A 72,089-nucleotide genomic window follows, 5' to 3' on the forward strand; every position below is an offset into this window, starting at 1 on the left:
GGGTTGGCCAAAAATAAATAAATAAATTGTCCAGAGCTGTGTATTCAGTTCATCGGACCATACCAAGGATTCAAGAGGGATGAAACCAAGAGCTGGCCAGATGGTTTTCAGAAACGGTCTGATCTCAAAGGAGGTGCATAAGGTTTATAAGGTGGTTGGTGTGGCACAATGTGTGACACCGGGGTTCGATTCCCAGTTCCTGGGCCACCTCTGTATTACAAGAAATCTTGTATGACGCTTTGGATAGGAGCATCAGCTAATTGCCATAGGTGCAGAGCTTCTCCCACAGCTTCAGCAAAGAAGATCTGATCAGTTTTCTGTCCCTGGCTGTTCCCTTAATCACAGGCAGCCTGTGCTGACTCATGACCTCTACAGACATTACATTTATATTATCAGCATTTAGCTGACGCTCTTATCCAGAGCGACTTACAAGGTTACTCGTACTACAGAGGTGGGCCTATGTAGTGTTAGGAGTCTTGCCCAAGGACTCTTATTGGTGTAGCGCAGCATAGTCACCCAGATAGGGAATCAAACCTGAGCTACCACACGATGTGGGAGACTGGGGTTCGATTCCCAGTCTGGGTGACTATGCTGCACTACACCAATAAGAGTCCTTGGGCAAGGTGTTATCTGTTGCGCCACAACAACCACTACAGAGATCAAGACCAAGTCCTCATGGATGTGTTTGTTCTGTTAGGTATGTTTGTTCTTGCATAGAAAGTATGAAGTATGTCCTAAGAAATGCACCTCATTTTTTCCGGAGATGTTTTTCTAATCTGGTCCAGATCTTATCAGACAGCACATGCAGCCAAGGCCTGAGCTACGACACTCTTCTGCAGTGCATGTGTACTTTATGTTTTGAGAGGACGAGGATGATGTCGAGGAGTCTTCTGTGGTAGAAATGCTTCAGTGTTGTGTATTCAGTTCCTCAGACCATACCAGGAATTCTAGAAGGAGACAACTCTGATCAGAGCTGACCAGATGGTTTCTAGGAAAGGGTCTGGTCTCCGAGGAGGTGCAGAGCTTCTCCCACAGCTTCTGCAGAGAGAGGATCTGATCTGTGACCAGGAACGGCTGAGTGTGCATGCAGTCCAGTGTGTGATTAATAGACTTGTGAAGCTCCCCCGCCGGTAGAACACTGTGAACTCCCGGAGGTATTTGCAAGTGCTGAGGGCACTCTGATGTGTGGGGGGATTGACTTTTTCCCTGGCTGATTCCTTCATCACAGGCAGCCCATGCTGACTCACGGCCCCTACAGAGATGGAGCAACTCAGTCAAGCTGCCTTGTACATGTCACTTTGTGGATGTATTTGTACAGAGCATTAAATACATGAAGGACAAAAGTATTGGGACACCTGCTCATGTATGGTTTCCTCAGTAATCAAGGGTATTAAAAGAGTTCACCCAGCGTTTACTGGAGCAGCTGTCTCTACAGTCCAGGATAGAAGGCTTTCTACTAGTTTTTGGAGGAGCATTGCTGTGATGGTCAGATTGCATTTAGCAACAAGAGCATTTATGAGATTATTTATGAGGTTACCTCATCCCCAACCTCTCAACTTATCCCAACAGAATAGATAAAGCACCAACACCATCACTGCAGAGAGCTCCATGCCTTGGGAATGTATACCCCTGTAGCCCAGGCCTGGCTTTAGGCAGCATGGTGCCTGTAGGTTCATGTGTTATCATCTATCATCTAATCTATTGGCAGTGCTTCTCTTCAGGGCCTAGACAAGCAATGGGTGCAACGTAAAGCAGCTGAATGCATTTATGAGAAGGGTGTCCACAAACATGTGGACATATATATCCGTGTATGTCATCCATTCCCTGCTAACCACAAAACATACATGAGAACACTGCTGGTAGACGGTGTTGTCAAGATTCTTGTCAAGATTCCTTCAAACAGCAGCATAGGAACGGCATCTGCAGCTAAGAAGGCCTGAGCGACGTTGCTCTCTCTGCTCTTCTGAAATCAGCAATGGCCCATCTGCCCCTGATAAAAACATGCTCTGGCAGCCCGGAGGGGTCTCGAAACACGCTAGTAAATGTGTGCTGTTGTTTTCAGCCGCGCCCTAATGCTTTGGCCTTGGAACAGCCTTCTATCTCTCCCCAGAGGAAACGGCTCACATGCGAAAGCTGGAAGCCTCTTTAATTCACGTGCTGCCTATCAAGGGGACCATCTTCTTCTTCCTCAAACTCCAAATCTGCCTTCAAGAAGACAAAAAAAAAAACTGCACTTGGTTATATTTGATGAGCATTTAATGTAACATGTCTAATTTAATAAGCTCTTAAAAGGAGCACAGATGGCAAACTAGCAGCTCACAGACACGGTCCTTTTGTTCCACAGAGTGAAAGGGTAATGCAGGACTCCTCAAAATTCATTTTTTATTAAATGGGGTTAAGCAGCTTGGAATGGAAATCGGTGCACTTTGCTTCGAGCTATACGTTTTTCAAACCCGAAGTGTCTGCTAATTTCAGTCTACTGACGTCTCTGGAAGCGTACTGGCTTGAGATCTGCTTGTCTGCTCTGATAAACAGTCACTAATGGCTATCACTGGTAATATGATATCCACCTCCCCATTAGCATTATATGATACTGTACTGTTTCTGACAAACTGTGCTACTTTCCCTCACCTGTTTTCATGACTCTTCAATGACTGTACAAATTGTGAAAATTTCAGATGAACTGTATTTCTGATGTTTTGTATATAAGAACTGTATAAATACAATAAACCGTGTTATTGTTGAGTGCCATTTCCTCATTGGGACATTTGTAAACTCCACCCATTCAGCTACAGGTTACAGTAGTTTAGCTCCGCCCATTCTAGCTAAGGAGTGTTTCGGATTGGACTAGTTTTTAAACAAGCCATAATACAGGGCAGCCAGTTATAACACAGGTCATCACTGACACGCTATAACCTTGTGTCTCCAAACTGACAGCTTTACATGAAGAAAATTAGCATTTTTTAATTTTTAAAGCATTTCTATTGGTCCATTCCACATGAAATGTTGACATAATGTAAAGAACCAGATTAACAATATGTCAAAACAGTGAAAAACGGTGTGTTACAATAAAACATTAAGAGATTTGTGTAAAAATGCTTAAATGTTTAAAACCTCAGGAAGAAAAGTATTTTATATGTCCTTATAAAAACCTGCATATTTATTGTACTCGGTAAAAGGTCTTTATTATTTTCCTTTGTGACATTTCTGACATACAGTAGGTACATACTGTGGTTACATTTTGCTAGAATTGCAAAACTTGTACTATAATATCTAAAATATTTTAATCAAATCAGTGAAATGCTTCGATGGCTGTCTGCTCAGGTTACAAAAAAATAATAAAAAGTCAGAATGGATAATATAAAAATGAAATAATAAACAAGAATGTATATAAAATAATTTAGACATAATATATCTAAACTAAAGATTTAAGAACTGAAGTGTGCAGTTTAATGTGAAATGTAGGGAAAAGGATGAGGATACTGCTGTCACCATGTTAAACTACACTACACTATATTATACTACACTACACTACTACACAAACACTACACTACGCCACGCGACAATACACTACACTATACCATATTCTACTATACTACACTACTACACAAACACTACACTACGCCACATGACAATACACTACACTACACTATATTATACTACAGTACACTACTACACAAACACTACACTACGCCATGCGACAATACACTACACTACACTACACTATATTATACTACACTACACTACTACACAAACACTAAACTACACCACGCGACAATACGCTACACTATACCATATTCTACTATACTACACTACTACACAAACACTACACTACACCATAGTATACTACACTACTACACAAACACTGCACTACACCATAGTATACTACACTACTACACAAACACCACCATATTCTACTATACTACACTACTACACAAACACCACACTACACCATAGTATACTACACTACTACACAAACACTCCACTACACCATGTTATACTACACTACTACACAAACACCACACTACACCATGTTATACTACACTACTACACAAACACCACACTACACCATAGTATACTACACTACTACACAAACACTCCACTACACCATGTTATACTACACTACTACACAAACACTCCACTACACCATGTTATACTACACTACTACACAAACATTTACATTTACATTTACATTTATGGCATTTAGCAGACGCTCTTATCCAGAGCGACTTACAAAGTGCTTTGCTATTTACCCAAGAAAACCTCAGCTAGTTAGAATAGACTAATACAAAAGATACCTCCAAGCTTAGACATTACTAAACACAATACAATAAGGCGACCATAGAACTATTCGTCCAAGTACTCTCTGAAGAGGTGGGTCTTCAGTCTGCGTTTGAAGACAGCGAGCGACTCGGCCGTTCGGACATCAAGGGGCAGCTCGTTCCACCACTTTGGTGCCAGGACAGAAAAAAGCCTGGACGCTTGTCTTCCGCTTGTCAAACACCACACTACACCATAGTATACTACACTACTACACAAACACTGCACTACACCATAGTATACTACACTACTACACAAACACCACCATATTCTACTATACTACACTACTACACAAACACCACACTACACCATAGTATACTACACTACTACACAAACACTGCACTACACCATAGTATACTACACTACTACACAAACACTGCACTACACCATAGTATACTACACTACTACACAAACACCACACTACACCATGTTATACTACACTACTACACAAACACCACACTACACCATGTTATACTACACTACTACACAAACACCACACTACACCATAGTATACTACACTACTACACAAACACTCCACTACACCATGTTATACTACACTACTACACAAACACTCCACTACACCATGTTATACTACACTACTACACAAACACCACACTACACCATAGTATACTACACTACTACACAAACACTCCACTACACCATGTTATACTACACTACTACACAAACACTCCACTACACCATGTTATACTACACTACTACACAAACACCTCACTACACCATAGTATACTACACTACTACACAAACACTCCACTACACCATGTTATACTACACTACTACACAAACACTCCACTACACCATGTTATACTACACTACTACACAAACACCACACTACACCATAGTATACTACACTACTACACAAACACTCTACTACACCATGTTATACTACACTACTACACAAACACCACACTACACCATAGTATACTACACTACTACACAAACACCACACTACACCATAGTATACTACACTACTACACAAACACTCCACTACACCATGTTATACTACACTACTACACAAACACCACACTACACCATAGTATACTACACTACTACACAAACACTCCACTACACCATGTTATACTACACTACTACACAAACACCACACTACACCATGTTATACTACACTACTACACAAACACTCCACTACACCATGTTATACTACACTACTACACAAACACCACACTACACCATAGTATACTACACTACTACACAAACACCACACTACACCATAGTATACTACACTACTACACAAACACTCCACTACACCATGTTATACTACACTACTACACAAACACCACACTACACTACACTGAATTATTTACGGTAGGTCCACACTGTGGTTACATTTTGCTAGAACTGCAAAACTTATACTGTAATTATAAGTGATATTGATAAAATATATAAGTGATAAAATATATCTAAACTAAAGATATACGACCTGAAGTGTGCAGTGTAATGTGAAATGTGAGGATCATTTTGGAGCATTTCTATTGGTCCACTTTTTAATGAAATTCTGAAACAGCATAAAGAACAGCTACCAGATTCATATTATGTCACACAGTGCAAAACAACACAAAGGGAGACATGTTGTTTTGTGTGACAGTGATGATATCTATGTCTAAGTAGATCTAGTTTCTGTCCTGATTGAGGGCCAGTGAAGCCTGTGGAGAGAAGCTCAGTGAGGGCAAGAGAACGACTATGCTAAATGTCTGTAAGACACACATAAACACATATAAACTTTCGGCCCTAAATCAGATTAGTCCTCATGTTGCCCCACATGAGACCTGGGTCTGTGCATTTCCTGGGATCAGCTCTGAGTATGAGATCAAATAGAAGAAAATAAACAGAAGCTGTGCAAGAGTTAAGTAGCGCAGGAAGCCCCCCCATCCACCACCCTTCACTCCGAGTGGGCCTTATGTTCCTTAAGTGCCATTTTAACTAGAGCGCTAAGATGTGTTCTCTCAAAAACACCCCCTGCCACTGGGTTGCCAAGTGCGTGTTTTTCCTGCAGAACTATGCTACTCTTGATGTGTAGCCACTAGAGTGTTGAAGGGTTTTGGTTTTGGTTTTGTTTTTTGTTTTTTTTTTGTTTTTTTTGGGGGGGGGGGGTTAACCTCTGATTTTTATTTTTTAAGTGCCTGTATGATCAACCCGAGCAATAAAAAAAGAAAGGTCTGTAGTAGTAGTGACCTTAAAGTGCTCATATCACTTTCTGAAATAGAAGAGTTTGGTATAGTATGTAATGTAAACACTGTCACACTGTTACAGAAACACATTTACACGTACGTCTGTAGAGGTTTAGGCCCTATTTCAGCCCTGACTGTTTAAGCAGTCCGCAGCGGTCAGATGAGCGGTCAGTTACATACACCAGTCTGTTTAATTCTAATGGATAAAGAGGATGATGGAAAATCATTATGTAAAATAAAATGCATTATGATTTTGTCTGGTACACTGTACTACACTACACTACTACACTAAACTACACTACTACACACACACTACACTACACTACACCATATTATACTACACAAACACTACACTACACCATATTATACTACACCCCACTACACCATATTATACTACACTACTACACAAACACTACACTACACCATATTATACTACACAAACACTACACTACACCATATTATACTACACTACTACACAAACACTACACTACACTGAATTATACTATACTTTACTACACAACATTTCACTGCAATATATCATACTATACAATACTACAGTATAAAATACTACTCTATGCTCTACTACTCAATGCTGAATCAATGCGGTGTATATGCAATAAACCATACCACATTAAACTGCACTATACTACGCTACACTGCACTATTCCACTCTACACAACACTGCTACTCTATACTACAGTACACCACATTATACCACTATACACAACACTGCTACTCTATACTACGCTACACTATACCACTCTACACTACACTACACTTCACTATTCCACTATACACAACACTACTACTCTATACTACACTATACTACACTGCTCTATACCACTCTACACTACACTACACAATGCTATACTTCACTATACCATGCTACACTATACTATACTGCACTACACTTTACTGTACCACTCTACACTATACCACTATACACTACACTACACTATACCATTTTACACTACTACACTACACTACACTACACTGCTCTATACCACTCTACACTACACTACACAATGCTACACTTCACTATACCATGCTACACTATACTATACTGCACTACACTTTACTGTACCACTCTACACTATACCACTATACACTACACTACACTACACTGCACGACTCTACACTACACTACACAATGCTACATTTCACTATACCATGCTACATTATACTATACTGCACTACACTTTACTGTACCACTCTATACTACAACACACTATAAAATACTACACTACTCTACGCTACACTAAGCTACACTAATGAGAGCTCTACTCATGACGGTGTTTCATTTGAACATACTATTAAATAGGAGTATGTGGGTTTATATCCAGCCCATGGTTTAATACAGGCCTGGTCACAGAGGCCTACACACAGTGATGCTCACCAAAATAAGAACTCCTAAACCCTGCAGAAGCAGGGAGATGTACAATTGGCCCTTTCTTCAGGCCGAGCTTGGCTTTCTTCCACAAACTAAAACTCATGACTCTTGTTATCCTTACATTTCCTCCAGGCCGTCTTTCACTGGACTTATAGTGAACTCTGATATTTACTAATCTACGATCAATGTGAGCAGCAGCTGCTGTGGAGGATCTGCCAGATTTGTCAGACTGTTCAGCTGACGATCATAATAATGTTTTAGTGTGCTCTGTCTCTTCGCCATGAGGAGGGTCGGGGGTACATTTATGGAGAATGGAGCCATTTCTTCGCCTGGTAATGTTCTTGTTTGGAATGTATGTCATATGTTATCAGTGTAGCTGTTTGGAAATCACCTCTTTCATAAGTGTGAGAAAGTGAAGAACAACTGCAACGTTTTTTTCTTGGAACGAAGGTGCCCTCTGGTGGAAAAAGCCAAAACACTACTTTTTGTTATGCTTTTTTCAAACATAATTTATGGACAAAGATTGTTTCACATATTAGTTACTTTGCCAAAAGAGATTTGTTTTCATTCGGCCCTAAGGTGGTTGTTTTTAATAAGACGTGGCCACAAGATATACTGAGGCCACAAACTAAACTTTTTGTTGCTGCAAAACAATATATTGAATCCTAGAGATAATATATTGAGACCACAAACATTACACTGAGTGTACAAAATAATATTTTGAGGTCATGGGATAATATATGGAGGCCACAAAATAATTCATTGACTTCACATAGGCCAATACATAATATATTGATATTCATAAGATAATACATTATGCCCACAAAATAGTATCTTAAGGCCACAAAATAATATTTTGAGGCCACAATAAAATATATTGAGGCCACAATAAAATATATTGAGGCCATAAAATAATATATTCACATCACTAAACTTAAGAACCAGGGATTTCTTCATCTTTTTTGTGCTGTGGAGTCCCCCAGGGTTCCATCTTGGGACCAACACTATTCAATCTCCTTATGCTTCTGTTAGCCAAAGTAATCAATAAATACACATTTCTATAATAATCATCAGTATATCCTTGCCCTCTGACCCTTAAAGATCTATTAACAGTCTACTTAACTGTATAGTTAAGTAGATATGTCATAAATTCCTGCGAGAAATAAGGATAAACCTGAAAACTGTATCACTGGAATGGTAAACAGAGATCTGAGGCACCTTGTCTATGAAGGCTCAAAGCTCTTCTAAGAACCTGGGTGTCACTTTTGCCAGCTTTACAATCCATATAAACAGCCTGCAAAATAGCATTCAGTTATCCAAGGTCTGGCGTTCTCTCATTAACTGATAGTGATAAACGTATACATGCTTTTGCGTCCTCATGCCTGGATAACTGTTAGTGTGTTCCTTTGGCCTACCGAGGAGCTCAATTTCCAGGTTGGAAAATGCTGAGGCAAAAATGAGGGGTCGTATTACACCTCTCCTCAAATAGCTGCATTAGTTACCAGCTTCATTTAGAATTGATTTAAGATTTACCTAAATGAGATACCTTTACTGTCTTCCTCCACTGTATCTCAGTGATCTGAATATTATGTACAGTATGTTCCCTCAAATCAGCCAAGAGGAATATGCTGGCCGTACAGGACACCAAGCTTACGGGTGGAACGGTGGCCTTTTTCTCATTACCTAATGGGCCTAATCTGTGGATTTCTCTTCCTAGTGACCTGCGGGTGATATTTACACATGTAAAAAGGAGGGTTAAGGCATTTCTGTATGCCCAACTGTATTATTAAACAGATTTGATATTTTTATTTGACTCTATTTCTGTTCGATTTGCCTTGATGTAAAGAAACTGAGTTTGATTTGTCTGATGCTCTTATCAAGAGCTTTTACATTAGAATCTTGTTACACAGGTAGAAGAATGTAGAGTTAGGAGCCCAGTGACTCGTGGTGTGCATGCCCAGCCAGGGAACTGAAGCCTAGTCTATGGTACATCAACCACATGCTCAAGCCAAAGTATGCTAGAGCTAAGTCAAGCTAATCAAATCAAATCACGCTCATTATCACGTCACATAACACAGGTGAGTGAAAAACTCACCCTCACACGCAGTGAGCACACACACCCCCAGAGCGGTGGGCAGCCAACTCCAGGACTCGGGGAGCAGAGAGGGTGAAGGGCCTTGCTCAAGGGCCCAACAGTGGCAGCTTGCTCTAACCGCGGAGCCACCATTGCCCCTATACTATACATATACCCATTATACACACACTATACATGCTCTCTAATTACAATATATATTTAAAGCAATTTAAATGTACAGGGTTGATAATCAGAAATATTTACATTATTTACAAAAGACACTGGATGGGTGTGAATGAAGGTGTAGTGTGAGTGGGGAGAAGTATGTGGGTGCTGTGTGAAGAACTGACATAGAAACACACAACTAACAAAATGCTACCAAGACTAGAGGGAGCTCACAACACAGCAGCCATGTGATACATAATGTTATGAAAATAACAATAATATCTGTGTTATGATTATGGACAATTGGCATAGTACAGTAAAAAGAAACACCCTCATTGTGGCAAGCTAGGGTTCAACTCCCACCATGCTAAACCAAGTCCTTAGGCTAGACTCCCAATGCTACACTTGTGCTTGTGAAGGGTCTTAAGTTGGGCTTAAGTGCCCAACAGTGGCAGCTTGCCGAGCCTGGGTATCAGACCCACAACCCTGTCATCAATAGACTGGAGCTCTTACCGTGGCTCTTACTGAGCCACCACTGCCAAGCCACACCACTCGAGATTCCCACATTTGGGGAATTCACATGGGTCAGCAATGGCTGAGCCTCACCCTGGGTATGGTATCTCCCCTGCCAGGCGAGTGAAATTATTTAACAATACAGACAACATTAGGGTCTAAAAGGAATTCATAAAATGAATAAAATGAAAGCATGTAGAGAAAAGCGAATAAAGAGAAGCATATAGGTACCAGTATATTTATATATATATATATATATATACACATATATATACAGTATGTGTAATGCAATATGTGTAAAAACAGAATTACACTATATATTATAGCTGGGTGTGTGTAATTGGTAGGATGGTTATCTGTGGTTATGGTTATTCTGTTTTCTGTTATAATATATATATATATATATATATATATATATATATATATATATATATATATATATATATATATATACATACATACATATGGTATATATATATGTGTGTGTGTGTGTGTGTGTGTAATGTGTTAAAACAGAATTCTAAACGATGTAAGATGCTAAGTATGATGTACAGAAACCTGAATTTATAATTTAAATAATAATTATAATAATTTATAAACTCCTTACGTCGTTTTTACGGCACACTCCGATTGCTGTTTGAAACTGCTGATCTTCAAAACACTCTTTATAGAGGGCTGTGGGTGTGTATGATCTACAAATCGCAGGACATGCCCGGCTGCGTCACACGTAGAGCGTTCGCCGACGTACAGCGTACGGGAAGCTAGCCTTCACTGGGACAAACCAAGTGCACTAAAAGGGGGGGAGGCACGGCACGGCTTTCACACAGGTTTACTTTACTGAAAGTAGGTTTATGAGTGCGCAGTTAGGTAGTTTATCTAAAAAATAAGTTAAATATTTGCACTGCGTTGCGCACGTGCATTTGAGAGGTCGTTTTCCATTGTCATTTCACACCGTCTGTGTTGAGTGGGTTTGGCTCACATGGCCTGTTCCTTTTCTCTGCGCAGGGGGGTTCGCGCCGGCGGCACCGCACATGGTCCTGCAAGGAAAAACGCTGGATTACGATTTTTAACATCAGCGGTGCGCGTTAATCGCCTGTTATTGTCCACAACGACTTCTCGATGAGAGATACGGAAGACATGGACGCAGAGGTCGAGTTTGATGAAGGCGAAGAGCCGTCGTTCAGCGACCCGGAGGATTTCGAGGATGACATCAGTGATCAGGGTAGGTGGCTAGGAGAGCAGCCGGCTGCAACGAGGCCCGCCATCGGCCGCTTATCTCGGCGACACCACGTGAAAGCAGCTTTATAAATGCGTGTAAATCAGCTTTAATTCACAGGTTATAGTCGCACGACGTCTGGTTTGTTCGTTAAACTGTTTCCATGCCGTTTAGCCAGCTAGGCAGAAAGCTACAGCAGCCATGCTCATTCAGCGTCACGTTAAGCGAGGATTCCAGCGGATTCCAGCTCCAGGCTCAGAAAGTAAAAATCCGCCCCAGGGTTTTGTTCCAGCTGCCGGAGCGGCTCCGCTGCCGGGGCGGCGGAAGACACGGAATCGTGGGGTGGATTTGTACTTTCTGGACCTGGATTTCCCATCGCTGCACGTTAGTTAGGCCATAGCGCCCTAATCTAATGTAGATAACTAACTAAAGGCGCTTATATTAACCCAGGCGGTGCTGTTTAACCTGGAGAAGACTTATTGAAGATTTATTGATTAATTAAGTGCTAAATAAGCACTAAATCTGAGACTGCGGCAGTTATAAACTGGAGCGAAGACAAAAGCTATCCGGCTCTACTGCTAGCGCTAGCTAGGTGGCTAAGCTAACCGAGTGAGGCGTGCCGTAGAGTAGTATCGGTGTTAGCTAGCGGGCTATTAGTAAATTAGCCACAATAATTAATCGTTTAACTAAATTATTAGCTATTTAATGCATAAATCTAGATATTCTCCATAAATAGCTCTAATAACTAATGTGTATATTCTGACTATTTATTAAAAAAGAGCCTTTTTACATGACTTTTATTTTGTAGTACAGTTGATACATATTTAATTAATATTTAATAAATTAATATTGAATAAATTCATATTTAATGTTTATTTTCATGCAAAATATTTTTCCATATACATTTGTTGGTAAATATTTATTTTTATTTTTTAATTTTTAATTTATTGTAAATATTTTGCCCGCCGAAAACGTCCTCAACGTGTCAAGCGTCAGATGAACGTTATCAGTAGGAGCTGCGTTATCTAGCCCTGTAAGTTGGTGCTAACTGCATCAGATCAGTTTCCTAATCCTGCTCCTGGAGCCCTGTCACTGCACTGCTGTCCTTGCCCTAGCTAGAGCATCCATTATAATCAAAGGAAGGGCTTCTTAGCAGAGGAGCTGAGGTGTAAGCAAGCAGACTGCATACTATTAAAATATTAAGGTTCCTCAAAGGGTTCTTGGAGCAATGCCACAGATGAGCTGTTGGTGTAAAGGTGGTACAGGTGCTTCACACCAGCTTCCTTATAAAATGTTCTTTATGGGGCAGACAGAAGTGGTCCTGCAATGGCATTGCCCCCAAAAAACATCTGTAGCACCTTTTAATGAGTTTCTGTTGCATTTGTTCTTGGGGAAATATGATTGATGAATTATCGTGATAGAAGTGATGCTTTTCTAAGCATATCTAGTCAATATCTAGCATGTTAGTCACTAGTTTAATTGGATGCAGTGCAGCAGATGTATAGGAGAGTTTGTTTTATAGGGATGGGTGGCATAAGGAGATCACGAGTGGCATCACGATTATTATTGTAAATGTCTTTAAATGTCCTGATATATATTTTATATATATATATAATTTTTTTTTTTTTTATTATTTATTTATTTATTTTTTTTACCATGTCCTCCAGCCCTATATTATAACCCTCCATATTATAACCTCATACTGTTCTTGCGCTCTGCAGAGCTGCTGGAAGATATCCTCAGGGAGAAACCCCAAGAGGCTGATGGCATCGACTCGGTCATTGTCGTTGACAATGTTCCTCAAGTAGGACCGGACCGTTTGGAGAAGCTCAAGAACGTTGTCCACAAGATCTTCTCAAAATTCGGCAAAATAACCAACGAGTTCTACCCGGAAGCAGATGGCAAGACCAAGGGGTGAGCGCATCTTCTGACTGCTTGTGTAACGTTGAAGTTGTCTACTGGTGTCTGATGTTTGCTTTCTGCTGTTCAGGTACATTTTTCTGGAGTATTCTGCTCCAAGCCATGCACAAGAAGCTGTGAAGAACGCTGATGGATACAAATTGGATAAGCAGCATACTTTCCGTGTCAACCTGTTCACTGACTTTGATAAGTAAGTTCTGCTCAGTTCAGAATTCGTTTCTTGGGCTTTTTGGCCCAAATGTGGATGATCAAGCTGAAAGCACTTCAAAGTAATGTGGGGCTCATTTTTATTCTTCAGGTATATGTCAATCAGTGATGAATGGGAACCTCCTGAGAAGCAACCCTTCAAAGATTTTGTGAGTAATTCAAGTAATTCAGTCTTGTAACAACATTACATATTACTGTAATAGGTTTTATAGGTTATATAGGGCTTGTGAATGTTTATCCTACAGTCAGATCATCCTTTACCCTTACCCTGTTACGAGGCCTGACATTAAACACATCACTCTCACCTTAGAACCTTGTATCTCCAAAATAGTAATTTTACAGAAGACTACAACAAGCCTTAACTTCAAACCAATAAAAGTCTGTAAATTTTTTTTATGTTCTTCCAAGTCATTTCAGAGCATTTTTATTGGTCCGTTTAGGATAAAATTTTAAACAGTGTAAAGAGCAACGGTCAGATTTAACTTCTGCCCAAAGAGAAAAAGGCAAAAATAGAAATGCAAGTTTTTTTGTGACCGCAATAGTATGTTCTTGTCCCATTTATGTGCCTACACTCTGCTCTGTGTGGAGTCAAGCAGTAGAAATTAGGGCTGGGCGATATAGTAAAAATACTATATCACAATATATAAAATTTAAAGTGTTTTTTTTTTTTTTTTGCATGATACACAATATTCATCACGAAACGTGATCACAGACTAAATACATCAGTACCGACAGATTTATAAAAACTACTATTCAGATCCTCTACAGTGATTTCTATTCAGCATCTGCTGCTCTTCATCTAATTAAACCAGTCTAATTACACTGTTAGTAATGAAACCTGCAGCTGATCAGTGGTTATTAAGCACTAACAGTCTCCTCCATATGCTTAGAAAAACATATTATCACGATACAATAAAATATCGTCATATTGCCCAGCTCTAGTAGAAATACTGTAGAACAGATTTGCTTTTGACTGAATTGGTCTGAAATCCCAAATTTAAGTATGTTTTATAATTTTTGGTTAACTAATAAAATGAATGTACTTTTTTTCCCCATTTAAAGACATTAATTTCTCTTGTACATCATAACATCCAGCAGCTTTCACATCCCGCTTTGCATTTTCATATTGTGCAGCCCTAATTTTAGAGCTGAACATAATATTTAGATAGCTATTTAACTACTATGCTAAGGCATTGATTAGATGACTGGTTACAATGGTGTAAATGCAGTTCTCCAGTGGTGTTAAATCCTACTCCTGCTACTTTGCATGTTTTCTTGGTTTCTGGTGGCATTTATGTTTACAATTATGACATTTCATGCTTTTATCTAGAGCAACTTACAAGGTTACCTGTATTACGGAGGCAGGACGATTTATTGTTAAAAGTCTTCTTGGTGTAGTGTAGTCTCCCGGACCGGGACTCTTACCCCAGTGTCCCATATGGTGTGATGGCGTCACACCAACCACTGCCCAATTTCAGATTTTCTTTTTAACACACCACCTCAACTGTTGGAAGACTTGAAGACCAGCTGATTCAACACATTTAGTCAAGTGTGCTTCAGCTTGTATGAATATAAACCTGCAAATTGGACACCCTGCTCTAACATGTGGAGGCCACATTTTAGTAATCCAGGACCAGAGTTGAGTCATTGTTGTGGTCGATAAATACTTAACTATAATGGTATACTTAATAAAGATGCTTTAAATGGTCCTTTGGATGATTCCATATGCAGTTTCATTTCACGCACTGGTTTTTAATTCCTCACACATTTACAAACACAGTGGTTCTTCTGTGGCATCGCTCAAAGAACCGTTAAAAGATCTTTATTTATTAGTTTATCTTCTCCGCTGTGTTTCAATAAAGAGGCACCTGCTGTGACAGAACTGAATCAGCCTGTAAATATTAGCCCATTAGAAGCAGCAAAGACATCAGTTTACAGCCCGTGCCTGCAAATGTGTGAGCATGAGCAAGCTCACAGCTGGTGCGTAAATATGTCGATCAGTTTGGCGTCAGAGCTTGGTTTAGTGTCCTGATGCATGTTCTGTTTCTCTGTTGACTCCACAGGGAAATCTGCGCCACTGGTTGGAGGACCCAGACTGTCGCGATCAGTACAGCGTGATCTACGATTCTGGTGAAAAGACGGGCATATTTTCCAACGATGTCAAGGAGCCCATTGAAGTTGAGGAGAGAGCGGTGAGTCTCCGTTCTGCTCTCTGTGCATGAAGTGCTCATTTCTATATGCCTCTAACCTGTCTGCCCGTCTTTCTGATAGCGGTGGACAGAAACGTATGTGCGCTGGTCTCCTAAAGGCACCTACCTAGCCACGTTTCATCAAAGAGGCATCGCACTGTGGGGTGGGGAGAAGTTCAAACAGATTCAGAGGTTCAGCCATCAGGGGGTCCAGCTTATCGACTTTTCCCCGTGTGAGAGGTATGTATGGACCTGTATGGCCAAGTGAAGAATATTTTCAGGTTGTTGAGCTTGAAAGGCTGAGGATGAATTTCTGGTACCAGACTTTAACAAGACTTTAACAAGTAACTGTTAATCATTCAGTAAATGCTATTTAATGCAACATTAATAATAGTAATTGAAATTAGTTATATATTATTATTAATTAATATACTATTATTATTATTTATTATTACTTCCCTCCTGCTGTAAAGTAGTTCACAGCTTCTGTAGCTACCCAAAAATATAATACTTTCAGCAAATCCAAAATGGTCTTATGCATGAAAACATGGAGGTCATCCTTTATGGCCATTGCACATCCTCGGTGTTTAATCCAGTGTGCACACACACACACACCTCTGAAGCAATGGGCAGCCACCTCAGCACCCAGGGAGCATTGGTGGTTTGGGTGTCTTGTTCAAGGGCACCAACTGTTGAGCTCCCTGTCCCAACTTCACATATCTAACCGTTAGACCGCGGCTGCTCACCCACCAAAAATTATGGGAGAGCGTAAATGTGATTCACCGGAAATTACACCGTCAAGATTCCCTCATTTGGGGAATTCTCAGTGGTCGGTACAGCCCGAGTGCAATGACAGCCTCACCCTGGTGAACGACCTTCTTTATTTGTGCTTTATGCACCCTAAGACTTTTATAAGGGCAATATTTTGTCCTGGGATATGTATTGTCATATTTAAAAATCATGCACACATTATGATGGAGATGCTTAAGCGATATATTGTGCTGCTCTAATCTCCATTTTTCACTTTTTTTCACAGTGTGAAACTAGTGTTCTTGATGTTTTTGATCATTTCATGCTAGATCAATAGAAATGCTCCAAAATGACAATTAAATATTTTTTTTCTTGTCATTTTTTGTAATAGTGATGATATAAATACTATATAGATTAATATAAAATCCTGTATGTGCAATGGCTCAACAAACGCACAATCTGAGGCCATACTCAGATTTGGCATTAGTGCTGGTAATTAAACTAAAATGCTATAATTACTAAACTGCATCACTATGTTGTAATGCATAAAAAAACCCAGAAGCTACCGATCACAAAGATACTCTCTCATACTTAACACAGTACCGTTTTTTTGGGTCAGGACAAAAAGAAAACAGGACTAATTACACTTTGTAATGAAATGTGCAGTTGGTCAGTGTTTACTATTATTTAAGCACTGCTATGTTTACTGTATTAAAAATATACCTAAATGCATATTGTTTATCAAGCTTTAATGTGTGTGTGTGTGTGTGTTTCACGGATGGGTTTAAGGCAGAGGCCAAATTCCATGTGTTTCCAACACAAATGGTGAATATGGTTGTCTTATCTTATTAACTTTGGATGTTCAATTTCCTTCAGGTACGTGGTTACATTTAGCCCCCTCATGGACACAAAAGATGACCCACAGGCCATTATCATCTGGGATGTTCTGACTGGTCAGAAGAAGCGAGGCTTCCATTGTGAGAGCTCTGCCCATTGGCCAATCTTCAAGTGAGTGTGGATGTAACAAAGTCTGACTGGAGGTTTCGTTGTGACTATTTGTCAGGTTTCGTTGTGACTATTTGTCAGGTTTCGTTGTGACTATTTGTGCACCTTCTAATCTTTTTGTATATTTTAAGGTGGAGTCCAGATGGGAAATTCTTTGCCAGAATGACCCAGGACACCCTCAGCATCTACGAAACACCAGTAAGTTTAGGACGAGCTGTGTTTACGAGTTTTGGAGATGGGTTATCTCCGAGACCCTGTTATTTAATTCATTGCGTTTTGCATTTCACAACTGATTTATCTTTGTTCCCTCCTTATAGTCAATGGGTCTTTTGGATAAGAAGAGTTTGAAGATAAATGGAATTAAGTAAGTAATAAAAGAGCTCATTAAGATTAGCAGCGCTTCTGAAACTAGTGGAGAACCATGATTAATGTAAAGTGTTGGTGTGACTTTTAAACTACTGTTTCTTGTGCAGAATTGTTGCATGTATTACCATACATTTAATCAGAGCAAGAGGTCTGTTCAGATTGCACGCGTTTATTATGTTAAATGTGTCTGTAGGGATTTCTCCTGGTCCCCCGGTGATAACGTCATTGCCTTCTGGGTGCCTGAAGATAAAGACATCCCGGCGAGGGTGACCCTCATGCAACTTCCATCCAGGAACGAGATCAGAGTGCGCAATCTGTTCAATGTGGTGGACTGCAAGCTTCACTGGCAGAAGAACGGCGACTACCTTTGTGTAAAGGTGGACAGGACTCCTAAGGGAACACAGGTATTCAGCTCATCATTGATGTTTAAATGGGTCAAAACCTTGCTGTGTTGACGGCTTTTGGGGATAAACGATTGATCTCTCTTTCTAAACAACTTCTTCTGCTTCAGGGAATTGTCACGAACTTTGAAATCTTCAGGATGAGGGAGAAGCAGGTTCCTGTGGATGTGGTGGAAATGAAAGGTGAGGAAATGGGCAAAGCTTCTTAGTGTTTCAGCTAGAGATGGAAAAATTGATTGGACATGTATTGGTTTCTGACAATTTTCAGCCAAATTATGTAATTGGGAAATGGCAGATGTTTCTCTAATTAGCCAGTCGGGGGTTAAGGGTTACAGCAGCTCGGCATGAGGCTCCTTGGTCACAGGAAGCTACAGTACTTTGTTTAACCGTTAGGTTTAACTACGCATGGCTGCAGTAGCTCATTAAAACCTGTGATGTTCTAAACTCTGTGTGCTGTATCCACTCCGTAAGTCTGGTGTAACTCAAGTAGTGAGTAGCGGAGCTAACAAACAGCACATTGCTACACAAACCAGCCAACGCTGCAGACCACATTTAACCACACACACCAGTCGGAAAGCTAAAGGAATTACTTTTCGAAAGTGATTGCGTTTTCATAGAAGATGAGCATAAGCAGCCTTTTTCTGTTTCCACATTGAGCTCCATCGGGCACTTCTGTAAGGGAATTCAATGTCTCTCAGCTGGTGCTCAGGGATCCAGTGTCTTAAATGTGATCGATTCCAAAAAGTAGAGTCTTTCCAGTATTGCCTGGAAAGATTAATGTAGCATCCAGCCCCACCCTCGATCACCATCTGAAAAGACGATTGGTATCAGTCCCAAAAACACTGATCGGTCCATCTATAGTTTCTACTTCTGATGTTGCTTGTTTTTGGTCTGACCTAATACTGTATGTCATTTACAGAGGGCATCATTGCTTTTGCTTGGGAACCCAACGGTAGCAGGTTTGCAGTGCTGCATGGCGAATCCCCCAGGATCAATGCATCCTTTTATCACGTGAAGAGCAATGGCAAAATCGACCTGATCAGTGAGTATCCTGCACTTTCAGATTATGCTGATTATAGGGTTAGGTTTGGTGGGCACAGTTTCAGTGGAAAATACAGTGCAGTGGAAAATCTGATGCCCCCCCTTCTCTCTCTCCCAGAAATGTTTGACAAACAGCAGGCAAACAGCATCTTCTGGAGCCCTCAGGGCCAGTTCCTTGTCTTGGCTGGATTGAGGAGGTTTGTACTTTTTTAAAAGTGCTGTTAAGTAGCTGGGAATGGATTACCCCCACTCACCTATTTATTCTGTTTATTGGTGACAGTATGAATGGCGCTCTGGCGTTTGTGGACACCTCTGACTGCACCATGATGAACATCGCCGAGCATTACATGGCTTCAGACGTGGAGTGGGATCCAACTGGCCGATTTGTGGTGACCTCTGTCTCTTGGTGGAGTCACAAGGTCATTATAAACTTTTTTTTAAATTTTTTTTATAATGTGTTTGTTTAATCATTTTTTGAGGGGTGTACTCTTTTTCCAGTTGCCCTCTAACTCCAAATACAAATTTGTTTTCCCAGGTGGACAATGCCTACTGGCTGTGGACGTTTCAGGGTCGTTTGCTGCAAAAGAACAACAAAGACCGCTTCTGCCAGCTGCTGTGGAGGCCGCGGCCACCCTCTCTGCTCTCTCAGGACCAGATAAAGGTAATGTCAAACACACACACACACACACACACACACAGCCTAGCTGTCACTTATTCTTCCTGTCCTTGTAATCAGCAAGGGCTCATCTGTGCTATTTCTCTGATCTTTCCAGGGCATCAAGAAGGACCTGAAGAAGTACTCCAAGATCTTTGAGCAGAAGGATCGACTCAGCCAGTCCAAGGCTTCAAAGGTAGAGCTTTGAGATCATGGAGTTTTGGGGTTTTTAATGGATTGGTCATGATGATTTGGATCCAGAAAACTGACCTGAGTTTCACATGCTTTACAGGAACTGGTTGACAAGAGACGCGCAATGATGGAAGAGTATCGCAAGCACCGTGAAGCTGCCATGAAGATGTACCAGGAGCAGAGACCTCTCCGCCTTGAGCTCAGAGGAGGTAGATTCATTAAAAATCTAAGTTACTAAGGTGGGGCAGATACCCAAGTGCTGGCCTTCTGATGGGGAGAATTTATAAAGTGCAAACCTTAAATACTGTAAATACTTTGTATTTAATCTAAATACTGTGCATTAAGTACAATACATGGATTGGTTGTAAGATGAGGACCAGGAAAGGGGTTAGAAATGTGGCCTAGTGAATGGTTGGCAGGATATTGTGTTTAATACAGAGGAATCTATGGTGTGGTCTAGCATGGAGTCATCATGGTACATGTTTTGCTTCATAGGTGTGGATACTGATGAATTGGAAAGCAATGTCGATGACTGGGAGGAGGAGACCATTGAGTTTTTCATCAATGAAGAAATCATTCCAATCGGCGATCTGTAGTCCTAGTAGCAGGTAATGTCTGTTTTGGAATCAGATATAGACCCGTGAGCTGTGCCGTGTCCTCTCGGCACAGATTATTCAGTCAGACCTTTGCTTTTTCTTCCCACAGAGCAGTTTTATTTTTGAGGAGCGTGACTGCACTGGAGGGAAACGAAATCGGGCATCGCTCTCTTCTGCATATTCCTTGTTAACATCCAGCCAAGTGCCTTTTAATACTGGTTGCTGTGGAAGGAGAATTTCGTGCCGCTGTTGTTGCTTTTGCCACCTTATCCAGCTCTGGGAGTCCCCACCCCTGCGTCCACCACCCTGACCCACAAGCTCCCACGGGTCCACCCTCTGATTCTTGCCTTTTGAGTTGAACGTTTACCTTTTCAGAAGGCCGTTATCATGACCCAGCTTGCAGTGGAGCGTTTTTACGTCTCCACATGGAAGGAAGACATTTCGTTTCCACAGATTTTCCTCAAGATTAATATGTACTCTAGCGTGCACTACAGTGGGCTGTATCCTCCTCCATTCAGATTACCTGATATTAAATGCACAACAAGGTAATAAAGTATAAAACAAATTTAGCCTTTTGTCAGATGATGTTCTCTCAATAAAACTGAAAGCCGGTGTCTGAAGCTTGGTGCTTGTTCTCTGGTGCGTGCCGCTAATAGAACCGATTAGTCATCTGTCATGTAAACCTTCCAAGACTTCATTCAGGTGTCAGTTCAGACAGTAACTTGTAAATTGGGCCATTTTTAATCATCATTAACTCCTGCATTCTTTTTGTAATCAAAAGCTGCACCACACTGCAGACTGGAGTGGCTTTTAATGTAATCGGCTTGCAAACTTTAAATGCAGGCGTTCTGCTTCTCTCTTGTACCAATTTGTTTGCAATAAACTTGTATGTTTCAGTGCAGTAATTTTTAGTGCGTCACTGCAGCTACAGGATGAGCTCATTCTTTGTCCACCAGCTCACCTGAGATCAGGATTAGGGATCCTGCTAGTAGAGGAAGTTTTGACAGTTTTAATCATATGTGAATACAGTGTTTGTGTAAAAATCAGAGTATTAGAGTCTCTGTGCTAAAGGGTGGAGCGAAGTCCTGCCTAATTACTAATTACAGCTTAATCTACGGCTGCAATCTACACATTATCACCTGACCAGCTCTTGATGGATGCACACAGCTAGGTTATATACTACTGAAAAAAAATAGTAGTGAAGTTCTGATTTATTTTATACACACATGAGATCACGTTTTGAAAAGTACATGGTATAAGATATGCTAAAACACAACGAGGGGCCTTACATTTGCCTTATGTGGGTAAAGTCCTTGGAATTGATGGTGTGAGGAAACCCTCTACTTCCTCTGTCTCCTATAGCAACTGTATTCGGGTCATTGGAAAAACTGGCTAGAGCTTTCAGACCCACCCTGTTTGGAAGAGAGGGTAGTCATGCAATCCTCTTGTATTCATGTAGGTCATTGTGTATAAGGTTACAAAATATACTTGCCAAGGGTGGTATATTGAAACCAATGTGTATACCAGATAATCTTGCAGATGTGAGAAGTAGGGCAATGTGGGCCACTCTGTAACCGTACAGTTAATGAACTGCAAAGCTTGTAAGTAAACTGGCCAGATTAACTTATTGATTTCTAGCCCTTTTCATACAGCAACTTGGATGAAAGCGCACAGGTTGTCATGTTTCATGTTGTGTTAGCAAATTTACACTGGTGACTGTAGTGTTAAAGGTCTTGCCCAGGAATTGATTGGTATGGAGAGGTATGTTTTCCCCGTTAGGGAGTTAAACCCTAGTCTACAAGAAGGAAGCACTAGCTACCTGCTGTGCTATTCAGTTCTGCTAATAATATAAAAATATATATTAAATTAAAAAATGAGTATTATTATTAGTCTATTCTAACTAGCTAAGGCTTTTCTTGGGTAAATATCAAAGCACTTTGTAAGTCGCTCTGGATAAGAGCGTCTGCTAAATGCCGTAAATGTAAATGTATTAAACTAAAAAAAGTATTTTACTTGTTATATTACATACTGTTTTATATATATATATTTATATATATATATATATATATATATATTTATATATATATATATATATATATATATTTATATATATATATATTTATATTTATATATATATATATATATATATATATATTTATATATATATATATATATATATATATATATTTATATTTATATATATATATATATATATATATATATATTTATATTTATATATATATATATATATATATATATATTTATATTTATATATATATATATATATATATATATATATTTATATATATTTATATATATATATATATATATATATATATATTTATATATATTTATATATATATATATATATTTATTTATATATATTTATTTATATTTGGTTTTTTTGAGAATGTTACATTTTACGCATGTAAATAAACAAAAATACAACATATATGTTTTATGTATTTTTGTTTATTTACATGCGTAAAATGTAACAGATTCTCTAAAAAACAAATTATATATAAATAAATATTATACAGTATAATAACTAATCAGTACAGCAGAATAGCAGCAAAAATACAATAAATAACGATTTAAAAAAATGCAAATTTCCTTTTAAAAATATTTTTCGTAAAAATATCGTAAAATACGAATTCCCTGATCGCGGAGCTTATTGGTGACTGAAATCTCGCGATGCTTCGCAGCCTCCACCGCACGGAGTGTGAAAGCGCGAGCGCACATCTTCCCTCAGCCGAGGCCGTCTGGGTGGAGAGAGGAGGAGGAGGAGAAGAAGAAGAGGAGGAGGTGGAGGAGGTGGAGGAGGAGGTGGAGGAGTGCTGAGGCAGTCTTTACTGCCATGTTTACGCTCCTTATTTAACGGCAGACGGTCCCGCTATGTCCAGAGGTAACTCGTACAGCGAGGCGAACTACTTGTTGTCGACGTGCCCCGCGGAGGAGCCGCGGAGAGGGTAGCTATAGCTGACTAACTAACTATCCCGCCTTGTTTTGGTTGGAGAGACTTCAGGAATGGGGGTTTACGACGCTTTTGAGTGTTTAGAGGAGCTCCGAGTGGTTCCGTAGGGAGGGGGTAACGGTAACGGTAGCTAGTTAGTTCTCGCGCATGAGCTCGAGCCCGAGCCCGAGCGCGAGCCCTAGCGCGAGCCCGAGCTCGACCCCGGCTAGCTCCCTCAGCGAGGTGCCGTGTCAAAGAGCCACATTGTGCTCGGCAGCGTTTCCGAGGAGCAGTCCTCCACATGGCGAATAAACACGACAGCAGCCGTGGTGAGAGCGATGTGGCACGATATATCGACGGGTTCCCAGGCTGGCTGAAGGCTGGCTGTGCGGCTCAGCGAGCATAACAGCTAAGATAGCTGTAGCAGATGCTGTGCATGGATGGCAGCAGAGGCTGGTCCAGCCAGCCTGATATTACTGTACTTAGTCTACTTTAAAGCCAGCCTGATTTTACTGTACTTAGTCTAGCTAGCTACTGTAAAGTCAGCCCAGTACCACTGTGGTCTACTGCACTGTCAGCCTGACCCAGTATTGCTTCTTAAACTAGTGAGCCTTTAATGTAAATATAAACACACATACAGTCATAAGAGCTGGGCGATATGACAATATGTTATCGTATCGTGATCAATTTTGTTGATATGCTTTTATGAGTGTATCGTGGATATCGTTGGATACTGCAGGTTTCATTTCATTCAAGCATATTTGGAGTAAAAATCACGGTACTCAGTATGGGACAGTATTTGGACAGCGGTTTTGACTAATTTTTACGCTGCTAGGGCGAAATATTGTGATAGATATTGTAAAAAAAGATTTTTTTATACTATAGTATAGTACCCACAGCTTGTCAAGTCCCCTTGCTGATATATTAAGACACTCTGGAGCAGATAACGGGTCAATTTGCTATTATCTGTAAATAATCTGTAAATAATATTGTTATTGCTTTTTTATTTAATTATTATTATTTTTTTTTTTTTCTGCAAGTAATATAAAAATATATATTAAATTGAAAAATGAGTATTAAACTAAACTAAAAAGTATGTTACTTGTTATATTACATACTGTTATATATATTATCTTTTATTTAAATATATATTTTATTTTTTTATATACACATACACGTGTATATATATTTGTTTTTTTTTTGAGAATGTTACATTTTACGCATGTAAATAAACAAAAATACAACATATATGTTTTATGTATTTTCGTTTATTTACATGCGTAAAATGTAACAGATTCTCTAAAAAACAAATTATATATAAATAAATATTATACAGTATAATAACTAATCAGTACAGCAGAATAGCAGCAAAAATACAATAAATAACGATTTAAAAAAATGCAAATTTCCTTTTAAAAATATTTTTCGTAAAAATATCGTAAAATACGAATTTCCTGATCGCGGAGCTTATTGGTGACCGAAATCTCGCGATGCTTCGCAACCTCCACCGCACGGAGTGGATATTGTAAAAAATGATTTTTTTTATACTATAGTATAGTACCCACAGCTTGTCAAGTCCCCTTGCTGATATATTAAGACACTCTGGAGCAGATAACGGGTCAATTTGCTATTATCTGTAAATAATCTGTAAATAATATTGTTATTGCTTTTTTATTTAATTATTTTTTTACTTCTATTATTTATATTGTGTATAGTGGTAATTTATCTACGTTTTTGCATCTGAGTGCCTTGCTATCCCTTTTATGCTGTGATACTGAGAATTTCCCCACTGTGGGACTAATAAAGGATTATCTTATCTTATAAACATTTGAACCTATTGGCGCCTAAGGGGTATAATATATAAGTATAATATATAATGGTGCTCCATCCAGTACTTGATGGGATGAGTTGTCACTGAATGCAGTCAAATCCTCACAGCAATGCTCCTACAAAATCTAGTGGAAGCCTTTTTCCCGGGACAGTAGAGACTCTTTTTGCTATCCTTGATTTCAGAAGAAACAATGCACAAGCAGGCGTCCCAATACTTTTGTCCATATAGTGTTTTTTTTATCATCAATTTCATGCCAAAATCTATTTTGTCTACTCAGTGATAATAATAATTATGATGGAACTGATGGTAATGTATTTGCTGCCACATGTGTGTTACAGTAGTACGGCGTATGCAGTTACAGAGGTGTATAGACTAGCATTTCAGTGTCTGTAGCAGCAAAAGCAGCAGTTCATATAAATACAGTTTATATGAACTGTACACACACATATGTGTGTGTGTATATATATATATATATATATATCACATGCTTTTTTAGATATTGAGGTAAACTGTGACTACTGTGATCCACAGTGACAGTGAATACATCACCAGTAGCTACACTGTTGGTACATGTCTTAATACTGTGTGATTACACATTTATTAAAGTGGGACTATTTTTTTTACCTTCTCCTGTAAAGTTGCCATTTTCAGGTAGTTGTGTTTTCGCAGTGTTTTACAAATCTGTACATAATCATCTGTGTGTCTGTTGTTGCTGCCATGCAAAAAACCCTTCTCCTCCAAAAGAGGAAGAAACCTTAACTTTTTGTGGAAGTCAGTGTAAAAATATTTTATGCCAAGTCATTTTGGAGCATTTCTATTGGTCCATTTATCGTGACCAAAGCCCAATTCAATTCTGACACAACAGCAACTGTCAGACTCAAATTACTGAAGAAACTACAAGTGCTGTTTGGGGACACTCCTTCTAATGAATGCATTCAGCTACTTTAAGTTGCAGTCACTGCTGATACAGATGTGCAAACAGATGTGCAGACACAACCTGTCTAGTTCCTACACTAGTCTAGTATCTGACAGGCTGTATGTCTGTCTGTATTTCTTTGTGTCTGTCTGTCTGTCTGTATATCTATGTGTCTGTCTGAATATGTATCTGTATCTGTCTGTCTGTATATCTATGTGTCTGTCTGAATATGTATCTGTATCTGTCTGTCTGTATATCTATCTGTCTGTCTGAATATGTATCTGTATCTGTCTGTCTGTATATCTATGTGTCTGTCTGAATATGTATCTGTATCTGTCTGTCTGTATATCTATCTGTCTGTCTGAATATGTATCTGTCAATAATCTCCCTAGCTATCTGTATCTATCTAGCTATCTGTCCCTCTGTCTGTCCTTATATCTGTCTGTCTGTCTGTATATCTATCTGTCTGTCTGTCTGTCTGTCTATCTGTCGATCATCTCTCTAGCTATCTGTCTGTCCTTATATCTATCTATCCATCTATCTGTCGTCTATCTACCAGCTGTCTGTTTTTCGATCTATCTATCTAGCTATCTGTCCCTCTGTCTGTCCTTATATCTATCTGTCTGTCTGTCTGTATATCTATCTGTCTGTCTGTCTGTCCTTATATCTATCTGTCTGTCTGTCTGTATATCTATCTGTCTGTCTGTCTATCTGTCGATCATCTATCTATCTATCTATCTATCTATCTGTTGTAGTTACCTATCTTGTTAGATTTCCCATATTTATTTTAGACACATTCATATTCCTTGTATTTATGTTTATCACCCAATTTTCCTGTTCTTATTTCTCTTTTTTCTGCACAGTGGTTCTCTTTGTACTTCTGGTAGATGTTAACTGCATTTCATTGCCTTGTACTTGTACTGAGAAATGACAAAGTTGACTCTATCTATACATCTGCCTCTACATCTAGATCTAGCAGTATGTGCTTTCACAGGCATTCCTGCCATGTCTCTAAACCTGGGCTGTTACCCAGTTACAGAGAGTTGCACTGTTGACTTTTCCGCAGTGTGTTAGTCTATTTATAATCCAGAGACTGTTCTCTTAATGTGTGCTCTAAGAAGGGGGTTAAAATGTTAGAAAAAAAGGAGAACTCCGCATGCCTTACACCACCACAACCTCCTAACAGTTGTGTACTTGTTCTGATCCTCTGATGCAATGCCGTGAACGCAGTACCATGACTTGCGTTAGTCATAAGATCCCTTGAGAAACTTTTCAGGGTTAGGCCCCGTTAAAGTCACACCGCCATACCATAAGCAGTCGTGCCGGCACCCACGGTCAAGGAGGTTAAATCGGGTTTGCTCTCAGCTGCCTGTGACTTTGGCTGTTTGACTTGAAATGGTTTCTTCTCTGTTATGAATTCTATACGCTGTCGACAGCTACCCTAAAGCGAGAAAAGGTCAGGCTCTATGAATTGTACCAGACACTGATCTGAATGTAGACCTGTTTCCAAGGGTGTTCATGTTTAATGATTTTCCTCTTCTCCTCTGTAGGATATGATGCTTTCCATTCAGGTCACCGATGGTGATATGGAGCTCAGGTGAGAATGGAAGTGTCCAAATCTGACAAAATGGGCAAGTCAAGGCTGTTCCGCATCTTTTTAATCCTAGGCTCTGTCTTCATGATCCTTCTGATAATCATCTACTGGGATGACGTTGGAGCCACTCACTTTTACCTGCACACCACCATCTCCGGTCCTCACTCTTCCCGCCTCCCTCCAGAAGGCCACACCTCTCCGAAAGAGAAGGCGGAAGAAGACAAAGATGGCTCCTTCCTGTCAGATATCGATGCTTTCGTCAACCAATTTTTGGAAGGCACCCCTGATCCAACAGAACAGGTGAGAGTGGAAACCCCACCTGGGGATTCTCACAACCAGTCTTCAGAAAAACCCGAAGAGAGGTTCGTCCCCAGGCGCGAGTGGAAGATCCACCTGACGCCAATCGCGATCGAGAAGAAGCAGATGCAGGACAGCAGGAAGCAGCTGATCCATGATCTGTGCAGCAGCAACAGCAGCTTGGACTTCCCTGGAAAGAACAGGACATTTGATGACATCCCCAACAAGGAGTTGGATCACTTGATTGTGGATGATCGGCATGGCATCATCTACTGCTACGTTCCCAAGGTGGCATGCACCAACTGGAAGCGCATCATGATTGTGCTGAGTGAGAGTTTGCTGGTGGACGGTGTGCCCTACCAAGACCCTCTGGATGTTCCTGCAGACCTCATCCACAACAGCAGCCTGCACTTTACCTTCAACAAGTTCTGGAAGCGCTATGGGAAGTTCTCCCGTCACCTCATGAAGATCAAGCTGAAGAAGTACACCAAGTTCATGTTTGTCCGAGACCCTTTTGTTCGACTCATCTCTGCCTATCGCAACAAGTTCGAGCAGGAGAATGAGGACTTCTACAAGAAATTCGCTATCATCATGCTGAAACGATTTGGCAACTACTCTGACCCACCAGCCTCTGTGGTGGACGCTTTTGCTGCTGGTATTCGACCAACCTTTACGAACTTTATCCAGTACCTGTTAGATCCTAACACTGAGAAAGAAATGCCCTTTAACGAGCACTGGAGACAGATGTACCGCCTGTGCCACCCTTGCCAGATAAATTATGACTTTGTGGGAAAGCTGGAGACCTTGGACGAGGACGCCGAACATTTGCTACGTATCCTGCGCGTGGACAATGTCGTCGAGTTCCCACCGAGTCATCGCAACAGGACAGTGAGCAGTTGGGAGCAGGATTGGTTTGCCAACATTCCTCTTGAATCACGAAGAGAGCTGTACAAGCTCTACGAGGCTGACTTCAGACTGTTCGGATATTCTAAACCAGAGAAGCTTTTACACGAGTAGCTTTTCGGCTTAACGGTTTTGGGTATTTGGAATGGCATCTGTAGTATTCTCTCGTCTTGCTTCTGAGGGGTCATTTCTATGAAGCAGTGATGTCTTTGTTGATCGCCTGGGCATGGGAAGGGATGATCTTACACAGTGTAGACAATACTGGTGTTATATACAGATTTTTGAAGGTGTTATATACGGTTTTTATTTTCCTCCTCAAAGAAAAAAAAACACTCCATTTGGCATGCAGTACTGTATATTCCAGTGGATCGAAGTAGTCATTCTAGGTAATCACAGCCAGTTAACAGTAAGGTTTTGCTTTTCATTTTTGTAAAGTATTGGTTTTTATCGTAACTGCAGTTTTTAATCACGATTCATATCTGTCCGAATAAGTATGCAGCTTGAACATACGACTATCATGAGAAGATATGCTAGATTTACTGCACATTTAGGGCAGTGCACATAGAATATTTAGACTATTTTTGTATTTTTTGCTAATAAATGTGAAAGAGGCACTAAGAGATGCTAGCTACTATTTTGGAAGAACAGACTTTTAAATTTATATTGCTTCCTTTTCCATGGCAAAAGGATACACTGCACTCCTCTAGCAGTTAAGGAACTTCAGTTACGTTTGTTTGAGCTCGTCAGGCGTAACTTTTATGCAGAGACATCACCTCATTTTTACATTGCTGCGATTTCTGTTCACCCACCTCAGGATGCAAACATTAACGTGTACTTTTCGAGACCTCATTTTAAACATACGTATGTATTTACTTTAACAAACAAAACAAAAAATAGACCAGAGCAGTATTCACTAGGAGTGTAACGGTATGCGAAAGTCACGGTTCGGTTCACACCGCAGTTCGGACCTCGCGGTTCGGTAAGAGAACGGTATAACAGTTAAACATGACACAGTGTTAAAAAAATGACACAATCCCAGATTACTTTTCATTCAATTTGAACAGAAGTGAAAGTTCCAGTTTGTTCCATCTAGTGCTGTATAGCGCCCTCCTGAGGTAGTTAATGCAGCCTGTAGTGTGTTTAGTTAATTAAGCTGTAAAGTGTAAACCGCTGACACCTCGTCCGATCCATCGTGATTTAATTGAAGTAAGATGTTTAATCAGAATTTCACAGAAATACTTGTTTTTATTTTCAGTCGTTTCGAATAAAAAGGTGAGAACAGTGAGAGACATGAGAGACAGCGAGAGAGGCGAAAGAGGAGGGCGGGAAGTACAAACAGCACTACAGTACTCTGTAGCATTACTCCTGAACTGCTACTAGTTCCCACAATACTCTGCAAATCCTTTGGCTGACAGCTTAAGGTTTTCGGATGGAACACGCACATGTGAAATTACCGTATTCACCCTAATAGCGTGCACCGTGCGTGACTCCCTTGCACCGAAGCGTGGCCCCCGTACTGCTACGGTTCGATACGAATGCACATACCGTTGCACCCCTAGTATTGACGCTGATGAGCACTCCACACAAGCTATTTCTCTCACTAATGTATAACGAAACAATGTTACTGCAGATCTGCTGTTGTTTTTTTAAGTGTTAACTGACATCTAAAGGGGACGGTTTAGTTTTTTGGTTATTTTTAAACCATGAGGAATATCCGAGGCAGGGCTTTGTCAGAATGCAGCTTGTGTTTGTCCGTGGCATCTCTTCTTTCATCATTTTTATCCTTTTCCTCTTTGATTCGAGCATCCGTTCCCCTGGCAGGAAGCCTTCCCTGCTGCCGGATCACTCTTATCGTTGGCGTGCCATAGAGTTCTAGCATGTGTGCCTTGCGGTTCGTTTTTATAAATATGCATCTCTCTAGAGACCCGGCGTTGCGGGCAAAATTAAACGTCTTGTTTGTTCTGGTAAGACGTAGCATTTCTGAACAGATTCCTGGGTGGCGAATTGTTTTAAAGGCTAGATGCAGGCACAGCGGTCCTGAGTGAGCAGGCCTGATTAGGCTTGCGGTTCTTAGAGGGAGGTTAAAGCACAAATAATTAGTGTCTGAGGCCCTTAAACCTTTCTTTTCCTTCTGCCTGCTTTACTGTAGCATTAACTCGGTCTGTTCAGGCAGACGTGGGCATGTGCAAATGAGGATTTTAATGACCGTATGGCTTGAAGTTGTTTTGATTGGGAAGGTGTTTCAGTTGCCATCGTGATGTTGGTGCACTGCGTTTTGCACATTGAATCGTTTTGTATTAGATGAGTGTATGTGAGTGTGTGTGTGTGTGTGTGTGTGTGTGTTTTGAGAAACAGGAGCGTGTTTGTCCTGTATTTGGCCTGGAGGCATATGGAGAGCAGGAGCAGCAGCAGCAGCAGCAGTGTGGAGCGCAAGGGTACTGTAGGTCAAGGGCTAGAGGGCCCTAAGGCCAGACCATGATCAGCAGCTGGTCCAGGAGGCGCTGCACCGGATTGGCCGAGTGCTAGCAGTGCCTTTCCTAGACACGAGGACACAAAGTTTACACTACAATGTACAGGTATTTTTGTAAGTGGGTCATATTTTGACCTTTGAGAAAACAACAATTAGATACTAAATGATAGGGAATAATTGAATAGGCTTTGTGTTGTGAAATAATTGTAATTTGGTTTGTTTTTGTTGTGTGTTTTTGGCCACGGTGCATGCTGCGCTCTTGAGATTCATCAGTACATCCAGTGCTTTTCCATTATTTCTGTTACAGTGTACACACTAGATCCCTAGATTCCTGAATTTTGCAGAAGGGAACGTTTCATTACTCATCTGTACAACATGCTGCCTAATGTCATTCACCACATTATTTAAAATATATATATATTTTTATGGACATTCAGTGCCACAGTATTTGTAGAGAGATGAGAACTTACGGACACTCTTGTAGTGAATGCTTTGAGATGCGAAACTGAAGAACTCCTTAGCTGTTTGTCAGACATATGGGTTTCATGTTTGCATGAGATTCCTTATTTTAAGGGACATCGCTGTGTTTGTGTTAAAAAAACAACAAAAGGGACATGCTTCTCAACACAACGTGAGGTTGTAACGGAAGATGAAAATGACCAGTTTTGCCACATCTTTTACTTTTATTTATTACGGTTTTAAGAAGCTTTGTGGTGTGATCTCAAGAGAAGAAATAAAGCTTAATGCATGGTGCAAAAACCCTTTTCGCTGTCGATCTGACATTCATTGACTTGAGCAAAAGATCAAGATCTGACCTTCATAAAAAATTACTGTGAATAATCCCTTGTTGTAGTAAGACCCTTCATTTTGCTTTTAAGCTGCCCTTTCAACAAATGACTGGCTAGTATGTCAGTGCTTTAATGGCTGTTCCACAAAAGTGCTTGATAGTAGAGCGCTGTTTTGCAGCAATGAGTCACTGCTACCATTCATTAGTCTGTAGGGTTTTATTGGTGTAGTACTCAACAGCCACACTAGATGGCAGTGGAGGACTCTAGATGTGCTCAGACATTTAACTGAGAACATCACCTGCCACTGAAGTTTTGCATTTGGCCTCATCTGCAGCATAAACAAGACCTAATGTACAAAAGGACTAATGTGCAAAAGTTTGGATACCCTTGGTCAAGTGACGCATTGTATTGTGTTGACTTTCTATATGTAAATAAGTGAACAGATTACCAACAGGATGCAAACTCCCTTATGTGTTATACCGTTTATTTTGTAGCACAATCCCTATTTATGTTTCTGAATTTAACATATTTGTTCTCTCCATGTTCTTATGGAGTTTCTCTGGATGCTCCGGTGTTCTTCCACCTCCCATGAAAACACACAGTAGGTGAAATGGCTATGCTAAACGACTCATACGTGTGGTTGAATGGGTGTGTGTGGTGCCCTGCAATTGACTGGCATCACTGCCTTGTGCCCAGTGATTCCAGGTAGGCTCTGGACCACAACCATAATCTTGACCATGAAGAAACGCATAAGAAAAGGAATGGGGTGGATGGATGGATTTAACTTATTAGAGATTACATATATTTAATGTGTATGAGTAATATTTACTTTTGCACACAGCACATTTAATGTAGTGTGTGCAAATATCAAAGCATGTGTGTTGAATTAAACAAATAAACAGTAATTCAGCTTTAGACATAAAGCATAAGCGTGTCTCTGAAGAGGCTGTATTTCCACAGTCCGTGCCTCTCGGTGTTCAGTTTATGAGCCATATTTTTAGGTGCGAAACTGAAACTTCAAATGTATTTTTATTGTGAATTTAGGTTTGATTGAGGTTTTCACAAGGATCTCGGGAAGCATGACTAGGGTGCTGCAGTTTACTTGACAAGTGCAGTTATTGCATAATTTAAAATAATAATATACAGTACCCATATTCACATACCCATATTTTTGTAAATAAATTATCAATACATGATGCATTATTATTATATTAATAATAATAATAATAAAAACAGAAAATAAAATACATTAACTGAAAGGCAAAGAATGATGCATTTTATTAATATTAATATGTTTTTTTGGGGGGAGGGGAAGTTTAAGTATTTAGTGAATCAAGTTTTCACATGCATCTCAGGAAGCATGACTAGGGTACTGCAGTTTACTTGATTTAAAAGGATAAAGGATAAAGGTGCACGTATTCGTCACTGTACAGTGTGGACTGTACAGCGAAATGTGTCCTCCGCATTTAACCCATCTGGTAGTGAACACACACTCACACACACACACGTGTTAGGGGCAGTGAGTACACACACACACCCAGAGCGGTGGGCAGCCAACTCCAGCGCCCGGGGAGCAGAGAGGCCTTGCTCAAGGGCCCAACAGTGGCAGCTTGCCGAGCCCGGGAATCGAACCCACAACCCTGTTATCGATATCCCGGCGCTCTAACCGCTGAGCCACCACTGCCCCAGCCACCACTGCCCCATTTATTGCATAATTTAAAATAATAATAATAATAACAAACAAAGCTTATACAGTGCATTTCACATACCCATTTTTTGTATATAAATTATTGATATATTATAAATATTATTAATAATCATAATAATTATTATAAAACCGTGAAATAAAACAAATAAACTGAAAGGCAAAAAAATTATGCATTTTATTAATATTGGGGGAAAAATGGAAGTAAATACTTCCATTTTTTCCCCCAATATGAATAAAATGCATAATTTTTATGAAGTCAAGTTTTAGATTTTTTTCCAGTCCTCATACTGTGACTATTTCCAAGTGAAGCAGGGTATCAATGAGGGTTTCTGATCCAGCTGTGTGTTCTCACTGGATGATTGGTGGGGTTGTTGGGAGGGGCAAGTGAAACATGATTGGTTAATATTGCCTGCTGGTGTATGCTGACGTAGTCAAACCTCAGAAGATGTTTTAGTGGCAGGCAAGTCCTTCAAATCTGACTGAAGATCAAGTTTATCTAAAACAAGAATCTGTCATATATAATCTGATTGATCTTGCTTAATGTGATGAGAGCCATACACTGCCCTCTGTGGCCGTACACAGGAAGTGTTAACTGTGTGGGATGTTTTAGAGACCTGACGCAGTGAGAGTGTACCAAAAATAGACTTCTTGGGCATTAAGTGCCTCCCAACGACACTACAGTGGTGCCCCACGGGTTATTGATGCCAGAGGGCATCAGAGCAGTCGACACTCCACTGTGGACCAATTATCCCCTATAACGAACACTTTCCCTCACCTAATACAGCCCATGCCACGAGGTCTCGCTAGTGTCGTCCGAGCCAAGGGTGGCTATTCCCACTGTTAGGTAGGTGGTCATAATATCCTGATCTGTGTAGTATTTAATACGTCGTCAGAAATAATACAAAGCATACAGCCACCAAGTATGTCCTAGTTTATTCTCTACACCAATCAGCCATAACAATAAAACCACCTGCCTGTCTGGCAGCAAAGCGCTTGTCAAAGTGGCCCAGGTTCTAATGCTTGACCATTTTTTCACCTGCCTAATATATCCCACCCCTGGACAGATGCCACTGTAACAGTGCTATCACTGCTATTAATGCTACTTTAACTATCTGTGGTTTTAATGTTATGGCTGGTTGGTGTACGTTTGGGTTAAAGATCAGATGTTCCACAGTTGTTGCTCTAAAAGCAGCCTTTGGTTTTCCTTGGTGTGTTCTCAGATAATGCGGCTGTCGTGCAGGCCTGCTGGACCTGGCAGCTGGTGAGCTTGACTTCTTCTGGCTGCATAAAAGGTCAGTATATGAAACACCCTGGTGAGCGGCTGGTGCAGGCGGCAGACCAGGTCCGTGTGGCCCCCTCAAACAGATCACCGGCAGCATTGCTCTGTCTCAGCCTGTCCCGTTGGCTGCTTGTGTCACGGCTCTCCGCTGCCAGATGGGCTGACTTTTCCCCAGCGAGTCATTTCTGTGCCACATGATGCAGCCAGGTAGAGCATAAAGACTTCTAAACCCTTTCAAAATGTCATCCATACTTAGTAATAAAAGACTAAAAAGCAAACCCGACAATGCTTCATGACCGTTCCACTGGTTTTTTACCGGGAAACCAAACAAAGAGGAAAAGAAAAGCTCAGATACTGCTGGAGATTCATTGCCCACCACTCTATAATGAACAGCCAGGACTCTCAAGGTGTGAAAGGCTAATTAAACTGGAGACTAAAGGAGCATTAGTCTGAATTCTCTCCCTTTCCTTACCAATTGAAAAACTGTCAAATATGTAGAACATGAAAAATAATAAGTATTTTAGGAATGGCATGAGAACACGTGTATTAGGTACCTGGGAAAACCTGTTTAAAAAAATGCAGAGCCTCTTGACCTTGTCTGCGTTTACACTGACCTCCCATCAGTCTGTTGGAGACACTCTTCAACGCCATGTTACTGTTTGAGGGGGCCACACGGACATCTCCACAACACCCTTTTACCCCACCTCATCTCCGCAACACCCCTGTTCCCATAGCCCATCTCCTCAACACCCCATTACTCCACCCTATCTCTGCAACACCCCTTTACCTCAGCCCATCTCCTCAACACCCCATCACTCCATCCCCATCTCCTAAACGCCCCATTACTCTATCCCCCATCTCCTCAACACCCCATCCCCCATCTCCTCAACGCCCCATCACTCCATCCCACATCTTCTCAACGCCCCATCACTCCATCCCACATCTTCTCAACGCCCCATCACTCCATCCCCAACCTCCTCAACTCCCCATCACTCCATCCCCCATCTCCTCAACTCCCCATCACTCCATCCCCCATCTCCTTAACGTCCCATCACTCCATCCCCCATCTCCTCAACACCCCATTACTCCCCCATCTTCTCAACACCTTATACTCCATCCCCCATCTCCTCAACACCCCATTAATCCACCAACATTTCCTCAACACCCCATTAATCCACCACCATCTCCTCAACTCCCCAATACTCCACCCCATCTCCTCAACTCCCCAATACTCCACCCCATCTCCTCAACACCCCATTAATCCACCACCCTCTCAACACCCCAATACTCCACCCCATCTCCTCAACTCCCCAATACTCCACCCCATCTCCTCAACCCCCCATTACTCCATCCCCCATCTCCTCAACACCCCAATACTCCACCCCATCTCCTCAACACCCCATTACCCCATCCCCCATCTCCTCAACACCCCAATACTCCACCCTGTCTCCTCAACACCCCAATACTCCACCCCATCTCCTCAACGCCCCATTACCCCACCCCATTTTCTCAACACCCAGTTACTTCCCACCATCTCCTCAATGCCCTGTTACTCCACCCCATCTCCTCAAGACCTCATTGCTCCTTTATAAGACGATAATTCTCCCTGAAGAAGGGATTTTAGAGGGGGTCTAAGTTAAGGGCAGTGTAAGAAAGGTGGATCTAAAGGGAATGAGAATGGTTATAGCCTCTCAACCATTCCAGACATGTGCTCCTTTAACTGTGCTAATCCAGATACTCATCTGGACCCAGAGCTTTTTGACCAGTAAAGCAGCAACCATCAGTTTAAAGTGGACTGATTGGATTCGTCTCCAAGTTTGATCTGGAATGTTATTTAATGGATCTGCTTGACGTAGATCATTCGAGACTGAAGATATTGCATCTTCTTAGTTTCGCATAAGCAGCACAAACACCTCGCCACGAGCTGCCTGCTTCTTTCGCTCGAGATGAAGGCGAGCAATGATTTCTATTTCTCTTATCAAGCACTGACAGCAGGAAGATTGGAGGCAAAGAGGATAGCTAGAGTAAGAGAAAACCCATTATCCACTGCATGCCAGCGGCATTCAAATGAGACTCCTGAGATGATTTTAGATCCCTAGGCTATATTAAGAAGATTATCACTAATTCTTTACGCATACTCTCCTCTTAAACATCCTTCGTTTTTTCAAACTTGTCTCAAAAGTCCATATTTGCCTTTTAAATTGTGCCCACGCTTGTTGTACTCTAGGATTTCGAACACATTGCTTCAGGCTGGGAGGCCTAGGTGACTAATTCCTCACTGCAAAGGCAATTCGCCTTAACAAGAGACTTTGAAGCATTAGATCATTTGAACTATTATCGAATTATCATCTTCGTATTTCGGTCTCGTCTCCGTCATGTTAGGATGTTTTGTTAGAATAAACATAAACAGCTCTCCTGACGCCTAGCCTGTTTAATCTCTCCCAACAAAAGGACAACCTTGTTAAAGACCCTCGTGACCATTTCTTGTCCTTTTGTATTAAAGAGCCTGTTAAGATTCCGCCGTCTCTGCAGAATGGCCAAAGGGCTTAGCGAGAAAAAACCAATTGCGCAAACCGTTTTAATCCACTTGAACACCAAAACGATATGTGCTGCTCCTACTTTGGGCTTTATTAATTGAATCTAGACTGCCAAAGCATCTTATCCGCCGTGCCTTTGCTGCGCCTCCCCCCCTTCCCTTACCCCACAACACCCACCCAGCTCCGCAGGGATTTTTAGAGTGCCTGTTAATGAATGTTGACATGCACCCCAAGACAATCACCATTTCTCTCCTTCGCTGATGGTGCTTTCCTCATGCTTCCAAGTTATCATCTATTAATGGCTCTTTAATGAAAAATGCTAATGAAAACCCTCTGCTGATATGGGAAGTGAGTTTTTATGAAATTCAAATTGTATTTATCTTTCATAAACGTGTGCACTGAGTCAGGCAGGGATTTGCTTGAGTCATAAACGGCCCTATATGCCCCAAAGTATCCAGACGCTACTTTTAATGAGTAAATTCAGCTACCATTGCTGACTGAGCCGTTCAATTGCCCACACACATCTTGTATAATTTCTAGAGAAAAGCTTTGCCAGTAGAGTTGTACACTCTAAAGGAGCCACCCAATGCCAAGCACTGACTAGAGGGGTGCAGAACCAGCAGCATTGGGCTGTGGAGCTGATTCTCTGGAGCGATGGAACTTCATCCAATACCTTTGGGATGAGTTGGAATGGTGTTTCTGACCCACAACTAATGGCCTAACAACAGTATCTGACCTGCTGAATGCTCTTGGGGATGAATGCAATCAAAGGCATTTAGTTGCCCACACAGTTCTTGGTTAATCACCAGAGGAAAGCATTACCCTAAGGCCTGAGGGCATCATGACCAATGCCAAACAAGGCTTGAATGGGTACAAAGCCTTCTACGCTGGCCTGTGGAGCAGTGGAACTGTGTTCTCTGGAGTAATGGATCTCCATCCAACTGCTGGGATTGTGTTTAAGATCCCAAACTGATCATTCAACATCAGTACCCAATTTCATCAATGCTCTTGGATCTCAATGCAGTCTAATCCTTACAGCAATGGTCCAACATCGACTGTAAAGCCTTACCAGAAGAGTAGAGGCTGTTACCACAGCAAACAATTGACAAACTCCCTGTTGATACCCTTGATTTCAGAAGAAACTCTGGATGAGGAGGTGTTTCCAGTCTTTTTTGCTGATTTGCTGATACCTAGAAGTAAAACCAATAATTAGTAGATCTGAAACATGGTGATCAGTGATAGGTTAGATATCCAAGCACCATTTTCCTTCCAGTTTGAGCTTTACAGAGATGCTGTTTTGATAGTTTATGCTACTCAAATGCTCATGAAATCAGATTTCAGGGCTGTAATATCTAAAACCTGTATCATCAATAATCACTGGGTCATCAAAGAGAATAGTTTAAGAGATCTTTTTGTATTCGTCTCTTTCATTTAAGCACATCAAACAATTAGCATAATTTATATATGCATATACACCGCCATAACATTAGCACCAGGTGAAGGGAAAAAAACATTGGTTATCTTCATCTACAGTGGCTTCTGTCAAGTGGTGGACATATGAAGAAGCAAGTGAACAATCGAGGTGATAATGTGTTAAAAGCAAGTAAAATGGGCAAGCATAAGAATCTGAGACACTCTGAGAAGAACCAAACTGTGATAGCCAGATGTCAGGCAGGTCTTGTAGAGTGTTCTCTGTAAGCACTGGTCTGTACCTACCAAAAATGGTCCAAGATTGGAGAACCAGTGGTGAACCAGCGACAGGTTAATATGCACCTAAGCTCACTGATGCTGGTGGAGGTCCCACTTCACAACTTACAGGACTTGAAGGTAGTGTCTTGGTGCCAGATACCACAGGTCTTGTGAAGTCCATTCCCAGAATGGTCCGATCAGTCTGTTGTGGCGCCTCATAAGGGACCTAACTCAATATTAATCAAGTCAAGTCAAGTCGAATTAATTTGTACAGCTTTTTACAACTGTTGTTGTCACAAAGCATCTTTACACAAACGGTAATTAGTATAGATTAATATAGCCTATGGATCTAAAGTCTAATATTAGGCAGGTGGTGCTAATGCTTTGGCTGTTATCAGTGTATAAGGTCACTAGGTCTATATAAGAATGTCCATAGAGCACCAGAAGTCTCAGAGCAACAGCAGGTATCTTCGATATGAGAAATATCAAAGCAGCTCAAGTTCTTCTAGCCAGACTGAGAGATCAGTGCAATCCACATGGTGTTCGGTTATTGAATTAGACTCAGTGCTTAAGGCTTTAAAAAGCCCAGCAGATGTCAGCGTCTGTACAGCTTTATTTTCACAGGGAGCTGGTGGGAAAGACAAGTTTAAAGAAAGTGAGAGCTGGATTTTGTGCTCCAGAGCAAAGCTCGTTTTTTTCTCTTCTGAATATTTGATTTACACATATTAAATATTTTGGAAAAAAGAAGAGATGATGTACAGTATCATTTTCTTTCACTAACATTTTTTAACTTTTACTTACTTCACTATCTTTATGTTTTACTCACTGTATTTTAACCCCTTAAACAGCCTATGAACCACCGGCAGTCCTCTATTACCAGAGAATAGCCCCAATAGTCCCTGTAGTTACTGAGTAATATGCTTTAAGTCAAGTCAAGTCAGATTTATTTGTATAGCTTTTTACAACTGTTGTCGTCACAAAGCAGCTTTACATAATTAGTAATTAGTAGAAGACATGAATAAAATTATTGATAAAAGTTACTGCTGAACTGCTCTGATCATAATCATAATATAATAATCATGGTGTAGTAGCACTTAATATAGTCATGGCAGTGATGCTCAGAGTAATGAAGGTTAATAGTGGTGATATCAATAGTGGCAGATAGTACAGAGTGGTGGGGACGGGGCCTGCTGGTCGGACTGGTAGGAGGCAGCTGGTCTGACGCAAAAGAAGCCTTACTTGCGTTAAGGGGTTAAGCCTGGGTGCTCTATAATCATTACTACAAACTGTACATTAATCTATACTCTGTGTGTCATTCTAAAACCATAGGGTGAGTTTTGCAATATACACTTTTCAAAAGTTGATTAAGTGCCAAATTAAATTCTAAACTTTAACCAAAGTTATACAGTGTCTTGTATAAGTATTAATCTAAAATATCCTGATTTGTCTGGATTACAAATAATAATAATATTTCATAATTGTTATCATTAGTTTTCCCACTAAACTGGATGATCTGTCAATGAGAAATACTCTAAATACTCTAAAAAAGGTTATTTTCTAATTGCAAGGGGCCTCCGAGTGGTCCAGTGGACTAAGGCTATGATGTTGTGCTGCTTGCCATCAGCAGCCAGAATCAGAGAGAGCACAATTGGTCTTGTTCTCTCAGAGGTGGGTTGATGGCACTTCCTCCTCACAACGCTCATCACTAGTGTAATGTTGGTCAGGTCAGCACAGGCGTCTGTTAGCTGTTGTATTTGAGCTGAGGAGCCTTGATTACCTCTGAGCTCATTAGCTGCCTAGCGATGCTGCATCTTCACATGTATCGGAGGAGACATGTGCTTGCAGTGTTGGGGGCATTGCTAGTAAAGGTGAGGGAAAGGTGCATGTATTTGTCACTGTACTATGTACAGCAAAATGTGCCCTCTACATTTGACCATCTGTGGTAGTGAACACACATACCCACACACACTAGTGAACTAGGGGCAGTGAGTACACACACACCCAGAGCGGTGGGCAGCCAACTCCAACGCCCGGGGAGCAGTGAGGGTGAAGGTTCTTGCTCAAGGGCCCAACAGTGGCAGCTTGCTGAGCCCAGCTATTGAACCCACAACCCTGTTATCAATAGTCCAGAGCTATAACCATTGAGTCACCACAGCCCCTAAAAAAAGAAAACCTGGGATCAAACCAGAGACCTTTAGATTATCAGTCTGTAGCCCTCCCAACTCAGCTATTTCAGCTCAGCTGATAGGGAAGTTCTCCATGGAGTACCCTGGAGATCCCCATTCTTCGCCATGGATTTGCTCCAAGATATTCAAGTTAGCTGGATGACCCTTGTGGACCACAATTTTCTAACAGCGCCATAGATTACCTTCACCACCACCAAGCGTATCCTGTAACATTGAAGAGGAATTTTAGACCATTCCTTTAGACCATTCCTGCAAATGTGCTTCAGTTCATCAATATTTCTGGAATGCTTCTGCATAGACAGTCCTCTTCAGGTCCTACCACAGCATCTCGATAGGGCCGTGAATTGGCCCATGCATACGACAGACACAAATCCTCTTGTTTTCCCACCATTCCTTCCTTGTTGCATCATTCATTCATCATTCAGTCTTCCCCTTCCCCCAACGTCTCTCCAACTTGCAGTCATGAGTTTACTTTCCCTTACATTCTCCAGTAAAATATTTTAATATGCTTTTCAATCCATTGTTTCCTCCACAATGGCAAAGAGTCAAGGCCCTAAAGCAGCATAGAACCAGGGGTCTCATCATGACACTCCCTCCACCATGCTTCACAGCTGAGATGAGGTTCAGGTGATGATGCATGGTGTTCCTTTCCCTCCAAACATAGTGTTGTGCATTTGTGCTAAAAAGATCCACAAAGGTCTCCTCCGCCCATAGAATGTTTTTTAGAAGCATTGAGGAACATCCAGATGGTCTCAGATGGGCTAACAGCAGCTGTGTCCTTCTATGAACACCATTCTTGTTCAGTGTTTTTATTTTTGATAGTGGACACATGACCAAAGTTTGTCAGCTTTTTGCTGATGGAGCAACTCAAGCAAGTACTGGTTGGGCGAAAATCTGTCATCAGTGTAAACTGGGAGATTCCCCAGAACAGGGGTTTAATACTTCTGGTGGTGACATAGTATTTGTACATAAAGCCTATATCACAGCACAAAAACGTGACTTTTAAGGATGTTGAATACTTTAAGTAAGTATTTCCATTTTCTCTGTTTCAGTCATCAGGCAGATTACACAAGAGGAGTGTATTGCATCAAGAAAATGAGGAAAGGACTCGAAGAAGTAAAATAGCTGGAGTGATTAGAGAAAGTCTGCATAGTGACGAATGTTGAATGATAATTCTACCAGTAGTAAGTCTTTCAAAGTCACTGAAGGAAAGAATACGTCTAAAAGCCTTTTCTATTCATGTACTTTCTCCTTTCACAATCGTGCTTGTCTCTTGATTTGATTAATATTCACCGGATAATAACCCATTTTGTAACTGCATTAGGCCTTCAAGCTAATGCCCTTTAGAACGCTCCCACTTTAATACTTTCAGACCTTTTTTAGATGAGTGCATTTTTTTAAGTAGGGATTTAGCCTGATCTAATATATAATCTGAAACCTGCACATCGCTGTTAGAAAGAAAAACTAATCTGTGGAATATTAGTGATGTACCTTAGGGGTATTTAATCACAATTCATTATAATTAAAGGTCCAGTTAAAGAGAATTTCTTCAAGCCGAGGTTTCTATGATTCCTAAGTTCCATATCCTGTATATTGAAGCAGCTTAATCGTTCTATCAACATTTTATTTAGTCAACTTCTGACTGACAAATCAAATACACTGCAATTTAATAATGTTTCAAAGTTTTCCCCACTGACCTGGAATCATTATTAATAGCAAATCCTTTATTTTCTCTTTTCAAGTTAAAACAAAGGCTGCGGGGGCTTCGAGTGGTCTTGTGGACAAAGGCTGTGAATCAGAATCGGAGACAGCCCAGCGGTGGGTTGATGGCACTTCCTCCCACCATCACTGCTAGTCTGTTAGCTGTTGTATCGGAGCTGGGAGGCTGCGCTTTGACTGTTTAGCGACGCTGCATCAGCGGCAGTTGAAAAAGAGGCAGTGGCTGGCTTTACATGTGTTGCAGGAGACGTGCTAGTATTCACCCTCCTAGTGTTGGGGGCATTGCTAGTGATGGGGGAGTTCACATAAATAGGGGATCGGATAATTGGCCTTTCACATTGAGAAGAAGATTACAACAAGGGTTTGATTTAAAACATAAAATAAATAAGAGCTTAATAACTCATCTCGTAGTCCCCCTTTACACTACTTACACATGGTTTAGAACTGTCAGAGGGAATAATAGACATATTTACAGATATTTATAACACATGCGATCAGTCCTTGTAGTTTCCTGGGCTGCTAAACCGGAATTGTAAAGGCTAGAAAAGTAATGCAGATTAAAATAAACACTCAACATTAAATAGTTCTCAATAGTTCAATATCAGTTATAGATCCAGGTCCGGATAGCACAGCCTCTGTAATGCTAGCCAGTTAGTGACCTCTGATGACCATCTGCTAATGTAGCTTAAAATCTGTGTGCTTCTTATTGGTTCATTCATCATGCAAAGCTCACACAGTGTAAAGGGCAGCTGGGGTATAGAAAATATAACCCAAGCCTGTGGAGTTCCGAAGTTTTCTTATGAGAGCCTCAGTGTGTTACTCTAAAGCAAGAGAAAGAGGCCGTCCACCTTCAGAGTTATCCTGGAAGTCCATTAGTGATGACTGCCTTAGACACAGAGCATCGATCTTGAGCTTGAGTCATGAATCTCTGCCCATGTCCCCGGTGCTGTGACTGTTCCAGTGAGAGCAATTTCATAACACCGCCCTTGACCTACATGCGTATGGCTTCAGAGAACGGCCAGCTGGCATTTCCCTTCTCCAGGAAATGACCCAGCCTTCTGGGTGCAGATGTGGCCGCACAGCAAGTGTGCTCTTGTACCCTCCTGCTTGAATGACACTGTCACAGCTGAGCCACAGCTCAATCACAGGGTTAAGGCAGGGGTGGAAACAGGGCTCAGTGTGATGGTGAAGGAGAAGGTGTCAAAATAAGAAGAAAAAGACATCCTCTTTTGATTAATTAATACAATTGTGACATCGTTTAAGAGGTCTACTATCTATAACGTCCTTTTTTATTTTTTTATCTTATGTTTTATTTCTTAGAATTTTCCATCTTAGATGCAAGAGAGGAAATGTCTCTGCCAAATAGAGCTTTCTGAGCACTTCCCATGTAGAAAGGCTATGACCTGCTCTGGACATCACCCTTCACCATGTTTTTCCTACACTCAAACCAGATGCTTCTATACTTTACATGCTACACGAATGCATGCACTTCTGATGGAGGTGCATGGTTTATTTTCCCCCTGCTCAATTTACTCTTAATAATAAAGGTGCTACCAAAGTTTTTTTGAGTGATGCCATAGAAGAACCACTTTTGGTTGCATAAAAAAACATGTTTGGAAATCTGAAAGGTTTTAGCAAGTGGATGTAAAGGTTCTTTGTCAATTTAAGCAATTTAAGGTTTTTCACTTGCATCTCTTTTACAAGAAAATGTTTTCATGGAACCAAAAACTGTTCTTCTATGATATCTCTCAAAGAACCCTTCAATAGTGAAAGCTTAATTTATAAGGGTGTAGGTTGAAAACTTTCAGAGAGAACCGCTCGTAGGATTGACTGCAAAGGGCCCTTTGGAGGGTCTCTTTACTTTTAGCAGTACCTATAGTGGTGGTGCACTATTCTACTGTGCAGCGACACGTGCACACCTGTAGGGCTAACCATGTATGCACATAGTTTGGCTGATACCGATACCAGTGGTTTTAAAAAGTCTGGTTAGAAAATTCCTGCACTAAAAAACACAAACAAGTAAGTATATGTAGAGTTTATACCACCACAGTAGTGTTTTGAATAACGTCCCTTGACAGATTAGTGTCAACAGGAAATTGCCTGTTTGTGACTAAAAGTGCACTAAAAGAGGGTTTTTACATTGTGTACTAACTACAGATTGCCCTGTATTACATCTGCACAAATTATTGACCCAACCCAGACACACAGACATCAAATAAAAATTAACCTAGACCTCAACCGTAACCTAAACCTAATCTACTACACCTAAACCTAATTCTAACCTTAACCTAACCTAAACCAGGAAGAAGGTACAGCAGCATCCGGTCCAACACGACCAGACTCTGCAATAGCTTCTTCCCCCAAGCCATCAGACTTCTCAACTCCAGAGACTGAACTGCTGTTTTTTCTGTTTCATGCACTCACACACACACACATACACTCTCTCTCTCTCTCTCTCTCTCTCTCTCTCTCTCTCTCTCTCTCTCTCTCGCTCTCATTCACCAACCATTTACCCCAGACAATATTCGAAGCATTTTGCACAAATAACTTTACTACCTCACTGGACTCCATATTTATTGCACACTGCATAGTTTGCACACTACCCCAATTATGTATTATTCTCTGTCTGTGTTGTGTTGTGTTGCACTTGTGTTCTGTATGCACTGTGTCTATGTTGCATCATGGTCCTGGAGGAACATTGTTTTGTTTCCCTGTGTACTCTGTATGTAGTTGAAATGACAATAAAAACCAACTTGACTTGACTGGACTTGACCTAACCTACTACACCTAAACCTAATTCTAACCTTAACCTAACCTAAACCTAACACAACCTACACCTAAACCTAATTCTAACCTTAACCTAACCTGAACCTAACACAACCTACACCTAAACCTAATTCTAACCTTAACCTAACCTAAACCTAATCTACTACACCTAAACCTAATTCTAACCTTAACTTAACCTAAACCTAACACAACCTACACCTAAACCTAATTCTAACCTTAACCTAACCTAAACCTAACACAACCTACACCTAAACCTAATTCCAACCTTAACCTAACCTGAACCTAACACAACCTACACCTAAACCTAATTCTAACCTTAACCTAACCTAAACCTAACACAACCTACACCTAAACCTAATTCTAACCATAACCTAACCTAAACCTAACACAACCTACACCTAAACCTAATTCTAACCTTAACCTAACCTAAACCTAATCTACTACACCTAAACCTAATTCTAACCTTAACTTAACCTAAACCTAACACAACCTACACCTAAACCTAATTCTAACCTTAACCTAACCTAAACCTAACACAACCTACACCTAAACCTAATTCCAACCTTAACCTAACCTGAACCTAACACAACCTACACCTAAACCTAATTCTAACCTTAACCTAACCTAAACCTAACACAACCTACACCTAAACCTAATTCTAACCTTAACCTAACCTAAACCTAATCTACTACACCTACACCTAATTCTAACCTTAACTTAACCTAAACCTAATCTACTACACCTAAACCTAATTCTAACCTAAATCTAACCTAAACCTAACCTACTACACCTAAACCTAATTCTAACCTAAATCTAACCTAAACCTAATCTACTACACCTAAACCTAATTCTAACCATAACCTAACCTAAATGTAACCTGCTACACCTAAACATAATTCTAACCTTAACCTAACCTAAACCTAACACAACCTATACCTAAACCTAATTCTAACCTTAACCTTAACCTAACCTAAATGTAACCTACACCTAAACCTAATTCTAACCATAACCTAACCTAAATGTAACCTACACCTAAACCTAATTCTAACCTTAACCTAATCTAAACCTAATCTACTACACCTAAACCTAATTCTAACCTAAATCTAACCTAAACCTAATCTACTACACCTAAACCTAATTCTAACCTAAATCTAACCTAAACCTAACCTACTACACCTAAACCTAATTCTAACCTAAATCTAACCTAAACCTAATCTACTACACCTAAACCTAATTCTAACCATAACCTAACCTAAATGTAACCAGCTACACCTAAACCTAATTCTAACCTTAACTTAACCTAAACTTAACCTACTACACCTAAACATAATTCTAACCTTAACCTAACCTAAACCTAATCTACTACACCTAAACCTAATTCTAACCATAACCTAACCTAAATGTAACCTACACCTAAACCTAATTCTAACCTAAATCTAACCTAAACCTAATCTACTACACCTAAACCTAATTCTAACCATAACCTAACCTAAACCTAATCTACTACACCTAAACCTAATTCTAACCATAACCTAACCTAAATGTAACCTACACCTAAACCTAATTCTAACCTTAACCTAATCTAAACCTAATCTACTACACCTAAACCTAATTCTAACCTAAATCTAACATAAACCTAACCTACTACACCTAAACCTAATTCTAACCTTAACCTAATCTAAACCTAATCTACTACACCTAAACCTAATTCTAACCTTAACCTAACCTAAACCTAATCTACTACACCTAAACCTAATTCTAACCTAAATCTAACCTAAACCTAATCTACTACACCTAAACCTAATTCTAACCATAACCTAACCTAAATGTAACCTACACCTAAATCTAATTCTAACCTTAACCTAACCTAAACCTAATCTACTACACCTAAACCTAATTCTAACCATAACCTAACCTAAACCTAATCTACTACACCTAAACCTAATTCTAACCTAAATCTAACCTAAACCTAACCTACTACACCTAAACCTAATTCTAACCTTAACCTATCCTAAACCTAATCTACTACACCTAAACCTAATTCTAACCATAACCTAACCTAAATGTAACCTACACCTAAATCTAATTCTAACCTTAACCTAACCTAAACCTAATCTGCTACACCTAAACCTAATTCTAACCTAAATCTAACCTAAACCTAACCTACTACACCTAAACCTAATTCTAACCTAAATCTAACCTAAACCTAACCTACTACACCTAAACCTAATTCTAACCTTAACCTTTACCCTAAATCTAAACCTACATTTTAATTTTAATATTACAACTCAATCCCAAACCTAAACATAACCACAGTAGAATGGGAAATTCTTACAGTTTCTGCAGGAGTTTCCATCCATTAATGTGATTATATACAATAATATGATTATGACCTTCAGGAATGAATTCAGTGACTCATTCAGTCTCAAATAATGTCAGTCGTTCAATTTCACCATAATTTGATTGGATTCATTTCATATGACGCTGCATTATTTTACAAATAAACTATAATGTAAAAATTTAATATGCAGGAACTCAGTGGTGAACAACCAATTCAGTGCTCTCAAGCCATACACGTGTAGGTCAAGGGCTGAATCTTATTTTGGGGGATTTCTGCATTTAAAAATATTCCAGTATTTGAATTTCTACTAAAACATTAGTGCATACCTTACTGAATCTTCTACTGAATCTTCTACTGAATCTTCTACTGAATCTTCTACTGTTCTAACATTGCCCAAGTACTCAATGTAATGATACAATCTAGCATGGAAACCTCTTCATTCAGCCCTTCTCTGATGACAGGGCTTCGTTCTGAGGGCAGTGGAGATTTTGTGCTGTCATCGCTGCGGAAGATCAGAGGCTCACAAGACTGCCGATCTTAAAAAGATGTCAAATGTGTATCTGATGGGGTCAGTGCTGGCAGTGCCACATCATTCCAACATGGCGAAGCCCTGTCAGAAGGAATCACATCAAAGAGCAGGACGTCCCTTTTGAAGATTGCTTGCCGGGTTACCTCGCCCAGAACCAAGACCTGACATTCGCTGGAGGGAGAGCAAACAGTTTTGCCAGTAGTTTATTTCCATGAGGGCAGTAGCGTAAACTGAAGCAGACAGAGGGGGCCCATGGCGCTGGTGTGGCTGAACTGTATTGATTAATTGACGCACTGTATGGGCTGCCAGGGATGAGGATCTTGCAGTTCATTATGGTGATGTACAGTAAGTGCCTCTGTCAGTGGGACTTATCTGATCTGATTAAAGCGGAGAGGCATCCTTTAGGCCTCCCAGGCCTTCAGACAAGCCTTAATGATTTCTGGGAAGGAAAACCTACATGCCTGTATTTTTTGGATCCTCATTTTGTTTGGACACTACATTGTTGTCTAATCTGGACTTTTTATGTGTAATGCCTGAGAACAGTTGTCACTCTAAACCTGTGCTCACAGGTGAGAGAGAATTCGTTCGGATGGCCAGGAATGACCCAAGAACCACCAAGGCACAGTCCTGCCATGAACTGGACTCTGTGTTGAAGCTGTGTCAACAGAGTCACTATCACAGTCAAGTGAGTTTTACTTTGCCATGGATTAAGAGGAATGAACGCAGGAAGCCCCTGCTGCCAAATCGACATCTTCAAGTTCGCCGTTCTGGTCAGATGGGACAAAGATTAAGCTGTTTAGCCGCCATGATCAGAGGAGTCTGGAGAAGTAAAGGTGAGGCATTCAGCCTGAAGAACACTGTACCAACTGTTAAGCATTGGGGTCAGTGCCAGAGCAATTGGTGCATTGCAGTAGGTGAAATAATGAAGAAGTAGGAGTACCCTTCAGCAAGGTGTAATATCTGAACTCTGAAAGCATTCAGAAAACACTATGGTGAAATAACCTTGACTGCCAATCGCAGGGTTCATGTCTTGGGAGGCTCTAGACTAGTCTTTCACATTGCTGTTGGTTGACTTTATGCCATTAATAGTCTGGAAATTCAGGTAACTCAGCATTTAATTAATTCCACAGCATAACTCTAAACTATCAGCTAGACGACTCACACTCAGACACAACTGGGTGCTCCAACAGGACAGTGACCCAAAACACATCTCAAGTTGGTTGGAGGATGGATAAAGTGCCAAATTGGGAGGCGGCAGAAGTCGACAGTCAAAGAAGACTCCATAAAACCCAGAGTTGTGCATCATGAAGCAGTGCTAGATTACAGCAGAAGCAGCAGTCTCTCCCCCTAGGTCCTAGCCCCTTCCTAGTGTCATATATTTAAAATTTGTAGACGACATGGCTGGGGACATTTTTGGATGGCCCTTACTGTTAAAAGGACGAGATCCTTGAGGAACCTTTTAAGGTTCTTCAATTTGAAACTGTGCACTTAATGTGCTCTGAGGAACCTTTAGGAAAAGCTTTTTAAAAGAAGAAGGTTTCTTGGCGGTCTCTTTAAGCACCTTAAGAGAGGTTCCTCCATGGTTTCAAATCGAAAACTCCCAAAGTTCCTCAAGGATCTTGCCCGACCATTTATTCATTTTAGCAGCAGCACAGTGAAAATAGCAGTTTAACTGTTAAATGCAGCATGTGGACGTGAGGCGACCCGAGGCCTTGAACGCTCACACCCCTTCAGCCTTCAATAATTTCAGAAAAGTAGACATTTCAAAGGGGGGCGAATGTTTTTGGGCGAGAGTTGGGACAGGGCCCATGTTTAACCTTTTGTGACCCTGCATCCTCATATGGGGACGTTACATTTCTGCTTGTCTGCACCATGATACTTTTTGCAAAAATGACATCCTGTACAAAGACTAAGTTTAGTTTTTATACTTAGGTCCTGACTAATCTCAAATAGGAGACATTAAAAATGCACACCAAGCAAAAGTCCGGGTCTCAGGAGGTTAAGTTAGAGCAGCTGCAAAATCTTTCTCTTTTCAAACTCATAAAGAGGGTCGGCTCTGTCCTGGGATGCTTCTTAGACCCAGTGCAGGTGGTGGGAGACAGGAGGATGACAGCCAAGCTGGCGTCCATGCTGGAGAACAGCTCCCACCCCATGCATGAGACTCTGGCAGCACTGGGCAGCTCCTTTAGTGACAGGCTGCTTCACCCCAAGTGTGTGAAGGGGGGGTATCGCAGGTCCTTCCTTCATGCTGCCGTCAGACTCCACTACCACACTGCTCCCAGTGGACCACATACACACACACTTAACTACACACACATTTAGGGAATAGAGGTCCCTCAATGTAAAAATATTATGTGCAATACCCCCACCCCCCCCACACACACACATGTGCAAATGAGAGTCATTTGCAATTATCTGTAAATAATATTGTTATTGCCTTTTTAATTCGTATTTATATTGTGTATATAGTGGTAATTTAGAAATAGTGGTATATAGTGGTATTACCACTATATATAGTGGTAATATAGAGAATTTCCCCACTGTGGGACTAATAAAGGACTATCTTATCTTATCTTAAAATGAAAAGATGGACTCCAGTGTTAGCATGATGCTATGATTAGCATGATTACATTGCATTGGAAATTATGAGTATTGTAGAAGTTGTAATAGAGGCACTCGAGTCTACATCTGATGCTAAGTGACATTGTGTACTGTTTCTCTTGGGTTTGACTTTTGTTTTTTACATTCATAGCGCTAACTGAAGACCCACAGACTCACGGTTTGGTGAGTAGGAACTGGATTAATGCTGAGATTTCTAAATTCTGACTTATCCTCCAGATGTTTCTTCTTCGTATGGCTATTTTTCTTTTAGAAATCGAATGAGATTGGGGTAATGGAAAGCAGTAAATCAGAGTGGAGGGTCCTCATGGATCTCTCATCTATTTCCACTGACGTCCTCAGGTGATGTGATGCATTATCTAAAAAGAAATCAACTGCATTTGACCAGGTTGTACTCTCAGATATTACTAGCCCACAGGAGAGGACGGATGCTGCTGACAAAAAAAGAAGGTCTCTTTGGTGGTTTGAATGTAAGCTGGAGTAACTCACTGTACCATGTGTGATTCTTTTCTGTCCTTGACATCATGGACACCATGGACCATTCGTCTTGGACTCATAATGCTCGTAGTGTCAGCGGATGTCACATGTGCGCTCATATCTGGGTTGTATTGACAGGCTTTATTCCTGAGCACAGAAGATGTAATACACTTTAAACAGCTGTAGGTTCTGTTATATCATTTCTCTGCAGAGGTTAATGGAAATGGAGTCAAGGTTAAGCGTGAGTCACTGAAGCTGTGGGTCTTAGTGTATGAAGAGAAGCAGACATTTCTCTTCATTGCGAACCCGAGCACTGACACTGTGCTAATGTTAATGTTATGGTAGGCATGTGAGGATTGCTTTTTCACATAGGAGCCACCCTGAGTGACCACACAGCAAGAAATCTCTATCCCTTCCCATCAGTAATTATGATACACAGTTAGGTGCACTTAATGTGCAGCCATTCAGAATTGCTTTACTTTACTTGCGTCATCCGCTGGGTAATATATTATGATTTGCCCTGTGTATTGACCAAGAATCGAACACTTGTCTCTGCCTGCTCACTGTGATAATTGTAGGTGGATTACTGGCAAGCTAGTGGGGTTGTGTAGTGTGAGTGTATTTTTGATGGATTTATGTTTATTTGACAGGGATGGAACCTATTTGTATACAATAGCAAATCTGTAAATGAGCCAGAGTTGGCTCAAAATGCTAATTTCTATCCGTTGGCCAGGTGTTAATCGGCACCCTAAAGTAACATGTTCGAATCAGACAGAAGATTAGTCAGTAAACACTTGCCCACTATGGCAGTCGCTATGCTTTAGCCTCTAAAACCCCAAATATTATACATTTAAACCCATCATCTTATACATTTATGAAATATCCAGCATCATTAGCTTCATTATGAGCCGAAGTTTTGGGAGAGCGTTAGACAGAAGATCTAAAGGTCCCTGGTTCGATCCCGGGTTTGGAGGGTTTTCATTTTTTGGGGCAGTGGTGGTTCAGAGGTTAGAGCTCAGGGCTATTGATGATAGGGTTGTGGGTTCGATACCTGGGCCCTTGAGCAAGGCACTTCACCCTCTCTGCACTCCCACCCCTGGGCACCACAGCAATGGCTGCCCACCACTTTGGGCACGTGTGCTCACTGTCCACTGTGTGTGTTTCACTGGTGTGTATGTGTGTGTTCGCTGCACGGATGGGATACATGCGGAAGCCACATTTTATCTGTGCCCGTCACAAATGGTCAATGTGGTTGTTTAATGTTTAATGTTTTAATGTTTAAAATTATCCCAGGGCTCCGAACTCCAAGTTATTTTGTAGAGGCTTGTATTTTCTGAGTGGCTCAGCAGTCTAATGCTCTTCCACTATGGCCCAGGGGTCACAAGTTCGAATCCCGAGTCATTTTGCCATCAGTGGCCAGAGTCCAAGAGAGCACAATTGACCGTGCCCTCTCCAGACAGGTGTCTGATAGCTGGTGCGGTGGAGCTAGGGGAGCTAGGGTCCCGGCGCGTGGCGGCTTTGCAAGCTACAAAGTACACATCATCATCATCCTACCAAACCCATCGCTCCTGTCCTGTGGTGACACGAAACTACAGCAAGACACAGATGAAGAACTGCATTATCCAACCAGCACTGTTGCCCAGCTGGCCACCAACGTCGACAGATCTAGTTCAGTGTAGGTTAGGTGACGTCAGGTGACCAAAATTCATGAGCTGATACACCAATCAGCCATAACATTAGTACTACTGACAGGTGAACTGAACAACACTAATTATTAGGCAGGAAGTGAACAGTCAGTTCGTGAAGATGATGTGTTAGAAGTAGGAAAATGGGTAAGCATAACGAGGGCCAAATTCTGATGGTAGACGACTGGGTCTCCAAAACATCAGGCAGGTCTTGTTGGGTGTTCCTGGCGTGCAGTGGTCATGACCTACCAAAAGTGCTCTAAGAAATTAACCACCTGTGAACTGGTGGCAGGGTTATGGGCACCTAAAGCTTAGTGATTCATTCATTATTACATGACGTTTACATCACGTCTTATTCTGTGAGTTTATTAAAACCCAATCTGATGTTCTGCAGTTATTGAATTATGAAGTACACACTGATTAAATAGTCTGTGGTCCATAATCAACAGAGGCCACATCTCACAACTTACAGGTCTGCTGGGTCTGCTGCTAATTAGTCAGTCATGGTGCCAGATACCACAGGACGCCTTCAGAGGTCTTGTGGAGTCCATGCTTTGGTCAGATCTGTTGTGGTGGCCTAGAGCCAACTCAATATTAGTCACATAGTACTAATGGTATGGCTGATCAATGTACGTTGTTGGTATTAAGTCATGGTGTTAAGTAACCAAACTTCAACGTTTGTCTAACACCAGAGCTTCATGTCAACCCTGCGTTGGTGTTTGACGGATGTGTGACTTTGAATTCCAACCAAAATCCACTGTCTGTACTATGTTGGGTTTTGCCGTCAACCTGATTAAATGTCTATCTGGCATCAAAAACGTCAAAAAAAGCCCAATGAGGATGACTAATCGGGTGCAGGTCAACAGACAAGACAAGGCAAGTAAAACAACACAGGCTAATATGTAGCTACTGCCATGGTGGGCAAATGTTTATGGACTGACCTTCTGTCTGACCTTTGCGCACAGTAGCACACGTCTGATTTGACATTTTGCCACAAAGCTCATTTTAGCTTTTCGTAATAAAAGGGCATTGTAAGTACCACCTTTGCAGACCACCCAAGACTTTTCTATTAGCTTTTGACTTTGGAAATGGGTTTAAAATGGCTTGGCTGCAGTTACTTTTTTTCATCTGCCTCTTCTTAGAATTTCCCTTTCCATCCTAACTTGTGCACTTTTATATAAGGTGAAATGCTAAGCCTAATTACAAACACTGGCACACTGATAAAGAATTGTTAGCAGTTAGCAGTGATTGGAGGGCTGAGAAAAAGGCAGAACCTGCGATTGGTCACTGGACTACAATTCACACATTCATACATGTGACCATAAGTCACCCTTTAAAACTGACCTAGCGACTCCCCTGCCTGACATATCCCTAATATCTCCCAGGTTTAGGCAACAAGAAACAGAAGCAACAAGAGTTGTCTATTTCTCATCTGCTGTTTAAAACTGTACATTTATTTAACCGTAAGACCAAAAAAAAATAAATAAATAAACAACACTTTGCATATATGACTTTTATTTTGTATTTATTTATTTATTTATTTATTCATTTTACTAATTAAAACATATAGAACTAAATTGCCTTTAAAATTTCACCAAAGTTCTATATGTATTTTTCTGGGTCATGTAGTGCATGGATAATCCACCACCGGGGGGAGAACATGTATTTGATTTTATTTATTTATGTGTGTAATGAATTATTAGCTATTTTATTTATTATATAATGGCTATTAACATTAACATTAGTACCTTATATTAAGTAGGTCCCCCTTGTGCCACCAAAGCAGCTCTGACCACTTGTAGCATGGACTCCACAAGGCCTCTGAAGGTGTCCTGTGGTATCTGGCACCAAGACTAACGTTCGCAGCAGCATCCTGTAAGTTGAATTGTAAGTTGAATTGGGGCCTCCATGGATCGCATCAACAAGTCTTAGGTGTCCATGTCCCTATAACCACTGCAGGGAAACCCCAAAAGACCTGCCTGATGTTTTGGAGATGTTCTGACCTAGTTGTCTAGCCATCACAGTTTGGTTCCTGTCACAGATTCGTCACAGATTCTTATGCTTGCCTGTTTTTCCTGCTTGTAACACATCATCATCTTCAAGAACTGACTGTTTTACTGACTAATATGTAATTGTCTACTGCCCCTTGACAGGTGTAGCCGCTGTAGATGAAGGTAATCAACACAGTATGCTTGTATGCACAAACATAGTCGGCCCAACAAGATTCTACACTCATTACTGCACGTCATTGCACTGGCCATAGCTGAACTGGTCAGGTCGGCTGAATCTGTTCAATTTGCCCCCCTAAAAGATAAATTCAGGACTAATGAATCGTGCATGGTCTAACTTTAAAATGACAGTGACTTCTACCACCCCGTGAGATGCCATAATAGCCATGTAATTACTCAGTAATGACTATTTTACCTCTCAACAATGAACAAAATGGTGCACATTACGTCACTTTGCGTAGTCTGTAATCATTTTGTTCCCATTAGTCATTCATAAGCTGTTTTTCAGGGCCTGTTTTTTGACCCATGGCATTATAATTCCTCCAGTTGTTGGCTGCCTGCTGAACTGGATATCACACTGTACTGATTGAGAGGGAATGGTAAGACAACACTTACGTTAGGCTAGAATCTAAATGCATAAAGGGGAGAAAAGGAGAAGAGGAAAACAAATGCTGGCCCTCGTTGCCTTGCTGTCGTAACCAAACCTTCCATCTAAAGGTAATCACTGCGTCATGTCCACCAGTGAGTGGCCTGTGATTGCACTGCCCACTTAGAGTAAAAGCTTCTGCTGAAGAAGGAGCAGTCACGTCCAGCTGGTCTGCTGCAGTAGTGGGACTGGTTTCTCTCTGTGATTGCTTGCTCTGTGCTCTGTCTCTTTCTTTCTCTCTCTTAACACCTCAACACTCAACCTGCAATATCGCCATCATCTGCTGTCAGTTTTCCTCTGTGTTTGCCTCAGAAGCAGCAGAATGCGTTCCCACAGCAGCTTAAGGCTCCACAAATCTGGCCTGTGCTGAACAGAAGACCTGAAGATCATGAGTGTGAAATGGCTGAGTAGTGAGGTGAGCCATGCCTGATGCTCTCGAGGTCACAAATTTAACAGGGCAGGACGGCATATGAAGCTTGGTTGATATGTGTTAGTGGTGGACCTACTAGGCCAAACACCTATGAACCTCCGCCGGGCTCCACCAGGACCCTGTGGTATTACACACCTAAGCGTGTAATAAGCCTTGGAGCATTAAGGGGTTAACCGATAAACAATCTTTTGCAGGAAATGACATCACTGCACAATGCATATTTGACATCAGTATATATCTCATTAGTTTGATACCACTCTACACCAATAAGAGCCCTTATAGGCAAGTCTGTTCACTCAGCGGTCTGGAAAATGAAAGTCAGATTACCATCTTATAATGAGATTTATATCACTGATAAAATCTGACAAAACCTATAAAAAAATAATTTGTAGTGTTTGATTTAATAGCGCCCAAAATATGTCATTTGTTTTGGGTGGCTTTTTCTTACAGGCACGTTGACCTTCCTCTGCTTCGCCATGTTGAGGATCACTAGAACTCCCATTCATAGTTTAATCAGTGACCGGTCTCCTCATTTATAACGTCCAGGTAAGAATCATGTTTAACTCTGGATAAGAGCTTCAGACAAATGCCAAAAATGTAAATGAACAAAGAACATTTTATCGTCAATTTGCTCAGAATCCCATCCCATGATCCCATGACCCCAAGTTTCCGCTCCCCACTACCACCCCATATCCTCCCTTTAACACAATCTCAGTCCTCAATTCTCGCTCCACTCATCAGAAGAATGTCTGGCCTTCTTGCTTTAAGCAAAAGCTGCCTGAGCTCCAGCCTAAAGTTCTCAGAGAGTTCTCTGCTCGTGCAGAGTCTCCTCCCACATTAAAATACCGTTGCTGTCTTCGTAATTGCTGTTTTGACATTTGAACAGCATTTGAATCTGGCAGTTGTTCTTTATATTGAGTCTAAATGTTATTCTGTATATTTTGGTTTTCAATTTTTGGGAAACTATTACAATGCTAAGTGCTATGACCAATAATCTGCACCCTGTTTGGGCCTCAAAATCATCTAATAAAAACTTACTGCAATTAAAGAAACAAAATTACCATTTGGTTGAATACAACAACAAATAAACAAAAGCAAAATACATTAATAATAAACCCCACTTTAACTATTTTAAAGTATGACAGCAGCAGATTTCACCATATACATGTATGTGTGTGTGTGTGTGTGTATTTTTTTAAAGTTTTTTTTTCTTCTACTGCACACACACAGAGCTTGTCTAGTCCCTGCCAATAGAATAGAACTCTCTGAAGCCTATTAGCACCATGCCTAATGCCAGGCATGGGCTGGAGGGGTATAAAGCAGTGGAACTGTGCTCTCTGGAATGACACTGTGCCACTGAATACTTGGGGAGTTGGGGATGAGGTGGGGTGGTGATCATCCAGCATCCTAGACAGTCAAGATAGTTACTTCCACCAAAGCAGGATAACTTTCTTAATACTCTTGATTTCAGAAGAAACAGTGAATGAGCAGGTGTCCCAATACTTTTGTCCATAAAGCGTATGTTTTAAAAAATTGGAAAGCATCTATTTAATAAATAAAAAAATCACTGCAAAGAGGCTACCTGCATATTGCTATGACTCCTATGACTTGTTTACACTGCTATACTTATATATTACTATTACTCTCTTATATTGATCTCTGAAGAGAAATGATATTCTGCACTTTTGAGCGCTGGTCCAGAGCTCCCTCCAGCTTCTGAAAGTAGCCTTGTAATAAAACTATAATGCTTTCAGTCGGTATGCACACAACTCTTAGAATACTCTTCGGAAATAAAGCTCTGTGCTTAGGCTATGTCTTGTAATGAAGAAATTATTGCACTGTATGGTTCTCTGCTCTGTAGAGTGACTCAGACTGAAGAACTGCCAAGCGATGGTCCTTTAACTGTAGCCTTACCGCTCCGTTGGCGAGAGGATATCCAATTAGCTCATAACTAAACAGGCGAGATACAGAACACCCAGGGCTTTCTAATCTGAGCGGAGGCCTTAATGGAGGCATTCATTCATCAAAGAAGACCTAAGTAGGCCTTTCTCTGGCCTTTGTTTCCCTTTATTTGGGTACTGTAATACCCTAATAAAGACTAGCACCAGTGCTAGACATTACTTGCCTATTCTTTTTCCCCACGCAAATATCCTTAGGGCCATAACAACCACTTTTCTGCTCTGTTTCTCAGACTAATTCATGGTTTTCTGTTGGGGATGGCATACCATGAAAAGTTTGATTAGTTGTGGGGGAAAAAATAGCCATAATTGATACAGGATTAGAACTTACATCAATTCCCTCTGGAGCCACAACATCCTTAGAGCTTTTAACCAATGGAAGGTCAGGAGAATAGCCTTGAAATGCATGGCTAAATCTCTCATTTGAGTCGTGCCAAGAATGCACACATGGAATCAGCTAGCTGGGTAATTGAAAAGAGATAAATACATTTGTTGTAGTGGAGCTTTCCCACTATGGAGACTAAGCTGCACATTGGCTTTGTCGAGAGTTCTCTCTTCGTTCTTCTTCAACAGAAATGTCTGTTATTTGCGGAAATTCACTGTAAATGAGATCTATCCTGATATCTTGATATTCAGATGCCCGATTATACTCAGGGTCGCTGAGGACTTTCTTCCTTCTATTGTTGAAGCTGATTTCTGTAGGAGAGGAACTTCATGTACGCTGTGTAACTCTTAAGCTGTGCCTCGTGTACAGTTCAGCCTGTACCTTGGTCATTAACAGCATGGGTGAATTTAATAAGCCAAACCAATTCTGTCAATTCACCCATCGAGAACCCATCTAAGAACGTATTCAATCAGAATGTTGGAGAGGACCCGTAGAATCACGATAAATGCCATTAGCACTGATGATAGGCCAATCAGGTCCTATTCTCTAGAGTCACTGAGGTGCTACATTTTCTAATCTGAAATTATTAGCATGAATGCAGTGTTTAATTGCAGCACTGGAGAGCAACAAAAATCTTCAGCTAAGAGACAGTCATCATTTCCTGTTCTTTTTCCACCCCTACGATATCTATAGCACACAAACCCTCTGAATGGGCTCTTAAGGGGCTGCTGTGGCTCGCTATAGAATCACAGCATTTGCCGAATTATATCATGTTGCTACTGTGTGGATCATATCCGTGTGTGAGGCTTTGTTCACGAAGCAATCTCGCTCCACAATGATTTCCCCAAGGCTGAAATCATTCTCCTTATGTGAGCCCTGGAAGCATCACACTCTCGTTCCTCTCTACTGGAAGTGTCCCATGCCAGTGGAGGCTTTGCCACAGGAAATTATGAAATCACAGACGAGGAGTGGACGTTGTTTTTCTCCAGTTTTTATCTACAGCCATACACATACAAATCAAAGCAGCTTGTGGTTCGTAAATCTTCCTGCTACAACCGCGAGGCTCAACTGCGAGATGTGTGCTACACCACATTCCTTTAAATTGGCTCCTTCAGCTATTCATGAACAGATATAAAAATTTAGCGAAGTATTCACCATCAAAGACGATCCGTTTAAATAAGCAGGACTAATGTAAACAGTGCAGATAAGCAGTGTTGCTTAAAAGGTATACATTCAGATTCCACAAATGTTCTCTAGTTAGCTTATAAAACTCCAAGGAACAGATTTACCAACACTGACTTGTACATTTACAGATTTTATATACAATTTAAGTGCAGCGGCTGTACTCTGGCTTTTAGGTTTTACTGTGGATTAATTGGATGCTCTTTTATTATCAGTTCCACTGCAGATGGACCCTTTCCTTCTTTTAAGGATGAAAGTGTCTGATGGGAGTGAAGTCATTTTAGGCAACAGTCTTAGCTGATCTTTCGGAGCTTTCCTCCTAAGTCCAGTTACAGGTCCACGACCAGGTCCACCTGAATTCCATGCTCTCTGATACTGTGGATGCAGAAGAGCAGCAACACGTAGCTGTACACTGTCACCGAGCCCACAGCTCACAAGTTCAAAGTCTACAGTCCAGTTAGGTCAGGGGTGCTCCTGGAACTTGCCCGATCTGACAGGCTTTTAAGAGAAAGCATCTGGCTGGAGTCCCCCACACTGGTGTGGGAGCACCAGTCTGAAAGTGTCTCCTCTGACACCTGGATTTCAGGCCCATGCCTCTGGCTGGACGGCTGCCGCTTGAAAGAGAGCAGTCTTGGCAGCTTGTTGGAACTGGACGTCCTGAGGAGAGAGAGCATGCGCTGGTGGTACTTAGACTTGAGCACCTTGGCGGAGCGATGCAGGTCCCCTAAGAAGCAGTAGCAGATGGGGTTGAGGCTGGAGTTGGTGAGACCCAGCCACTGGGCAAACGGGCGAGTCTGCAGGATCCAGTGTGGAGGGTGCATCTCTCGGTCAATCAGAATATCAGCCACGTACAGAGGCAGCCAGGAGACGGCAAACAGCAGGACCAGGGTGACCACTACCTTGGCGATCTTCTTACGCATCTTCAGGCATGAGGCGTACACCACCTGACTGTGAGGGTCAAAGCTGTCGAAGCTTTGTGACGCCCTCCAGAGCTTCCGGCCGGTGAGAAAGCTGATGGTCAGGTTGAAGGCCACAGGGATGCAGTAGAGCATGATGAAGAGGAGGACGTTATAGACCTGCTTGAGTCTTGCATGGGGCCAGAGCTCTCTGCAGATGGGTACTGTGATGTCGATCACGTTGATCTCATCCAGCTTGACCATGAAGAGGAGAGGGGCACAGATGCCTGAGCTCAGGACCCAAACCACGCCGATGGTCACACAGATCTTCCTTTGGGTGAAGTAGGAGCGGGCGTTCAGTGGGCTGTGGACGGAGTAGTACCTGTTGACGCTGATGACCGTCAAGCTGAGGACGCTGGCCGACACGGACACGGCCTGGATGAAGGGAACCGCCCTGCAGAGCAGGTCACCATACACCCAGGCAGTGTAGATGGTGTGACCCAGGGTTATGGGCATGCAGATGCAGACCACCATCAGGTCGCAGACGGCCAGGTTGATCAGTAAGCTCCGGGTGGCACTGACGCTCTGCACCCTCCTGCTCCTCTGGCTGGTGAGCATCCGGATTGCCATGATGTTTCCCATGAAGCCCACCACGAACGACAAGGAGTACATCACTGTGAGGGCGATGGTGGTCGGCTCCCGGATCGTCAACAGCAGGAGCCTCTCCAGTTCACCGTTTTGGTGGAGGAGCAAATCGCTACCGACGGTCTCGGCTCCATCGTACGAACCGTTAACCGGCGGCAGCGAGTTGGAGACATGGAATTCAGAGAAATTCATCTTGAAGTTTTAAAAGCTAAAACCTGTTTGCCGATGGACTGAATCCAAGTCTCTGCTCTGCACATCCCCGAGTGGAGTTCAAGCTGACGGCAGTTGGTACTTCAGATTTTTGCAAATTCCCTCTGTGTCAGTCCATGCAGCAGACACATTCAATCATGTCAGCTTCTGTCACTCCAAAAACTGTAGTGGATGCAGTCCTTGCGTAATTTATCCAGCTGTCCTAAAAGAAATCAACATGATACATGATAGAGGTTTAACTGAACATGGAAAAGCTTGGATCAGACACTGACTGAGATGCTGACAGGTTGTTTATTACTAAGTCTCCTTTGAGTGATGCCATAGAACAGTGTTTCTCAGCCTTGGTTCTGGAGGCACCCTGCCCTGCACATTTCAGTGCTTTCCCGGCTCCCTGTATTCCTAATTTTACTAATCAGCTCATTAACAAGCCCTTTAGGAATTGCAGGGGGTGCGGTAAAGCACTAAATCCCACTAAAATGTGCAGGTCTGAGTGCCTCCAGAAACACTGCCATAGAAGAACTGTTTTGGGTTTAATTAGGTACCATTTTTATAAAAGTGATGGATGGTGTGATAAACCTTTTAACATCTACAGAAGTCCATATAAACGTTCTGTACCAATTCAGCAGACACTTGTTTCCTTTGCATACATGATCAATCCAGAAATCCATCATGCCACTTAAAATTGTCAGGGCAAAATGACAAAATCACACAATTTCTCTGATACTTTTGTGCTAGATGTTTTTTTTTCTCCATGCACTTGGACATGCACTATAAGAGCTACAGTCATGCCATATTGGAAATTTAGCAGCAATGGTCAGAAGAGTATAAATACATACCCTGAAGATTGTGCAGAATAGCTCCAGTAAGATGTTTACGGTGTGCCACGTTTCCTTCCATCCAGCCTCCTGAGAGTGGACTTGGCCGTGCAGTCCTGGGTTCCTCCTCTACCTCCTCCCACGGAATGGCAGAATGCTGTGAATTATGCAGCCTCTCTCTCTCTCTCTCTTTCTCTCTCCCTCCCTCTCTCTCCCTCTCTCTCTTTTTGGCTGTATGCCTTACGCCGAACCTGCCGCTGTCGCTCTCTCTGAGCAGCGTTCTCACTCAGACACTCCTCACTGCATAAGGAGGCTGCACTGATATACATTTACTTATTTATTTATATATTTATAGATAAATAATTGGTGGGTGGGTTGATTGGCCGTGCACTCTTTTTAAACCCTTAATAAAATGCTTATAATAATTTGGTAAATGATAATAATAACACTATTATTATTGTTATTATTAAGATTATTATTATGATTATAATATTATTACAATAATAATGATAATAACATATCATTAATTATTAATTAGGTTATTTTAATTATGGTATATCACTGCTATCACACAAAACCTTGGCAAATTTACAGGAAAAGAATAAAGACTTCTTACCTTTCAATGGAAGAAAAATGTAATGTTTTTTTATTAATTGTTTTTGGAGCATTTCTATTGGTCCATTCGTCGTGAGATTTTAATACAACGTGCACAAAATTGACCAGATTTCCATTATGTCAAAAAGTCAGAAACGATGGAAGGTTTTTGCATGACCGTGACTTATATACATGTTTGAGTCATGTCTAAGCGAGTCTTTAAGGTGGACCAGGTGTGAACGTAGTTCTAATTGTAAGGCCTGAGTGAAAGTCCCTATTCCATCAGCGCTGTGTTTGCTCCATCTGTTCATGCTCCTAGCTATCAGGCTGCTCAGCTCTTATATCATATGGATGCAGTCCCACATATTAGAGCTTTTATGCTGCATCAGATTGCACAAGCGTTCAGGGTGAAATGGTCTTTATACTATTGTCTACTAAGGTAGGAACAGGAGGTGCCTCCTGTTTTTGTACATGTGTTTGGGAAGGTGCTATTATTAGCATTTATAAATAGGCCTCCTTCTTTTGGAACTTTCGTCCTGGTGCTTAGCGAGAGCTTAATCCTCTAATGTTCTTGTGAAAAATGTTTCCCCAGCAGTCGTTTAGCACCAGCTCTAATGTGTTAATTGCACTGGACAGATCAGGGAATGTTGGAGGCAATTATTGTTCTCAGAGTCAATCAGAATCCTCCCGACAGACTGGTGTCTCAGAAATCTCTTCAGACTTCCCTGTTTATTCAGGTGCTTTTTGATCGGATGTGGAAACCAGATGAGCCGAACCAAAAGGCAAAGTTTGAAACGAGAAGATAATCGTTGTAGTTTATTGCTAAAATTATCAACAGAATATGCAAGACGGACAATAATCCACTGTAAACAAACAAAAGCTTACTGCAGCTTATCTTTCCCAGAGGGCTTTGCTGGGGGATGTGCTCGCTTCCCAGCTTTAGTAAAAATGTTTCTTGGAGATCTCCAAAGAGGAGATGTTGACGTCATTCACCACCTGGACTTTAGTGATGGTCTTCAGATCCTCGACGCGGTGCTTATACTGCATGATCTTTGTGTCGTCGATGTAAACGTGGAAGTTGTCGTTGTCTGAGTAAATTTCGATCTGTTCAGAAGGAAAAAGGGGGAAACTTTCAGTCTTTAAATGGACAAAAGTATTGGGACACCTACTCATTCAATGTTGCTTCTAACATCAAGGATATGAAAAAAATAATACTGCTTTTGTTGGAGTAACTCTACTCTCTACTGTCCAGGGAAGAAGGCTTTCTACTAGATGTTGGAGGAGCATTGCTGTGAGAGTTTGCTTGCGTTCAGCGACAAGAGCATTAGTGAGGTCAGGATGTTCTCATCATCCCCAACCACCCAACTCCTCCCAATAGTATTGGGTGATGGAGCACCATCCATCATTTCAGAGAACACAGCTCCGCTGCTCCACAGCTCAATGCTGGGGGTCTTCATACCCCTCAAGCCCATGCCTGACATTAGGCAGCATGGTGCCAATAGGTTCATGTTTGTTTCCCTGCTTAAGAGAGTCCTATTCTATTGGCAGTACTTCTCTTCAGGGACTAGACCAGCTGTGTTTGTGTGTGTGTGCATTTGCACATCTGTGTCAGCAATGGGTGCAACCTTAAGTAGCTGAATGCATTCACTAGAAGGAATGGGTCTTGGTGTGGTGATCATGACTGCGACACGACCGCTTGGCTTCACCTGGAAGGGCTCGTCAGTGCCAAAGGGGAAGTTGCTGCATCTCTCTTCTTGCCCCCAGTGGTTGGCCAGGAAGGAGTTGCAGATGATATCTGACTCGGTGAAGCGAGGGTTGAAATGGAAGGCTATTTTGTCGTCCCGGTCGCAGAGGAAATTGATCTCAAACCTCGGTGAGGCAGAAAGGCGGCACATTAGTGAAGCTGTAGCAATCAATTAGAAGTCAGAGGCAATAGGGTCTGGAGCAATCATGACCCAAGAAACACATGTACCAGAAAGAAAAAAAGGGCAAAAACAGCTGCATTTGGCTGGTTCTCACTCCCTACCATTCCTTCCTGCTTAGTGAGAATCCAGCAAGGTTTCCTAGCATGGAAATCCAAAGATTTCCAGCAGTAATCTCTAACCCCCCCACCCCACCCCATCCCGACTACCTTGGCTGGTTTCTGCGCTGTCTATGAAGATCTATAATGAATGAACCGTGTCAGGATCACGCACAGGGGAAAGGCATTCTTCCTATGCTAAATGAATTGTCACATGCATGCTCGTCACATTAGTGTCCAGCCCTCTCCTTAATAATCCCGCTTGTTCCTGTAATTGTCTGCATTGGGAGCATTTCTTACATCTGCCCTGATAAATGGGGTCTCTCTCACTGGACAGGATGAATTATTGACTCCTCGGCGTTATTAACTACTCCTGTTCCTTAGATTCTGTTTTGGAAGGAATTTAGGAGAAAATAAACGACCTTTAGCAGGAATTAGGGCCTGTCTCTTTGACATATCGCTGCGGTTCGATGGTAAGTTGACTTCATTAGATTTATACACTGGACCCGCATCATTGTGTATTCTGTTACTAGCTTTGAGGTCAGAATCCATTCCGCGTATACACCCCCCCACCCCCTCCCCGGCACCACGATTTTCCTATTCCGGATTAAAACATTTGAAGGGTGGAAAAAAAAGACGTTTGATGTGCACAGTAAGTATCGGGAAGCTGCGCTCATGCATACGGATGACCCTGAAGGTTTTGGCTCAAATCAAATTGCCAGCTGATTGCATTGCACTGGTGCGTTGCGTACAGTGACGGGCGCAGTCACTTTCATCTACAGCGATCCTCGCAGGTCAGAGAAAATACATTCAGTCGGCATCATGGCCTTGGAAAAGAAACGGCTCTCAACTCAAGCGTACATTTTCTAAATCGGATTCCACCCGATTTCCATTCAGATATCTCTCCGCAGACCTGTGGTCAAGGCTGGAGATGATTATGGATCTCTCCTTGAGCCCATGGTTCACTCGGACTTACTTGTTGGCCTCTGAGGGGGTCTCTCCTTTCAGGATGATGCTCCATCCTGGACACAATCCGTCAGGACAGGAGGCCTCGAACTGCAAGAGTCAATTGAGCATTTTAGGCACAGCAGGTTTAGTGCAGGGTACATTAACTGGTTATTCTGCTAGTTCGGACCATCCTTCAGTTTAGGATGACTTGGGAGAAGACTGTAAGAGATGGATGGAGTTCTGGTGGCATCTGCTTTGTGAGAGGAGGCTAGCCAACCCTTGAAAAAAAAGGAGAGCCAGGGGTGATAGATGACAGGGAGGTCAAAAGGGAGGTGGCTAGGTGGAGGTGGGTCGGGCAGACTTGTTGTAGACGTGTGAACAAGGTAGAGATGGAATTTGTAGGATGTCATATTAGGGAGGAGGGGCTTTAGGCATGTTCCTGCTCCAAAGTATATGTGGTTATTTCATAACTCCACTCAGAATATCTTATGCTAAATTATGGAGATGTGTCTGAGGCTTTCACTGTCTCCTAATGTGATTAATATAGTGTAATATTATTAGTCCCTGGCAGTGGCCTATGACTGTATTAATACCAGTTTCATTAAATCAGCTTCATCAGCTTGCAGTTCAGAAGGCAGATCCCTTGTCTGTCGGTCTATTCCATTAGCACATTTGTAGTCAGAGAGACAAACAGAGGCATGCATTCTTTGATTTTTTCAATATCTTCTACATCTGCTCTACATCCACATCAATAGAGGCGCCATGATTTTGAATCCACAAAGCCTTCAGGACTCAAAGGTAAGCAAATCCATTCATGTTCGGTCACAGAAAAACATTATTCATAGCAGATCTTTTATGTTGGAAATTGTTCTTTGAAATCAATTGCCCTTTTATGTCAAGGTATACGCTGTCCAACACTTCCTCTTAATGAAAGAGAAACATGATTATCAAAGCACACATCTGTTAGAGCCAGCTACATGAGCACGGTGGACAGTTCAGGACACAGTTTCATGGGAGTAAATGTGTAGGTTGTCATGGCATCAGTAATCAGTCCAGTGATCAGAGAGGCAGGTCAGAAAGGAAATGAGATGGGAGGACATACTGCCACATACTGACTGACTGACTGACTGACATATCTGGAATATGAGCCACGTCTTCACACAGTTATCCTACACCAGCAGAGAAGATGAGGATGAAAACCTTCAGTGTATAGATAATCCAGCCCCACAGTTTAGATCAGACGAGCTGCTGATTGATACATTCAAGAAATTCCCTTATTTTCAGGATCAGTTTCTATAATCAGACTTTCTGGACTGACTGATTCAGTTTAGTCTTAAAATCACTGTTTTATAGTGTTTAATATCTTCTAATCCAGCCTGACTCTCCTCTCTGACCAATCAGCTCCCAGCTCCTTTACAACACTGCAGTCTAATCACTTCCTGTGTGTGTGTGTAGTGTAGTGATACACACTCTGGACTGATATCTGTGGTTGTTGTTGTTCTACTGGTGTGTGATATCTGGTTTATAGTGGGTGAATGTGTTGTGTGTGTGATTGGGGTTTCTATAGTGTATGTGTGTGTGTGTGTGTTAGCATTAGCGTTAGCCTCCACTCCGTTCCAAATGGGTTCTTCAGTGCTGGTTTAAGAACAGAGAAAGGCGAGCGCCGGTTCTCCCGTTGGTAAAACAGAGCATTTCAATGATGGTTTTATAAAGGGTCAGATATTATGGTCTGTTTTCCACTGTAAAATAGCTCCACACTGCTCCTTTATTTACCTTCTGAGAATGTCCACACTGCTGCTGCAGCCGGCTGGGCAATAATGTCCATTAATGATGTCTTAAGGCCACCAGATGGCGCTCTGAATACCATAGTTAAAACAAAGACTCTGAACTGGATTGCAATTAAAATAGCCAAAGCCTGATCCATATGTATGTATGTATGTTTAAGCCAATACTCATTTAGGTGTTTTTTATACCACATGATTTATATCACACGATTCATACAGATCTTACAAAGTCTTAAAATAATCATTCATATTATGAAATATTGGAAAAATAGGTCTTTAAATGTCTAAGAAAATGTATTTTTTATCTCTTCCTCTTTCTCCCAATTAACCCACCCCTTCATAACTCCCCCTAGCACTAGCAATGCTCCCAACACTAGGAGGACAAGGACTTAACACCACTCCTCCACCCCTTGTCGATCTGGCGCTCTGAGAAAAGCACCAAGTCCCCAGCTTTACTTCACCAGCTAACAGCTAACTCGTGTGCTGCCACCATCGCTTTAATTGGCACAGCCAATTATGCTGTCTCAGACTCTGGCTGCTGATGGCAAAGCGGCATTGGCGTAGGATTCCAACTCGCCACCCCTGGGTGAAAATGTCTTTTTTAAATATTAGAGTCATTAAATTGTAGGATAATGTGAAAAAACACACGCTTGTGGGTCCGAACAGTGCGACAGCCAAAAATATCCAGCTGACAGATGTCCTGAGGTCAGAAACTGACCACTAATGAAGGACTAGAGGATGTCACAACAGATAAAGTCACTGCGTAAGGACTGTGTAGTCGTACAGTCTTCTTAATCTGTCAATTTGAGTAAACTACACATTAACACAAGCTATATTGGAGGTATTTGTGTGCATTGCTGTGTGGTGGAAATGGTATTATTTTTCTTTATTAAGATTTTAAAAAGTATTAAAATATGTTCAATTAGTATGATAATTCAAATAGTTAAAATAAAGTTAAAATAATATAATAGAGTTAAAAAAAAAAAAAAAAAAAAAGCACAGGAGCCCTGCTAACAGGCCAGAGTAGTACATTTAGCTGGTGGTCAATGCCTCCTAGAGAATAACAAGCCCGTCCTCTTCCTAAAAATGACCATGATCTTGAAGGTAGGCGGCTGCCTGCTTCAGAGCTCATTAAATACCCCCCCCCCCACCCCCACCCCCTCAAATTTGCAGTGATCTCAGGTATTCTGAAGGCAATGAGGGGATGTCGTAAGGCTGCTTTGGCATTCTCGTTGTTATCAGCACTGCAGGCCGGAGCGTAATTAAACATTCATCAGTCCGGCATTCAGGCTGAAAGAGGGTGACGTAGAGAGAGATACAGGAGATAAAGAGACACCGACATTTAATGCAAAACCACCGCACTTCACCTCCACTCACAGTCACTTTATGTGGTCCATCATGTGGAGAACTATCATTTCTGTAATAGACATCTATTACTTAAACACGACCCTACTGCGCCGATGATCGTCTGCTCATCACGGCTCATCCACAGGCTGCAGCGATGGTGACACGAGTTAGCAGGCCTGCCTAACACAGACCCCAGGGTAGGGCAGGTAATTGAACTATGAACGACCGCCATAGCTCACGCACAACAGAATGAGCCAATTTGCTTTGATTGTGTCTGCAGTGGAGCTCCGTTTTCTTACCCGTAATGTCATCTCGTCTGCGGCGTCTCGGGGCACTGTGTATCGATCAGCTGTCCAGCGGGCCTGTTTTGGAGAGGCATGGTCATTTAAAGAGAGCGGGGCACCACGTGAGCTGAAGGCTTTACTGGGGATGGGGGGAGTGGGATCAAGAGGGTGCAGAGGCCTATTGTCTGAGCGAAGTGGTCCAAAACATTCCCAAAACACTCACTCACACACACACACACACACACACACACACACACACACACACACACTCACACACTCACTCAATCACTTATGCTAACAGACAGGCCAGGCATGCCACTGTAGTACATCTGAGCTGGCTTGCACTCTGAGTTATGCCCTATACATACTAAAATGATATCTTAGTAAGTGAAATCCTCTTAAATCTAGACTAATAATCAAATATTGCTAATGTTTACATTGTTGTCAGAATATTATATGATTTTTACTGATAGAAAAACATATTTATATTAGTTTTAAGTCCTTTTATCTATTAAAAGTGTTTTATTCTATTGGCAAATAATTGTGCTTGTTTTAAGCCATATTACCCGATGAAAACTAAAGTATCTGCTATTTTTTAATAAAGAATAAAATAAAAACATGTGTTTAATATATAAAACAACCTAAAACAAGTAAAACAAACAACACTCCCTATATGGACAAAAGTATTGGGACACTTGCTTTATTCCTAAATCAAAGCTATTTAAAAATACTTTATCCTGCTTTTGTTGTAGTAATTGTCTCTACTGTCTAAAAAATGATTTACTAGATTTTGGAGGAGCCCTGCTGTGAGGATTTGATTGCATTCAGTGACAAAAGTGATCTCAAAATGCTGGATGATCACCACCCCACCTCATTCTCAACTCCCCAACTCATCCCATCTAAAAGTACTAGATGGAGCACCATCATCCATCATTCCAGAGAACACAGTTCTTCCACTGCCCCACAGCTCAATGCTGGCGGGCTTTATACCCCTCTAGCCCACGCCTGGCATTAGGCAGCATGGTGCAAGTAGGTTCATGCTTATGTGCTCCAGAGAGTCCTATTCTATTGGCAGTGCTTGCTCTACAGGAACTAGACAAGCTGTGTGTGTGCATTTGCACATCCGTGTCAGCAATGGGTGCAACCTAGCTGAAGTAGCGAAATGCATTGATTAGAAGGGGGATACACCGTGGGTTTAGACTGCATTTAAGAGGATTTCATATCTCCAAAATAGCAACTTTACAGGAGAAGGAAAAAACCTTCTTAACTTTCAATGCAAGTCAATGGAAAAATATTTAATTACAAGTCATTTTATAACATTTCTATTGGTCCATTCATTATAAATGAATGAGCTGCCAGATTTGCATTAAGGCAAAAATTGAAAAATGGCAAAAATAGAGATACCTTTTTGCAAGACAGCAACA

At 41.3% G+C, this 72,089-nt stretch overlaps 4 protein-coding genes across 5 annotated transcripts; 2 read left to right on the top strand and 2 right to left on the bottom strand.

Annotated features, from left to right (window-relative positions):
- Positions 1-11,673: 11,673 nt before the first annotated feature.
- Positions 11,674-21,818, top strand: eif3ba (eukaryotic translation initiation factor 3, subunit Ba). The gene is made up of 19 exons (XM_072676369.1): positions 11,674-11,888; positions 13,604-13,796; positions 13,873-13,992; positions 14,101-14,158; positions 16,073-16,201; positions 16,281-16,438; positions 17,825-17,956; positions 18,085-18,151; positions 18,271-18,317; positions 18,513-18,723; positions 18,831-18,903; positions 19,640-19,762; positions 19,880-19,958; positions 20,042-20,180; positions 20,297-20,422; positions 20,535-20,612; positions 20,709-20,817; positions 21,104-21,216; positions 21,314-21,818. The coding sequence occupies exons 1-18, from the start codon at positions 11,786-11,788 to the stop codon at positions 21,202-21,204; spliced, it is 2,046 nt and encodes a 681-aa protein (XP_072532470.1). The 5' UTR covers positions 11,674-11,785; the 3' UTR covers positions 21,205-21,216; positions 21,314-21,818.
- Positions 21,819-24,022: 2,204 nt separating this feature from the next.
- chst12a (carbohydrate (chondroitin 4) sulfotransferase 12a) lies at positions 24,023-32,929 on the top strand. Of its 2 annotated transcripts, none has more exons than XM_072676370.1 (2): positions 24,023-24,109; positions 28,455-32,929. In XM_072676370.1, the coding sequence occupies exon 2, from the start codon at positions 28,508-28,510 to the stop codon at positions 29,810-29,812; it is 1,305 nt and encodes a 434-aa protein (XP_072532471.1). In that variant the 5' UTR covers positions 24,023-24,109; positions 28,455-28,507; the 3' UTR covers positions 29,813-32,929. The 2 variants fall into 2 exon arrangements, with proteins under 2 accessions (XP_072532471.1, XP_072532472.1); XM_072676371.1 differs by having other exon boundaries at positions 24,042-24,173.
- A 28,043-nt stretch (positions 32,930-60,972) lies between these two features.
- Positions 60,973-63,814, bottom strand: LOC140551481 (QRFP-like peptide receptor). The gene is made up of 2 exons (XM_072674923.1): positions 63,710-63,814; positions 60,973-63,075 (listed from the first exon to the last, which is right to left on the bottom strand). The coding sequence occupies exon 2, from the start codon at positions 62,853-62,855 to the stop codon at positions 61,569-61,571; it is 1,287 nt and encodes a 428-aa protein (XP_072531024.1). The 5' UTR covers positions 62,856-63,075; positions 63,710-63,814; the 3' UTR covers positions 60,973-61,568.
- A 1,407-nt stretch (positions 63,815-65,221) lies between these two features.
- On the bottom strand, positions 65,222-70,692 carry grifin (galectin-related inter-fiber protein). The gene is made up of 4 exons (XM_072674924.1): positions 70,681-70,692; positions 67,279-67,358; positions 65,989-66,151; positions 65,222-65,386 (listed from the first exon to the last, which is right to left on the bottom strand). The coding sequence occupies exons 1-4, from the start codon at positions 70,690-70,692 to the stop codon at positions 65,222-65,224; spliced, it is 420 nt and encodes a 139-aa protein (XP_072531025.1).
- Between the last annotated feature and the right edge of the window lie 1,397 nt (positions 70,693-72,089).

The sequence above is a fragment of the Salminus brasiliensis genome, chromosome 3, assembly GCF_030463535.1.
Source record: "Salminus brasiliensis chromosome 3, fSalBra1.hap2, whole genome shotgun sequence".
NCBI classification, from domain to species: Eukaryota; Metazoa; Chordata; class Actinopteri; order Characiformes; family Bryconidae; genus Salminus; species Salminus brasiliensis.

Coding starts and splice junctions, on each gene's coding strand:
- eif3ba (XM_072676369.1), top strand. CDS start 11,786: ATGAGAGATACGGAAGACATGGACGCAGAGGTCGAGTTTGATGAAGGC. Junction 16,439..17,824: donor GACTTTTCCCCGTGTGAGAG/GTATGTATGGAC, acceptor AATTTCCTTCAG/GTACGTGGTTACATTTAGCC. Junction 20,613..20,708: donor GCCAGTCCAAGGCTTCAAAG/GTAGAGCTTTGA, acceptor CATGCTTTACAG/GAACTGGTTGACAAGAGACG.
- chst12a (XM_072676370.1), top strand. CDS start 28,508: ATGGAAGTGTCCAAATCTGACAAAATGGGCAAGTCAAGGCTGTTCCGC.
- LOC140551481 (XM_072674923.1), bottom strand. CDS start 62,855: ATGAATTTCTCTGAATTCCATGTCTCCAACTCGCTGCCGCCGGTTAAC.
- grifin (XM_072674924.1), bottom strand. Junction 66,152..67,278: donor ACCCCCTCAGAGGCCAACAA/GTAAGTCCGAGT, acceptor TGCCTCACCGAG/GTTTGAGATCAATTTCCTCT. Junction 65,387..65,988: donor GCACTGACGAGCCCTTCCAG/GTGAAGCCAAGC, acceptor CCTTCTGAACAG/ATCGAAATTTACTCAGACAA.